This window comes from Solanum verrucosum, unplaced genomic scaffold, assembly GCF_900185275.1.
Source record: "Solanum verrucosum unplaced genomic scaffold, falcon-dt-bn FXZP01000194.1, whole genome shotgun sequence".
NCBI lineage: Eukaryota > Viridiplantae > Streptophyta > Magnoliopsida > Solanales > Solanaceae > Solanum > Solanum verrucosum.
In genome coordinates this window covers 550,563-622,651 of record NW_026020416.1, presented here as the reverse complement: position 1 = coordinate 622,651, position 72,089 = coordinate 550,563, and the positions used below count along the sequence as shown (strand labels likewise).

Below are 72,089 nucleotides of genomic sequence, written 5' to 3'. Positions count from 1 at the left end.
GATTATAATGAGGGAGGTTAATGTCATATTAGTGCAGTTGATGTCTCTATATAATTTTCCAGTGTGGATGAAATCTTAACAGCTAACAAAACATCATTGTGCATCACTGGCCCTGCTTTATCAGTGCAACCGAGACTATCTATAATCTCTTGGTCGGTGACTTCAGTACATAGAGTAGTTTGCTGTTCTAGAGTAAGTGTAGGTCCCCTTCTCATAATCAATGTCTACTGCTGGTAGCGTAGGAGCTGCAGAACCCATAAGATTCTTCTAAAATGTAACATTTTCAGTTTGTATAACCTCAAGAGTTGTAAGCTTAGTTCTTGATAGAGTAGTTTGTTGTTCTAGAGTTATAGTAGGTCCCCTTCTCATAATTGATATGTCTACTGCTGGTAGCGTAGGAGCTGCAGAACTCATAAGACTCTTCTAAAATGTAACATTTTCAGTATGTATGACTTCACGAGTTGTAAGTTTGGTTCTTGTTAGAGTAGTTTGCTGTTCTAGAGTAAGTGTAGGTCCCCTTCTTGACCGATGAATCTGGCAGTATTGTTGTACTTCCTGTCTCTGCTGAAAGTGCAGGATTGTTGCCAAAACGTATAGCTGGAGCAAAAGGTTGTGACATTGTCTTAGAAGCAATACTAGAGGCAGATGTGGCAAAGAATGCCAAAGAATTTTTCTCACAGCCACAAAACCAATTAAAAAGTGAATGATGAGGTTTACTTTTCAACTTTAAGATCAATTCTGTAATCTTATTAAAAGACAACACATTAGAGGTTTACTAAGTTTATGGTTCTTTTGAAGCCTATATGTTAGGCTTCCTCGTGTTTAGGCCATGTGAATTACATTGCATTTAAAAAGGATAGATTTGCATAGAATAACTTAGTTTGGTAGGTTTGTACTTTTGTTTGGTGATCCTCTATATCCTTCGTTTCAAAAGTTCTTAGCATGTTTAGTTGTATGATTTTGAACTATCAAAACTTTACTAACTAATATGAAATGCTATCTTTTCAGTTCTGAAAAAAAAAAACCTTAGTCCCTAAAAGACTATTTTTGTACACTGAATATGAACTACAGGTGCGTATGTCAAAATTAATGTTAATTGCAGCTGTAGAAATGATAAGTGTGGTGGAGGTTTTGTCAATGACAAAGATGGTCGACTGATACCATTTGTCTTGTATATTTATAATCTTTTTTCTTATCATAATATCATTTATTTATTTTTCAGGATGTTGTAATATCTAAGATCACATCTGCATCTCAGCTTGTAGATGAATCTGGAGAGTCTCCGACAGTAGATTTTGCAAAGATTTACATGGATAAAGTGGGTGGGGTTAAGAAAGCATGTATATATGGTCTTGGATCTCAAGTTGTTTTCTATGAGAACGTTGGTTCATCATCTGCTTCAACTTCTCAACCTCAAGATTGTAGTTTTGATGCTCGAGTGAAGGAATACGTTCAAGAAATGAAGGAGGAGATGAAACATGAGATGAGAGAAGAGATGAGAGAAGAGTTGCGTGAAGAAATGAAAACCGAGATGCAGCTAGAAATGTAAGAGCAAGTTGATAAGATTCCCCAAGAACGTTTGCCCATCCTCATAGTTGGGCTACCTAAACCACCCCCCGGTACACTGCCCGCTGGTACACCTCCAACTGGTACACCACATTAGCTTAGACGTGACCCATCATCAAATAATGATATGAGTCATTTAAAATTTTGAAACTATTGTAGGCATATCTTTCATTGTTTGTTTCTGTATTTGGATTTGTTTTGAACTCTTCATCTTAGCTTTTGCATTGTTTTAGTCAAGTTATAATTTATCAAAGGATCACTGAATTTTATTATGTTTTCAGACTTTTTAAGATTCATAAAAGCTATTGATTAATATAAATATATAAAGTGGAACTTTATTATCGAATTACCATTTAGTTAGTAATATGGCAATATACATTACCGATTCACTAACCGAATATTGACCATAAATAATATATATTACCAACAAAATCACAATAAGTTAGTAAGCTTCCTAACGAATTACTGATGAGCTTTTTATGTTTCTAAAATACTAACCAATTAGTAACATAAGTTACATGAGTAGATAGTCGTTCATAGTTACAGATTTAAAATTCGTTGGTAATTTACCAACGAAATACCAACACATTTTTTTTCTTAACCGAAATTACAAACTGATTACCAATGTATTTTGGTGAATTTACTATCGAGCTTACCAACCAAGTTGTTATCTGTCATATACTTGCTAACCAAATACTAACAACAATTTATTTTATTTTAGTATATTTCCCAACATATCAGTAACATAATTGAATAGTGAAGAACCAAATTTACTAACTCTTTTTTCTTCGTTAGTAAACTTCCCAACAATATGCCAACCGAAAATTGGTTGGTGAATTTACCAACGAAAATTTCAAGGCCACATTTCAACAATTACCAACGAGTCTTTTATGTGTTTACCAACTGATCTTTAGTTGGTAATTTTACCAACTAACTGAAATGGGTTGGTAAAATTTAGTGACAAGCTTTTTAGCAACATATTAACATTAGTTGGCATTCGATTGGAAAAATCATTTGCCAACCAATTTAATCAATTTAGCAACGGATATTTTTTGTTGGCAATTCAAGGGTTTTTTGTAGTGATATTTTTAATTACAATTTACATATTTACAGTAACAATTAACAATTATTAATTTGTCTCAATTCTCAATCTTTCTCAAAGTTTGGAGGAGGAATCATTTTCAAACTTCAAGTTTCGACATTAATTTTTCAATTTTTGGTTATAATTGTTTGTTCTTTACACAAACGTTTGGTAACTTCGTTCCACTCTCTAATTTTATATGTATTTTTTGTATTTATTATTTGTAAGTTTTTCTTATTATATTTTATTTACTCTTGTTAAATTTCGTATTTTATAATTTATAATTTTATATCATGGAGTCTTCTAAAAAAAGTGGTAAAGGTAAAATAGGTGTTGCAGAAGGAGTAAAAAATATGTTTATAAGAATTAATAAAGGTTCTAGTTCTTGTAAATCTAAAGTTCCTTTTGTCAGAATATATACGGATGAATTTACGCATGTGAATGGAACTAGTTTTTCTCGTCCCGGTCCTATAAAATTTAATTCGGATAGTCCTATAATTTCCCATGAGCTTTATGATAGACATTATGGTAATTATCAAGAAAATGAAGAAGTAGAAATTGATGAAGATGAAGAAGTAGATTTAGATGATACACCGACTAGTTCCGACCTCAATAGTACTGAAGTTCCACCTCAGGAGGACAATCCTCCGGTTGGAACTAGACGTCCTCCTATTATTCTAACTAGGGATAAGACCAAGGTTCGTAGAACGTACTAAAAAATCACATGTGTGGAAATTTTGTTATTTGAATGATGAAAAAACTTTTAGTATATGTAATATTTGTAAAAAACAATTTAAATATACATCTGGTGGGAGAGGAGGTTCAACGGGGGAATTAAAAAGACATTTGATTTTAAAATAAAAGAAAAAATGGTTTGCATATTTATCTTCTCTTGGTGTTAATGAAGATTCTAGCGTTGGAGCATAGGTTAGAGGGTCAAATATGATTCAAGGTGAATTAAATACCTCGAACCCAAGTGGTCCTCTTACACATCGAACCTATAATAAGGATCGTGATCGTGAAAATTTTGCTAAAATGATTATTGTTTGTGGTTTACCTTTTAGTTTTGGAGAACATCCGGATTTTATTGCATATATTCGTGAGACATATAATCCTAGTTTTACTGGTTTATCAAGAGGCATGGTAAAAAGTGATATTTTTTAATTTCAAGAAAAACATTGTCAATATTTGCCTGCCTATTTTGAAATAATGGATTGTAAAGTTGTTGTTACCACTGATATGGGTCGTAGTCCTAATGGATTTGATTATTTAACTTTTACTGCGCATTGGATTGATTATAATTGAAATTTACATAAAAGAATTATCGGTTATAAAATTTGTTAACAGAAAAAAAGTGGGATGTATATTGCTACTACTGTGTTGGATATTTTAAATTTTTTCGGTCTTTGTGATAAAGTCATTAATATTACTTTAGATAATGCTTCTGCTAATTTAAATGTTATTAATATGCTAGAACCTAGACTTTGTCCTATTAGTAAATATGCTTTTCATGTTAGATGTGCCGCTCATTTATTAAATTTGGTTGTTAGTGATGGTGTGAAATTATTTGAAAATAGTTGTGAAAAAATTGATAATTTTTTTTTATGTTTAATATGCGTAGTAGTAGTAGAATTAATCGATTTAAAGAGCTTTGTAATGCATGTCAACTTCCATTTAGAAAAGTTCCAAAGCATGTAAAAACTAGATGGAATTCGTTTTATGATATGCTTGAAGTTGCTTATGCATATAGAGAACCTATTACGATGCAATTTAATTATCATAATGCTTATTCTGATTCAAAACATAATGATAGTGATTGGGAAGAAGTAAATGAACTTAAAATATTTTTGAAATCATTTTATGATGCTACTAAAAAAAATTCTGGAATGTATTATCCTACTATTTCTGAAATTTTAATACATATATGTGAGATTTCATTTCTCTTTGCTAAATATATAACAAATGAACTATTTGCAAATGCTATTGAAGCTATGATTTCAAAATTTAAGAAATATTATTTTCTATCCCTTAAATTTAACTGCAATTCTTTTCAACCCTGAATATAAAGAATATGGTGCAAAAGCTTTAGTTGAATGCATTTATCAAAATTTAGATATTCAACCAGATGAAGAACCTGATTTGATAACATGTCAAAATAGTATAAAATTACTTGCTAAAGAAATGTATGATAAATATTGTTCCTTAGACAATGTTGAAAATCCTCAAACGTCTATGCCTCAAGTAGGTGCCTATGGTAGAATGAAACAAAAACTTAGTATTGATTCTTCTAATAAATGTGAATTTGTTAAATATCTTGAACAGGGCTAAGATAATATTACAAACGAGGAAGGTATACCACAACTTCTGAATTGGTGGAGGGCTCGTGGAACTCAATTTCCAAAACTTAGTAGGATGGTGAAGGATGTACTTGCAATTCAAGGATCATCAGTAGCTTCGGAGGCAGCTTTCAGCGTGACAAGATTTCAAATTGGAGACCACAGATATTCGTTAGCAGAAGACAATTTGGAGATATCAGTGTTGTTAAGAGATTGGATAAATGTTGAGCGGAGAAATCTAGGACTTCCAAAGTTAAGTAGTCAATATGTACTTTTTATAGATTCAGCCATTAGATATGGTAGTGACAACGACATGGAACTTCAAGATCGTCAACGAGCTTTACCAAGACCAGTAGTTGATAACGGTCAATCTATAGCTGAGTTAGAGAAAGGTTTTGTAGGACGATAAAACTATTAGTATTACATTCGAGGCTTAGTTGAAGCAGAACCCTTCCTAGAAGGTGGTTGCGTAAATTAGGCACTCTACAAATAGTTGTAAATTGTAATACAAATATGAATAAATTGGATCGATATCTTTTTTAATTTGTGTCATTGTTATATACTTTTATTTTTATTTAATTTTTTAAGATTACAAACTTAAGTTGTTTAAATTACAAGTTTTAAAGTATAACTTATAACATATTAATAAGTAATAACTTATAAACTTCAAAAGATTCAAATTCAAATCTTGAAAACTTAAGCTCAATTTTTTTTTAAAAAAAAACTTTATTAAACTTAACTTACAAACTTAATAAGTAAAAGTTTAAAAAATATATCTTTAAAATAAACTTTAGTAAAATTACATTATAAATTTCAAAACTATTAAAATTTTTAAACTTAGAAAAATAAAAAAAAAACATTCATATTTTCGTGTTTCAAAATAACGAAAAAAATTATTATTTTTGAAATATGTGTCGTCACGTCCTGGTCCGTTCCGGTACCATCCCGGTATATAGTGGGATGGGACGAAACCGAATATTCATCCCGGTAATCCCGGTCCGATTCATCTCGGTACCGGTCAACAAACCGGTCAACCTGTCTCTTTCCGGTCCGGTACCGGTTCATTCCGGTCCGGTCTGGTGCCCAGCCTTAGGTTGATCTACATGTTTAGTCTACTTCTTCATATGTTTCTATTTGAAGCAAATGTTCCACTACATAATTTTTATCTAATACTATTTTGAGACACGTGCATTGCACTTGAATATCAAATCATGTACTACACTATTTTTTAAAAATAATGTCAATATTATTAAATTAATACTTTAAGTAAACAATTATAAATGAAATTATAATGCATAAGTTCCTATGAATAGTGGATGTGAACTTTCTTATGATTACTACTGAAATTGTCAAATCAAAAAGGTAATGTGACACCACTCTATGACCTCCAATTAGATTTATCTTTTCCTTCTTTTTTTTTAATATTTTTTTCTCATTTTAAAATTAATTGTGATATGTAAAAATAAAAATTTCACTTTTAAAATCTCTTAGTTACAACTATTAAATATAGTTTTTCCTCTCTCCCTATAGTGCATTACTTCGTTATTATTGTATTGTTGGAGCTCATGCTTTTAATATAATATAAATAAATAAATATTGATATAAAATATAAAAAATATACTACATTGGATGTTTTTAGTTGGAGTATTATACTAATTTAAAATTGAAGTTATGGAGTGTTCAAATTCCACTAAACTTTGAGATTCTCAATATCGGTAAATCACACTTGAGTTTTTAAGAAGAGAAGAATAATAGAAAACTTAAAAAACTCGTAGTTTAAAAATGTGAGGAAACCCCTCCATTTATAGTTAACAAATGGTAGTATGAACATATACTTATTGTGTTTAATCATAAAAGTCATAACCCTTTAGAATAGTCACAACCCTTCGAAAAAATCACAATTCATCAGAAAAGTCATAGCTCTTTGGAAAAGTCGTAACCATTCAATGTGAAAAAGGTGTGTGCTTTTAAAATAAAATAATAGAAATAAAATATAATATAAAATATAGAAAGATATACCAAATTGAGTGTTTCAAGAAGAAGAACAATAGAAAACTTAAAAAGTTTGTAGTTTAAAAATGTGAGGAAACCTCCCTTTTTATAACCAACAGAAGGTAGTATGAAAAAATGTTTATTGTGTCTTGTCAAAAAAGTTACAACCCTTTTAAAAAGTCAGAACCCTTTAGAAAAGTCACAACACTTAGAAAAGGTCATAACTCGTTAGAAAAGTGATTACTCTTTGGAAAAGTCACAATTCTTCGGAAATTCACATCCCTTTAGAAAAGTCACAACCCTTCGAAAAGGTTATAACTCATCGAAAAAGTCATAACTCTTTGAAAAAGTCACGACCCTTCAATGTGAAAAGATGTTTGCTTTTAATATGATATTATATAGCATAAATATAATATAATATAAATAATAATAATAATAATAATAATAATAATATATATATATATATATATATATAGAAGATATACTAAATTTTGTGTTTTAATTCGGGGGTATTATAATAAGTTAACATTTAAGGTAGGTAGTTCATACTTTTAAGGTAGTATAGATAGATAGAAATTAAAGATACATACAGATTTATTTAATTTTAATTTGATACGGAATTTAAAAAAATAAGGAAGACTTTTATTTTAAGGATATGTAGACTATACAAAAATGTCTCTTAACTTTGTGATCTTAAACATGTAACATGAAGTGTTGGAATTGAAGAATTGTCCCCCCCCCCCCCCCCCCCCCAAACACACACACACAAAAAAAATTCTATTATAAATAGAATAAAAATACAACAAATAAATTTGAAACAGAGGAATACTTAAAGGACCATTTTTAGAAATCATAAAATTCTTTCTTTTATAATTATCACAATGATGACTATTATAATTTTGTCCTTCACATCCATATTTATATGTTCAATCATAAACAATGTGGATAACCATGTGACCCTTCATTGTTAACTATTATGCTCAAGTAATGAGGTCAACACTGTAGCATGTTTGTATGCTAACTTGAATTCATGAGGCTTCTAAATAGCTTATTAGCTACTCATCTTAAGTATGAGAAAAACACAAAAGTGAAAAGAAAGTGTTACTTACTACTACTCTTTCTAGTCTTTTCTTCTTGTCATTTTATTTTATTACATATTCTTTATTTTATAACAAAACCTATTTTTTAAAAAGTGAATAGTCTTATATTTTTCATCGATGGAATGTTGATGCTGGAATTTATGAAAAATGCAGGTTTTTATTTTTTTGAAGCTCATACTTTACTGAATCAAATGAACCTAGTAATTGTGATTTCAACTGGACACAATTCATGTGATTACGTATTCAATTTGTCTAATTTCTCAATACAAAGGATTGAGTACTTGTTGGAGAAACTAAATAATTTTGTGAATAGAGAGATGAGTCTTGAGTTGATCCTAATGGAAAGAAAAAAGAAGAGAAAAATGGTGTATATGTAGAAAAGACACAACTAGAGAGAAGGGAGGATATTATTTCTTGATGATAATTGCGTACAATACGTATGCTACTCATACAATTACATACGACCACAAGTAGAATCCTAGTACAATTACAAATCTAAGGAGATACGTTAGAATATGATTAGAGTTAGGATACAAGGTATACTACTTCTATTCTAACTCTATTTCGCAACACTTCCCCTCAAGCTAGTGAGAGGTGGAACACTCACTCCTAGCTTGCTTCGAGACTTTGTGAACTCCTGCTTTGTCAATACCTTGGTGTGAATGTCAGCTAACTAGTTTTTTGATCGAACAAAGTGTGTGACAAGATGTCCTCTGGCTACCTTCTCCCCAGGGGCGGACCCACATGGTTGCCCGGGTGCTCGAGCACCCATTAAGCTCGTATCGAACTATATATATTTATATCAAAATTAAGGTAGTATCGTATAAAATAAATGGCGAGCACCCAATAAACAAATGTATTAGTTGGTGCGGTGGTTGTAAATGGATTCTGAAGGTCTTATTATTGCTTAAATGCCCAAGTTTGATTCCCTGTAGTGGCATTCTTTTTATTTTAAAATCAGCTCTTTTCTTTCTACCTTTACTTTTTTCCCTTTTCACGAATTGTCCTATTTCTAATTTTTCTAAAACAAAATTCTTTTTTCAAGATAATTTTTATTCTAATTTTTCTTATTGATTGATAGCTTAAAAAGTAACCACGATCTTAAAATCTTGAATCGGTCATGCTCATGTCTATTATGTAACTTAATCTCCAAAAAATATAAATTGTCATGATCTTCCATGTCTATTAACTTTTTCTTTCTCATCAATCTAATTAGGAAAAATAAAAGGGAAGCAAAAAAACAATTTGTTCTAGCGCCTTTATTTCAGTTCTCCAATTCAAAAGCAAAAAAAAATTCCTTCTCACTGGTTTGCCTTTTTGGTAACTACAATTGTTTGTGAAAGTATATTGTTTCTCCTCATTTTTTTCTTGAACCAATCCAAATATTCCGATTGTCTATTGTTTTGAATTGAAAAAAATAACACCTATGTTGACGAACTTTAGCTCGCAATTACGCTCTTTGGTTGATATAAGTTTAAAACAGTGAGCACCCATAGCCGTAAACTCCTGGATCCGCCACTGCTTCTCCCTAACAAAGTGATAATCCATTTCTACGTGTTTAGTTCTAACATGTAAGACTGGATTTACAGTCATGTATAATACACTGATGTTGTCGCAGAACATTATATGAGTTGCCTTAAAGTTAACTCCAATGTCTCTTAGGATATAGGTGATCCAGGTGATTTCAGCTGCAGTAGAGGCAAGTGCCCTGTATTATGCCTCAGCACTAGACCTTATTGCTTCTTGGAGGCCCAAGATATGCAGTTTGCACCTAAGTAAATTGTAATATCCCGTAGTTGACCTTCCTGTTGTTGCACAATCTCCCCAATCTGCATTTGAAAACCCATATAATATGAGAGGTGATCGTGCAAGAACTCTCAGGCCATATTGTCAAGTACCCTTCACATATCTAAGAATTCTTTTCACAACCTGAATGTAACACCCCAAGAAAAAAATTCGAACTGAGACTCGAACCATCCTTCATTGTGAGTAGGATTTTACCAAGGAATTTAAAAATTCGTAAGTATTAAGGTAAGGTCACTAGACGTAGCACCTTGAGTTCCAAAAAGAACTAAATTGGAAATAGCAAAATCTGAAATTTTGCAAGTTATGCGTAAGTATGAGTTTTGGGTCAACTTCAAACGACCATAACTTATAGCTCAAAATGATTTAGGTGTGCTACCAGATACCGTAGGAAATATTGAATTATATTTCCAACGCCACAAATTTTTCCCAGTTTTGAGTTCGTAGGAGGGAGATATGTCCATTAGAAGTTGGGTTGTCTAGATAAGGAAAGTCAAAACCGGATTCTAGAAGGGTATTTTGGTCTTTTCCTTACCCAATCAGATTTAATTCATTTTTAGTAATGTTTTAGGGGTCTAATTCTATTAGGTTCAGTTTTATAATCCTAAAATATGCCTAGGGTTTTAGTTGAGAGTTGAAGAAGGAGAAAAGAGGAGAAAAGAGGAGAGGATCAAAGCGTTCGTCGAGAGTCTTGTGTTTTGTTGCTGATTTTCGCCATGGGTTTAATCCCTAAGAGGTATGTAAGCTTCCATAGTGTTGGGTTAGTTCACCCACACGCCAATCATGTTATTTTCAACGAAATTTCATTCTTGAAGTTGAAAGATAAGAGTTCTTGATGAGTTCTTAATAGGTGTTCTTGATATTCATTCTAAATCTTGTTGTATTGGGGTTTTGATGATTTCTTCAGATGAAATTTAGTAATTTGAGTGTTTTTTTGAGTAGATTAGAGTGTAATTATGTTAAATAATCTAATCCAAGTGATTGGGGAAGAAACCGTTCGATTCTAGGCGAGTTAGGGTGAGAAAACGAGCAAAGAAAGTCGCAAAGTTTTCTGGGTTGGGGCTTGGCGTGTCACACCAGACAAAGCGCCCTAACCACTTCTCTTAACTTTAGGGGCTGGCGCCCCGCGCCACTCAGAGCGCCAGGGTCGCGCTGCCCCCACCCGTTCTTCATCATTTCGTTCGTTTGAGTTCTTTCAAAGGGTACCTTTACTCCTCTTTGATTCTAAACACTCTAAACTACTTCTAAACACGTAGAAATCATTCATAACATGATCATAACCTTGAATTCATAATTCAAATTCAAGGTAAATTTAAGAGTTAAGTCTTGAGTGTTCTTCCGATCATTTTGAGAGAGTCCTTTTGAGTAGTCTTCTACAATTTCTAGTAACTTGTTTCAAGACTCTAGTGAGTGAGCATGAGAGTGAGGAGAATGTATTCATGAGTCTACTTTGTCATCATGAGATCCTTCATATCATGAACCATAACTCTTGAATTCATAATTCACATTCAAGTGAGAGTTAAGAGTAGAGTTCAAGAAAGCCTTTGAGTTTAATTGTGAATCCTTTGAGATCCATCATCGATTTGAGTTAAGTTTTGAGTAAGTAAGTATGAGAATGAGAAGAGTTGTATACATGAGTTCCTTATTGATATTTTTACCCTTGAGTCGAGTCGTTCATACCCATAACTTCCGTTTGAACTCCATCAGTTAAGTAACTTTGAGCGGAGTAGTATCTTCAAGTTCTAAGTCTTAAGTTTTGAGTTCCTAATCCCCTCTGAGATTATAGTTCTAATCATGGAACTATTACATTTACCCATAATGTCCTTGAGTTGAATTGTTCATGCCCATAATTCCGCATGAACCCTATAAATCGAACAGTCTTGAGATGAGAAGTATATATGAGTCTATGAGTCCTCGAGTTGAGTAGTTCATGCTCAAAATTCCGCATAAACCCTCTGAGTTGAGCATTCTTGAAATGAGTAGTATCATTGAAGTTCTTGAGTTTCAAGTATTGAGTTCTATCTATGGTTATTGAAAACCTTGCATTGAGTCGTTCACATCCATAATTCGGCATGAACCATATTTTAAGAAGTCTTTTACAAACGTTTTAACTTTGTTTTAAGACTTAAGCTTTGAGTAGAGTAAAGAGAAAAAGTAAAGTTCATTTCTTCAAATATTATATAGGAACTAAGTATTTCCAAGAGTAAATGTTTTCACATTTAAGATGAGAGGAAACTGAGATTTCCAAAAGAGTTTTGAGCAGTTTGAGTACCATCTCTTTTAAGAGATAGATTTTTGAGTAATTATCTCAAACCACAGAAAAAGTTATGTTTTTAAACATATGAGTAATTATCTCAAACCACAGAGTAGTATTAAGCACCGATATGGGGACGAGTTTGAGTTCAGATAACTCACGTCTCCATAAACCATGTAGCCATCATGGGTAGTAAAGGGTCATACTTTTTAGATGATTCCTTAAGTGCTTTTTAGCATAGACTAGTGGATCCATTTAGTTAAGGCATTCTATATGACGACAAAGTATAGGACAGTTCCGGCAGCGTGGGCAAGACGTTGTATCATCACTTAGGCTCATAGTGGTGGTTGTCGGTTAGAGAAACTCCCACAGAAATTATATTACTTTATTATATGAGTAAAGTTTAGTTTGTTATTGCATTTTCTTTAATGAACTGAGTTGTTTTCCACTGTTTTAAAAGTTTTCCATATATTGCATGTGTATTATTGCATTATATTGAGTTGATTATCCAGAGTCGAGTATCATATATTTGAGTTGAGTATCTAATCTCTGAGTTGAGTATCTTATCCTTGAGTACTTATGAGTTGAGTAAGTTTGAGTAGTTTTGAGTATCCTTGAGTATTCCTTGAGTTGAGTAACTTAGAAAAGAGGTAAGTATGTTTCCTTTTTATAAGTTCAAGCTTATGTTATGCTTTAGAATTCCCCTTACATGCTTGTACATTCCACGTACTGAGCCATTTGGCCTGCATCTTTTCATGATGCAGATCCATGTATTCAAGATCATCAACAGTGGCTTCGTTGATACCTCATGGAGTTCGAGTTAGCTATGGTGAGCCTCTTTGCTTCCGGAGGATTTCGTTTACTTGTCAGTTATATCAGTTGTTAGGAAATCGCGAGTCTTGTCCCGACTTCCATCTTTGTCAGTTAGAGGATTCATAGATAGACAGTAGAGTTTTAGAAGTCTGTTCATATATTTTATTAAATATTTTAAAGACTTAAGTTTTCCATTTGGGGTGAGTTGAATATATTATATTATTTAGAGTTTCTTTTGAGTTAAAGATTTGTAAATTACATGAATTTTATTCAGTTTTTAAGCTTTTGCATAGTTGAGTTAGTCTTTCGCTTGTAGTCAGCCATGATGAGGGTTCGATTGGGGAACAACAATGGTCTTCGAGTTTCGGCCACGTCCATGGTGTAGACTCGGGTCGTGACACTGAAGATGCTCACTGTTTGGAGTTTGCATAAACTGACTAACCAAGTTGATGATATGTCAAGTCTGGTTAGAGTGAGTCATTGGAGACTTCCTACAATGCTCTTGTATGTAGAGACATCAATCGAATTGCCTGTGAGCTGTTGTAAACCATGTTTTGTGCCAATGGTGTACTGACTGCTTTGGCAAGAGCCATATCAGTCTTCCTAAGTAGCTCAACAACATACTTCCCTTGATTCAAATGAATACCATCCTTGAAGTACCTTACCTCAACTCCTAGGAAGAAATGTAATGGTCCAAGATCTTTTATGGCAGACTCCCTTCCAAGCCCTATTATTATATTTGCAATGAGCTCAGAAGAGCTACCGGTGATTATTATATTATCCACATACAACAAAAGCAGAACCGTCTCTCTATCACACTGAAGTATGAACAATGATGAATATGCCTTAGTACACTTAAACCCAAGGTGAAGTACATGGATACTAAACCTATCAAACCAGGCCCTAGGTGCCTGTTTAAGACCATACAATGCTTTCTTGAGTAGGCAAACATGTTTAGGATATTGTTCATCAACAAAGCTGGGAGGTTGGCTCATGAACACTTCCTCCTGGAGATGTCCATGCAAGAAAGCATTTTTGACATCTAATTTTCTGATAGGCCATTATAGACTAAATATAACTGATAGTACTACTAAGGTATCTTCAAAGTCAATGCCTTCAAGTTGTGAATATCCCTTCGCCAGGTAACCTGGCTTTGTACCTATCTATAGTACTATCTAACTTTAATTTGGTCTTACACACACATTTGGAGCCAACTACATTCATGCCTATAGTTCTTGGTATCAAGGTCCAAGTCTGGTTTTTGTGCAAAGCGTCAACTTCTTCTTGTATTACTTCATACCAATGTGGACTTGCTAGTGCTTGTTTCACAGTGGTAGGTTCCATGCACAATTTTTCTTCCGCTAGTGAGGTGTGAGTTATGGACATTTGCTTAGCTTTATGCCTTGTGACTATGTGGTGTCCCTTTACATTGTCTTCTGCACCTTCATTTTCATTTAGAGAAGTTTTCATAGGATCAGTATGCTTAGTGTTAAGTCAATTTGAGAAGTCAACTTCTAGTTGTACATTGGGCATTGCGCTTCATTGGTGCCATTAAACTTGTATTTGCAGGAGTCGAATTTGATGAGTTATCAATACCTTGATCATCTCCTGACAGAACTTCTACATCTTGACCATCGTTGTTGTCACTATGGTTGTCTTCACTATCATACTCTGAACTAGAGGTAGTCAGAACTTGTCCTGAAGGCTTTGGTTGAACCTGAGTGTCTACCACTGTTATAGTTGTTGGTGACATTGTTTCAGTCAAGTTGTCCAACACTTCCCTTGAAGTGATAGTGTCACTTGAATTGGTATCTGGATCATGCACAGTGGAGAAAAATTCAAGGAAAGTGGCAAGATGAGGTGAGGCATTAATATTACGCTTATCACTCTGCACATAGGGCAATGAGATCTCATCAAATATGACATGCCTAGACACATACACCCTCTTGGTATGTGGATGGTAGCACCTATATCCTTTGTGTAGGCTACTATGGCCAAATAAATATACAAGAATATGTCTTTGGTGAGAACTTAGTGTTTCCCTTAGGTAAGGATAACATCTGCAATCAAAGATTTTCAGGCTATTATAATCGGGAGAGGCACCAAAAAGTTTCACAAACGGGATCCCATTCTTTAGAACTGAGGAAGGCATTTTGTTTATTAGAAACACATTAGTTAGAAAAGCTTCTACCAATAAAAAACTGAGGCAACTTAGCATGAAACAACACGATCAGGACAGTTTCCCCTATGTGTCTATGTTTTCTCTAAGAAACTCAATTTTTCTCAGGAGTATGAGGACAAGATATTTTCCTAATAATGCCACAGGTATCCAAATCTTGACAAACTCAATTTGGATAAATTCACCACCTCCATCACAGTGAATGTTTTTTAGTTTTTGAAAATTGTCTTTCTAACATTTGTTGAAACTTGAGATAGACTTCAAAGAATTCAGATTTCTTCTTCAAAGGATAGAGCCAAGTATATCTAGTATTATTATCCACAAAGAGATAGAGCCAAGTATATCTGGTATTATCATCCATAAAGATCACATAGTATTTCATTTGTTGGGAAGACTCAACATGTGTTGGTCCCCAAAGATCACAATGTATTTTCTGTAAAGGAATCTGCTCAATTTTATTTCTCAACTCAAAATAAAGTTTACAACTTTTCCCTAATTGACAGCTAGTACAGATACTGGTCACCTTATTCCAACTCCTAACATTGATGCATTTATTACTACTCAAAATTTTTAAAGACTTCAGACTAAGATGTCCTAATCTAGAGTGCCAAATACTCTCTGACTTCTTCCAATCTTGTGTTGTTGTTAAGGTAAAGAGTTTGTTGTCTTCCAATTAATAGAGGTCCTCTTGCATTAGAGCCCTTTGGCCAGTGGTGTTCTTGACTTCTTGTCCTTAATAAGATAACCAAATTCATCAAACTCAAGAGTTGCAGAATTGTCTTTTGCAAGTTTACTAACCGAAAGAAGATTCTTTGTGATTTTAGGGACTACCAGTATATCTTTAACTTTCAAACCTGACTTGTTGAGATTTCCAACATGTGTAATTTCTAATTGCGAACCATTCCCAAAAATTATTTTGTCTGTCCCATTATAGATTTGAAGATTAGATAGATTACCTAATGTGTTTGTCATGTGAGTTGTTGCACCAGAATCTACATACATTGCAACATCTTCACCTGTGGTATTCTGCATGTTCATAGCAGATAGGGCCTGCGAAAGATCATCTTAAGCTTGATAAGAGTAATCCCACTTATAGAAGCACTTCAAAGCAGTGTGATTATTTCTACCACATATTTGACATAGATTAGGCGTGGGTTTTACTTTCTCACTGTATGTAGTCTGCATATTCTAACTGTTTTGATTATTATTAGACTGTCCAGCAACCCTGAATCCTTTCTCGCTTGAGTTAAAACTAGAGTTACCTCTCCTGTGATTGTAACTCCCTCAAGCCTTACCTCTCTGTGAAATAAAGGCCATGCTATAGTCTTGTTGGGGCACCTCTTCCTCTTCTTATCTCATGTCAAAACCTCTAAGAGCATTGACAAATCGATTGAAGGAATTTCCCAACATAACAGTCCTAAATATCATGTACTTTGGACCTAGTCCTTGGGAAAAGTTAATGACTTTTTTGTCTTCATCAACTGGCTTGTGTATGGCAGCAAGTCCATCACATATGCCTTTGAATTCTTTCAAGTACTCATCAAGTTTCTTGGTTCCTAACTTAGTGTTCTGTAGTTGTTGCTTAAGCTGGAACTCTTTATCCTTTGTTGCTGGAAGGTAGGCTTCCTTCAAGCATTCCCACATCTCATTGGTTGTTGAGCAACCCACAATGAGATACATTCTCTCTTCAGTCATAGTTCCTGAGATCCAGGTTCTCAGTAGAATATCTTGCTCATTTCAATTACTGTCGGAAGCTTTCTCCTATCCATCAACTGCCTTTCCATTTTTCTCTTTGGCTGGAGTTTCAAGTTCATCAGGTTTGTTTTCTTGGACCAACTTAGTCACCTTCATTACTTGCATCAGTTGTAAAATTTGTGTTCTCCATATAAGGCAATTGGTAGGTTTAAGTTTGATAGGACACGCAGCCATAAGATGGTGCAATGAAGAAGCTGAGAGGGACAAAAAGGTTGACAGTGAAAAGGAAACCATTGGTTCTTGAACAAGTTTGATGCAGTGTAGCTTTATGTGTGTTAATGTTCTGATACCATGTAGAAAACACATATGCTACTTATACAATTACATACGGCCACAAGTAGAATCCTAGTACAACTACAAATCTAAGGAAATACATTAGAGTTACAATAGGATTAGAGTTAGGATACAAGGTATAATACTTATATTCTAACTCTATTTCGCAATAGTATATATTTTACTATTATTTTATTACTAAGAACGGAGAATAAGCAACCTCCTCTTCGTCAACACGTATGTTATTTGGAATTGATATTCAATTTGAGGCTATTTTGGTCGATTCATTCTTTTCAAAGCTACTTCTTCGCTTTTCTAAGACACAACCACTTCTAAGTTCCTTTGCTTGGACAATTGTACCCTTTGTTTTGTGATAGCTAACATATTGCCAATCATGTTTATATGTCATAATCGGACCCACTCTCTTGCTTTATCATGGAGCAACCTTATTGCTTTCTTTAGGCGTTTAATTATCGTGGTCATTTTTTTTCATTTTAATTTGTTTGTTTATTTTATTTTATTTTAGTTTGTTATATATTTGAGAACCACATAAACAATATTATAGATTACAATAATTAATAATTTAAAAGACATAAAAATTTAGTTGACTCTCAGAATTATACTATGCCTGATAAAATGGGACTAAGAGAGTAACATATATTGTCTGAAAAAGACCTAAAAATTACTATAAATCACAATAATTAACAACTTAAAATATTGAAAAGACATATAAAAAAATTTGGTTAACTCTCAAAATTTTATAGTGGCACAAAAATTGGCACATAGAAAGTAGCATATGTTATTTAAAAATTACATAAAAAGTACTATAAATTACAATAATTAATAACTTAAAATATCTACAAGACAACAAAAAAAGGCTAATTTTGTATTGCTTGTGTCCTAAATTGGGATTGAGATGGTTTTAAAAAATTTAATTTTGATTATACATCATAAAATAACCGAAAAATTGAGATGGTGTAAGTTTTTTAAAATAACCGATCGAACCGTCTCATTGACATCCCTACATCTACTCTATTTACTTTACTTAAATTTAAAAAGATATGTTTCATTTCTACCTTCATTCTCATCGATACATTTATTTGCTATTTGAAATTGAAATTAAAAAAACAAATGACAAATAAGTTTCTATATTAGCTTACTTATAAGCAAAACATATTATAACAATATTAACTAAATTTTTAACAGTACATAATGTATAACAGTTAGGGGTGTACAAAATCGAACCGAAAACCGAATCAAACCGCAAATCGAGTCAAACCAGAAAAAAATCCGACTAGTGGTTTGGTTTGACTTGGTTTGTTATTGAAAAAAAACCCGACTATATTTGGGTTGTTTTGGTTTTAACTAAAAAAAACAACCCGAGACCAAACTAACCCGACATTATATATATAATTTTTAAATTTTATTTTATACATAAAAATATTTACTTTGATATAATTTTTAAATATTTCTTATACTTTTTCATAGTTTTTATCTTTTAATATATTATTTCAAGTTTGAAACTTAGAATTCTAAATGGTCCAACAAAGATTATAGTCCACCGATGTTGGTATTTATAATAAAACTTAAATCAAAATAAAATTAATACTAATGCAAAAAGAAAATCAATTCAACACTAAGAATGACAATAATAATTAATATTTGTTCTTTAGTTTTACATTGGTTTAGACAATTAAAATACATAATCTAATTTTAATTTCCTTTAATATTTAATCATGTAACTAATACTTATTAAACTTATTTTAGCATGATTTATGTCACACCCCGAGCCTACTCCCTGGACGTGGCCGGAACTCAGAGACCATTGTTGGCCCCAAGTGAACCCTTGGCCTGGCTTACTTAACTAAGCGGAAGACTTAACTCAACACAATAAACTCATCTAATAGCTTAAATGATAACATCTTAGCCCAATTGGCAACTTCTGTCTCAACACAAAGTATCTACAAATACATTGATGAGAGACTCATAACTACTGTCTGAATGTCTATGAAGCCTCTATAATACTGAGATGGATATTGGGACAAACCCCACAACATCCTAATAATGAGAGACTAAAAGCAATTAAAAGAGTCCTCCGGAATGCAAGAAGGCTCACCACTGACTTTGAGCTGCTCAACTAGATCAACGAGGTGCTGGATGTTGATCCTGGTTACCTCCGTCTGCATCATAATAAGATGCAGGCCAACTGGTATCAGTACATTGAATGTACGAGTATGCGAGTTGGAATGCTAAAAATACATAGGCTAGAAGGAATCTGAAAGAAACTGAATAACTTACCTGGTTCAATTCAACTCAACCTGACTGACTCATTTCAATATAAAGCAATTTCAAATAAGTGTAATATAAAGAAAAGTTGTTTAAAAACATGTTATAAACTTTGTGCGTATGCAAAGATACAATAAATCTGAGATGTATGTAGAAATACAAATGAACTGATGTATATAAAAATACAATAACTGCTATGGGAGTTTCTCTAACCGACAACCATCACATAAGAGCTATAGTGATGATACAACGATCAACCTCACGCTGCCAGAGCATCCTATACCCGGCCAAAGGTACAGAACCTGAACTGCATAATGATCCACTAGTCTAATTTGGAAAGAATTCATCTAAAAAGTATGAACCTCTTCTACTCATGATGGCTACATGGTTCTATAAGGGTTGTGGGTTCTTTGAACGCTCCCCCAATTCGGTGTTCAATACTACTCCCAAAATGTACTGGCTCTTATGTTTTTAAAACATATTTCCTCTGTGATTTGAGATTAGTGCTCAAAAAACTTAGCTCAAAGGCTATCTTGGAAATCAAAGTTTCCCTTCTTGCTTCATTTAGAAAGCGATTTCTCTTTTCTGAAAACTAGCCCGAAGGCTCTTTGGAAATCTCAGTTTCCAATCTTGTTTAAATGTGAAAACATTTCTTTTAAAACTTCTTTGGGAATACATAGTCCCCATATACCTCTTTGAGGAAAGAACTTCAAACCAGAGTTTTACTCTTGCTTAACTTCAAAACTTAAGTCTTAAAATGACGTTAAAACATTGTTAAAGACCCTTGAAAACTTTAAGAAACTTTGCTTGACTTGCTTCTTAACTTCTAGACTTGACTCTTAACTTCTTTGACTTTGAACTTAACTTTCCTTGAATTGAATTATGGATTCAAGGTTCATGATCTCATATTTATGGATGATTTCATGATGTTTAGATGTACTTTAGAGTGTTGGAATCGACTAGGAAACTTAGGTACATCACTTAGGAACAAGTACGAGAAGGTGGAGGGAAAATGGGGAGAACTGGCGTCCCTGGCGCTCTGAGAAACGCGGGGTGCCAGCCCTCAAACGTCAGAGAGACTGCTGGGGCACGCTGGCTGGCACGTCGCCCCAAGGGGGGACTTCAGAGTCCCGTTTGGGGCGCGCTGGCTGGCGCGGCGCCCCACCCCCCTTCCCCAGGTTATGACGATTTTTCTTCTCCGATTTTCAATTCTAAATCTTCTAAACCTCAATGGTTCTTTTCCCAAACACTTAGAATCATTTATACCCTCAATACCCAATAGATTTAACTCGAAAAACAACCTGAAAAAATGAATCAAATCAATACTAGGCATTCAACAATCAACCAACAAGAATTCAACAATGTTCTTCAAGAACTTCACTTTCTTAACATTCAAACAACTCCAATCTTTGCTGAATTGAACAAGTTGGTGTGTGGGTGGACTAACCCAACACGAAAATATCTCACATACCTTAATAGGGATCACCCCCGACGAATTCCACTCCAAACGCTTGACGTTCTTGGCGAAATCTTGGCTTTTCTCCCTTTCCTTCTTCCTTTCTCCTTTCTCCAAGCCCTGAACGTGAATTTAATTTTTCTAATCTGACTAAAATAAGTTTACCCCAATAAATCCCTTAAAACGAATTAGGAAATAAATTAGAGAAAAGACTATTTTGCCCTTCCTTAAATTCGGATTGGGACTTTCCTCAATCCAGCAGCCCAACTTCTGAAAGGCATATCTCATGCATATGATGTCGAAATCGCGCAAACTTGGCAGCACTAGAAAGATCTCTCCAAGGTCTTTCCAACCATATCCATAGAGCTGATCCTAACTCATCCTGAGCTAGGAGTTATGGCCGTTTGAAAAAGGCCAAAACTCACTTTCTTAACTTAGACAATTTTCAGATTTCCTTATTCTTTCCAAAAAATCAATATTTTCATATTTTAAACTCTTTATAGTCGTTTCTAGGTGCGAGATGTTACAATTTAGTACTTTTAGATTATGATCATTTTCATTATGACTTGTTAATTTGCAATATTTATTTTACGCGATTTCATTATTATTATTTTTGTTGGATATTTTAGTGTCATTAATCATATCATATTTTTTGTTATTTTTTAAAGAAACACCTTAGATAGTTGTATTTTGGTAGGACTAAAGAATTATTTGAAGTACAAGTAAATTATATGTTTGTATGAATACTTTACCGGAAAAACCCGAAAATCCGAAAAAATCCTAAAAATCCAAGGTTGAAAAACCCAAGTTTTATTGGTTTGATTTGGTTTATAAGTTTAAAAATCTAACACAAATAATTTGGTTTGATATTTGAAAACCCGAACCAACCCGATCATGTACACCCCTAATAACAGTAATATAACTTTATCCCAATTGTATAACTAGAAATCTTTCCTAATAGATGAAAGAGAAGGAGCATTTTTTTACCTTTTTTGTAATATATAAATAAAATATTTTAACTAATGTATGCCTACTTCCCAGCAAATACATATTGGACAACCTAAAATATCTAAACAAAAATTTAAATTTGGGAAAAGACATAAATTTTCCCATGAACTTGTTACGAAAAGTCAGTTACATGATTAAACTATTGTAACGACCTATTACACATCTGAATTATTTAAAAGTGAATTTATTTCAACCCTGACGAACATACAACTAGTCAGATGATGAGAAAGTGTTTCACACTCGCGTCACGTCATTACCATATCACTGCCACATCAATACTTACGTCAGATTTCAAAAAAGAAAATTCATGTCACCCAATTGCTTCTTCTTCCCTATACACCATTAAACCACTACCATTGTTGCTACTATCACAAAATTCACTTCTCTATCACCATAGATTTCACCACCCACAACCAAATTCACCACCGGAATCTTCCATAATCACTGTCATCATCAAAAATTGATAACAACCATAATAAATTTAACTACATTCACCATCGAAACCCTATCGCTGCCATTGAAATTCATCATAATCATAACCATAAATTTCAGCATCCACATCAAAATCATGAGTTTCATTGTCATTATCGAAATTAAAAGTCATATCACCACTAATTTTATAATTCATCACCAAACCCACCACAAAAGATTATCACAATCACAAATTTAATTCAAGCTCAAAGAGGAGAATGACAAAAACTTGCAATATTTATTTGCAAATATCTTTGTCACACAATTGAAAAATTAGTGCTTGATTTATTATTACTGATTTTGAAGAAAATCTAGAGAGGATTTTTCTGAGAGAAAAGAAAGATCTATGAACATACATTAAAATAATGAATTTTGTGCCAAACCCAGAAACTTTTTACACAGAAAAAGAAAGATCTAAAAAAAATCTTATTTCAAATGCTCACAATCAACAAAAAAGACAAATAAATTGAATAATCAGTGCTTGACTTGAGGAATTTGATGTGGAATTAGCAGTGTGGTAAAAAGCGTAGAAAAGCACGCTTAAAGCGCAAGGCGAGGCGAGGCGAGGCTCCTGCGCTTTTAGTTCATGAAGCGAGACGACATTGAAAAGGTGCTCGCTTCTACTGTAGAAGCGAGAAGCGCAAGAAAAGCGAAAGCGCGATAAAGCGCGCTTTTTATGAAAAAGCGCCAATTAGGGTTTTTTCTTTTAAAATGTAAGGGTTTTTTTTTTTTAATTTCTGAAAGTTACTTACGCGACTAAGAAGCTGCGACTTTTTCTCTTCTTCTTTGCGATTGATGTAGCCTGTAAGTTCTCTTCTTCTCTGCGAAGCTGCTGCGATCTGCTACTGTTTTTTTTTTTTGTTGTTGCTGAGTGTTTTTCTATATTTTTATTGCTGCATTTTTTTTTTCCAATTCTGTTTGCTGCTCTGTTTTCAATCTCTATTACTGACCTATTTTTTTTTCAATTAATATTACTGTTCTATTTTTTTCAATTCTTTTGTTGCTCTTGTTGAAGAATAGGAGTTTGATTCTTTGTGATTTAATTATGTTTTGATTTTTTGCTTTATATGTTATGACTTATGAGTAGTATTGACTATCTATTTACTTTTAATCTAAGAATATATTACCTCTATTTAGTTATTTAATATTTTTTTTTTTTTATACTAAATATCGCTTTATTCAAAAAAAGTGTGCGCTTCGCTTCTTGCTTCTCGCTTTTGTGAAGCGAGCCCTTGTTGCTTTTTTCCGCTTCTCGCTTCCCAAAACACTAGGAATTAGTATGAATTGACCAATTTTAGATATCTCGCTAGAAAAAATTTCGAACAATGAACCTAATTAATTGAACAACCTCACCAATCTTTGCAATAAATTTCTATCCCACAATGTTGTTTTCAATTTTTCTCTTGAAAATTAATCATGAAAAAAATTATTTTTCTCATTACCCATAGCAAAAAGAGTGTTTGTGATAAAAAAAAAATGGAGGAGAAGAAAGGTAGGGTAACATGAAGAAGAAGAAGGGTGGGGTTGGGGAAAATTGCCTTTGTTTTACTCAAATGTGTCTTATTTAATTTTATTTCCATGTTAGCTTCCTGGGTGGTATTAATTCACATTTGAATAGTATAGGTGTATAATAGGTCGCTCCAATAGTTTAAACATGTAACTGTATTTTCATGACAACTTTAGGGGTGAATTTAAGCCTTTTCCCATTTAAATTTAAATATCTAGCACCATTAGTGGAAACTTCATTAATAACATCACAAATAGAACCCGAAATTGGAGTTAAATAAAAAAAAAATCAGTCCACTAACTTCACTGTTCATCATTTATACACAATTCCAACCAAGTGAATTGTTGAAATGCAAGAAGAAAAGGATTAAGAACATCTACTATACAGATTTTTATTTTTTCTGCAGGGCACCAAGCACGTAATCTTGGATCAAGCTTTCCGGATTCCGAATTGTGGAACCAGAAACTCTAGCCAACACATCTACCTTAGCTGAGGGGATTACTGCTCATCCTTTCCAGAGTAATAGTACCGAAATACACCAGAGAAATCCTTTGCCTCATGACCGTTATTGCAGAGCTCTGTGAAGCTGGATACAGATATGAATTTCAGATACTTAGATAACATTAACTCCAACAGATAATGCTAATAACCAGAAATGATATAATAACATGCTGTTTTGAGAGAGTATTGCGATTTTAGTCCCTTGAAACGGTGTCACCCACCTATTTAAATGTTAGCAAACCTTCTCCCTACTATATGTTATGTACCACTTTGCTCCATTTTGTATTCGAATGAAGATTTTTCATATGGCATCCACATGGTCCATCGTGGACCAAGTTGTGAAGTGCCTAACACTTATTTAAGTCCTTTTTGAGGCTCAAGAACTGAAGATAGTGGTGAAGTGTTCAGAACTTTATGGTCAACGGAGAATTTACAATGATAAACAAGTCACAACAAAATTGAGGACATAATCAACGACTAAAATTGGATAATCACATCGATCGAGTTCACAACCAAGATGTCTAACTGGAGAAAAGCACCACACAGCAACAAGGTTTATTGACCAGAACTTATTGCAGAAAACAATTTTCAAACTACAGAGAATGCAGCACACTGAAAGTAAATAATAACAGATAAAACATAGAGCACTTTCTGATATTATTCCAGCACCAAGTATTTGCTCAGATAAATTATGAAATCTCTCTGACATGCATTATCATGATACACAGTACATTAGAAAGTCTACTCTGTTATAACTGTTAATTCATGTACTATCATTTACCAAGTGCATTATTTAATGAGTTCAAATAACAAATATTTCAAGAAAATGTTGTCAATGCCTAGTAAGTTAGCATAGAATGTTGCAACTGTAATTGAATAGTATACTTCCAATTTCATGTATATGAAAGGAGATGCAGCTGAGAACATTACAGATGGCAAAATTCCTCAACCCCAGGTTAATGCATTGAGTGGACAGATAATAATGTACCGCCAGCAGATCCTTATTCTTTTAAGTATTAGTACGACAAGTAGGTCCTATAATTGAAGTAACCACATAGCTTCTATTTCTAACTTCACATGCATACAATTGTCTGCAGTCTACGCAACATTAATTATCTTATGTACTCGTTGCTGAAGTAGGTAGGACTTACATCTTTTCTGCTTGTGATGTCAAGGGACACTTGAATCCAATATCTTTTGCTGATGCTGCAGCAAGGTTCAGATCTTTAGCCTGAACAGAGGAGGACAAGAACATCCGTAACTGATGATAGCGTAAACCCCAAAAAGTATAATACAAACTAAACTATTGTTGACTTCCTATATATTGTGATTTCAAGTGATTATGCAGCAAAGAGAAAAAATGAAAATCAGTATAAAAGAAAAAGGAAAATACTTCATAGCAAATTGAAACGGATCTTTGTTTAACTGATGTAACCCTACACCTAATGAACTCAGATCTCTCTCTTTAGTGAACACATAGGTGTTCAGATGCATCAAACACAGACACAAAAAGAAGAGCAGACCAATTGCATACTCATAATTACCACAATGGATGAGCAAAAATATTGCCGGCAATTGCACAGGAGTAAAACCCACCAGAGAACACAGTTAAAAGAAATGCATATTAATGGTTCACTTAAAAGGGACTTTAACATGCATTTATAAATGTAGAACTGAACCTTCATGTTCTCAGAAATCTTAGCAGGTATATTAGTTGTACTATATCAAGATAGGATTGAACGCATACCATCAACTTAGACGCAAAACCTCCAATATAATTCCTTGAAGAAGGTACTCCATCCATCACCCCAGGCACTGGATTATATGTGTCACTGTCATTACATAGACACAAGAATTAGGTTAAGTTAGTAATAAGCTACACTTTGATTTTGTATATGTGAGCAGGGGACAGATTTAGACGGTACAGACAAGATTTAACTAGCATAATTTTGATTTCATGGGGGCATTTATCATTTTGATAACAAGCCCTTCATTGTGGAGGCTTGGACCCCGGATATGGAATTCACTAGGGATGAGTTATACAGAGTCCCTATTTAGATTAAGCTACTGGGACTTGAATTCAAGTGTTGGAGCCCTAAAGGGTTTAGTAAAATTGGGAGTCCTATTGGAAAACCTATCATGGTGGACCACAACACTGAGAAGAAGGTGGGACTCAACTATGCTAGGCAATTCGTGGAAGTTAATATGAATGCTAAATTGCCAGAGGAAATCACTTTTTGTGAATGAAAGAGGTGATCTAGTTGAGCAGAAAATCACATATGATTGGAGGCCAACCTTATGCAATCACTGTCATAAGTATGGGCCCTCAGAGGAGATATGCAGGAAGAAGGCTCCAGCAGTGAGGAAGCCAATTGTGGAGGCAGTAGAACCTATTAGACAATCACAGGTTGATATTCAAGTCCCTCAGCAGATTGGGAACAAGTCTGTTTGCCAGCAACAAAGTCTTGCAACTTCAAGCACTCTATTGCAGGAAAACCAACCATAGAGATACCATCAGATAGCAAAGAATCTCCAGTTAGAAGAATAAGCATCAGGGTACCCCACCAAAGGGAAATAAAGCTCAGAATGCTCAGAACCAGGCAGCTTGGGTAACACCAACAAAGATTGGGAGGACAATAGTTCAGCAGACCCAGCAGATTGTTACACCAAACTCTTTCCAGTTATCAAATGAGGCAGGGTTGAATGAAGGAACAGTTGGAAATGTGGGATGTTAGGCCATTCTTCTCACAGGGAATGGTTAATATCTCGGATGGAATGTTAGGGGGTTTAATGGCTCCAATAAGCAAGAGGAGGTGAAGCTCCTTTGCAATGAAGAGCAGGTTGGGTTGATTGGCCAATTAGAAACTAAAATAAAGAGTAATAAGATTGAACAACTAGTTGAAAAATTGTTTGAAGTATGGCAGTATGTCACTAACTTGGCTCAGCATTATAATGGGAGGATATGGATTACATGGAGGCAGGATTATTATCATGTTGTACTTTACCACAATGACTGCTCAAATTATTACTTATGAGGTAATGTATACCCTTACAACTATCATTTGATCTATTATTTGTATATGGTTTCAATACAAAGGAGGAAAGGAGGGACTTGTGCAAAAGTCTGGTGAGGAACCATAGAACCTGTCAGAAACCATGGATGATTCTGGGAGACTTCAACTCTATACCCTGAGGATAAGATTTGTGGTAATCCAGTATCATGGTCAGAGGTTGTGGATTTTCATAATTGTGTTAAGGAGTGTGAACTGATTCAGCTACCACACATAGGCACTACGTACACATGGAATGACAAGAATGGGGAGCAGAGGACCTTCTCAAAAATTGATTGGATTTTTATCAATAATGAATGGCTGGATACGATGCCTTCTTGTAAAGCAATATACTTGCCTGAAGGTATTAGTGACCAGTGTCCAGCAAGGATGACACTGTAGGAAGGGACGCCTAGATCTAGGAAGCAATTCCGGTTTTGCAATGTGTCAGGAGTTCCAAAACTTGGTCAGAGCTGGTTGGTGAGCTTGAGTAATTCGTTGTAAAATGCTCCAAATTGTGAAGAAGCTCAAGTTCTTGAGGATAGGAATGGCCTTAAAAAGGTTCAATTGAGGTCGCAAGCTGATCCTGGGAACATGGAGTTACAACAAGAGGAGCATTTAGAATGCCAAGCCTACAGAGAGTCTTCTTATTTAGCTGAAGTATACTTACAGAAAAAGAGTAAAGTAACTTGGTTGAGGTTAGGAGATGATAATTCCAAGTACTTCCATTCTGTGATTAAACATAGGAGATTCCATCAATCCACAACACAACTTAGGGATGATAAAGGTGACTGGCAGAATGATCTTGATCTAATTGCCCAAGTGTTTGTGGATTACTACAATGATTTGCTAGGGAAAAGGGTTAAAGTCTTCCAAAGTCTTATTCAGAATGGAACTCTGTTAATTATTGATCAGCAGGTTAATTTAGTTAAGCCATTTATAAAACTGGAGGTGAAGTCTGCTATCTTTAAAATTGATAGTAACAGGAGCCCTGGGCTTGATGGTTATGGCAGTGGTTTTTTTCAAAGCAACACGGGATATTGTTGGTGAGGACATCACTGAGGCAGTCATGGATTACTTTCAGAACAGAAAACTGTTAAAGCAGTTGAACTCCACCATCATTGCACTTATCCTTAAAGTGGAAAATCCAGAGTATGCTAGCCAATATAGACCAATCTCCTGTTGTAATGTCTTGTATAAATGCATCTCAATACTCTAATACTGTGGAAGCAATATTCCATACTCTACATCCCTTAATGTGCCCTCCTAACTTCTTTGGAAATACAAGTGGGTCGAGTGGGTTCATGAGGTATATATGAAAGCAACTGAAAGCATATGGGAGGCTCCTCCTCATAGTAGTTGGTATTGGAGGAAGATAAACTCTTTAAAGGAAAGAATGAAAAGTTGGCATGTACAGGGGAAGTATGGTCTGACTCCTACAGGTGAATATTCTATTACTTGTAGCAATTTGGATTTAATAGTTGACCAACCTCGACTTGCTACTGTTGAGATTAAATGGACTGCAGTGGCCCAACCAAAGCACAGAGTTATTATGTGGTTAGCAGCTCAAAACAGATTGCTTACAAAAGACATGTTGTTGATGTTGAATATACCAGAGGAGGAGAATGAGTGTTGCTTATGTGCCCATCAGGTTCCTGAGAACCCAAAGCACTTGTTTGTGGAGTGTAACTGGATCAATGCAGTTAGGACTGGGATGTTAGGGTGGACCAGAGTTACACTTGTAACAGCAATGGAAGCAGTTCAAAAAGGAAATACTTGCAGCTGTGTGGGGAATGATCTAACATATATGGGGGGCTAGGAAATGGGAGATGTTCCAAGGGTAACTTGTACAGCCGGATGAAGTAATTGCGCACAGATAAAGAAAGACATTATAGGGAGGATAGCTATACATAGTAGCTCCAAGAAAGTCAGTAGATGTAGAGAATTTATACACAGATTGAAAATTTAATAAGTTGTTTTTTGTCTGCCTGAGACCTACTTTTTTACTTCACCCTTCCTAGAAGGTGTTTGTTGAACAAGGTGCTCTTTAGGTTGTGATTTGTGGTTATTTGTTAATGGTTTCAGTTCACATTGTTTCCCAAAAAATAAAAATTGTGCAGAAGACAAATATTTACTAAAGCAGACTATTTTTCATGCAAATAGGCTTTTTCATAAAGACATTTGTCTTATTATGGATTATAATAGTTCTTTAGTACCAGGTTGCAGTGAGTACCTACTCCAACAGCGAGCACTTGAAGAATTGAATATTTTTGTTAGAGTGCTAGCTTCAATTCCCAAAGACTGACCAAGAGCAAAGGCTTCAGACACCCCCAGCATACTAATAGCCATTGCCAAATTGTTGCAGATCTTTGCAGTCTGAGAAAGAAAAAGAGTTAACGCATTTTTCTTGGCAGAAATGGATTTATCATGACAAAAGTTTCTCCAAATTTTGTTAGTTAGCATTAAGACAGTTCTTTTAAAAAAGATTTTTAAAAACCTTCCATAGAAAATCATTTGGCAAATTATTTTTTTTAATCTTTCCTTTCTTTTTTTCTCCTTTTATTTTTTGGGTCAAATTATTGCAAAACTTTTGAAAAACACATTTCTCTAGGAAAACAAGTTCCATAAAAATGAGAAAAATGACTTCCCTAGTGGAAGTAGGGAAAACAAGTTCAACAAGTGTCATTCCATATTGATTGTGCCATCCTCACCCTCCAACACACCTGATCTTTACCCCCCATAGCCACCATCTCTACCTTCCATATTATTTGTCTTAGATTATATACAAATACTTCTAGGATGATATTTTTTGCTTACGTACCGAACATAAGAAAATAAGTAAGCAGCCCACTTATTTTCCTGGAAAACATTTTCCTTCATACCAAACACACCCTATATCTCACCAGCCTTAAATTTCCTGAATTCGGGCTTTAGGGACATCATCACAAGATACAATTTCGTATTTAGTTCTCAAACTACAGAAAATACAAACTATTGCCTTGTAGAAGACTGCAAAATGAAGCTAGGTTATGCCGACAATTAATTCTATCTGGCATGAAGAAACCCCCTGGTGGCTGAATGATGATCATACACTTCTATCTGGCATGCGCTATCTGGATATAATTATATAAACATGTATGAGTGTAAGTAGTGGCAAAGGTGTTATGCGACACCACTTGCAAAAAACTTTCATTTCATGTATAAATTGAATTTTTTAAATAGATATACACCCACATGAACAAGACACTGCTTGAAAACAATACAAGTTAATATTAATTTGGGCTATGAAGTAAACTCCTAAACTACCAGAGTCCCAAACCCAAACCACTTAGAAGCTGAAGTCTGATAATATGTCGATACTACATACACAAATCCTCCAAACGCTACTGAATCGAAGTCATAGAAGTAACTGCCTGCTACCTATTCTGATAGAGAAAGCTGGACATATTACACTGCTTTATATTGATTCACTTTGTATAGTTTTATCGGTTCCACTTACCTCAGTGTTTAATAAAGTCAAAGCTGGGAAAACAAAATATAACAGAAGAACCCAAGAAAGGATTTATTGTTCAAAGTCTTTATCAGCACTCAGCAGACATGTAAAACTCAAAGTGCAAAAGTTTAAAAAATAGGTCCTGGACATACTGCACCATTCCCCGATCCACCACAGTAGGTAGTGTTTTTGCCCATTGAGAGAAACAAGGGTTTGGCAGCTAAGTAAGCCTCCTCTGGACCACCAACCTACATGCAGATGTTGCTTATTAGCTCAAACCAACAGGAATCTGACTTTAGAAGCCAGAAAGTACAAGAAAGAATTTTCTGTCTGGAATTGGATTATAATATCCTTGCTTTTTATCCACAAACACGTGTGCCATCTAGTCAGGTAATTCTGATAAGGATAAGCAGATCCCCCCTACCCCAATCCCACCAACCAAAACAAAAAGAAATCCTGTATTTCATTAATCCAGCTTTTCAGTGGAATGCCATATGTATGTAACCAAGACAATGTTTGAGGTAATTTAAATTTTCCACATCAAATATCTATGAATAATTCAATGTCCAAACTACATGTTAGTGTCAGAAAGGAAAAAAGTTCATATATTCTCAATTGTATGTCATGAAATGTAAAACTACTATCAAGTTATAAATATCCCAGCAGTTGAAATTAAAAACAAGTTTTGGAGTTTATTCATATTGTTCTCTAATGCATTGGAGTTGGACAAATATTTAAGAAATGGATAGCTTAGATAAAAATAGTAAGGTCCCATAACTAACAACAACAACTACTACAATTACTACTAATGTGCGAATCTTAAGAGACCATTGCTTGTGAGCTTCAAAATCTGTTGAAGGCATAGAGACTTAACAGGAAACAGAAGAACATTTCAATTAGAGAATGATTTTCTTACAGCCAGTCACCTAAGGAGCATGTGGGTGTGAAATTATAACAAAAACAGTCACTTAAGAACCACTTAGATTGTAGAAATACCATGAAAGTAAGAGTCCCATTCTCTGCAGCAAGAACACCGCCAGATACAGGAGCATCCAACATAGCAGGAGCCTTCCAGCCATCTGCAAAGACGGTGGTGAATTTGCTAAAAAACCGCAACATTATTTGGCTATGATTTTTAACTAAGACAGGAAAAACAATAATCATTTCACATGATGCAAGAAAGCCTTGTTTTTATGCGAAAATGGTTACAGCATAACATATTCTTAACCCAAGACAGGGAAAACAATAATCATTTCACATGATGCAACAAAGCCTTGCTTTTATGCGAAAATGGTTACAGCATAACATAGGCTGTGATTCTCTGAAAATCTCCCTCAAGTTAGATTGTATAGATCTCATGTTCCATGCGAAGCTGAAAATTCATGTCACTGTGAAAACCCAATCTTTCGGTTGACAAGTTAGCAACTTGATCAATAGACTTCGTATTAAGATTGCATTAAATTATCGGCATAGAAGAAACTACACATGCCGAAGAAACGTTATACCCATATAAGATAAACTAGGCTCAAACGTTTTCGCATTTCAAATCACCATTAGTTATGTAACAAGTTTAACACAATATATTTTATTTAATTTTTTGAAAACTGGTAATTTGTATTCCTCTGCCCTCAGCATCAAGGATATGCTGGAGACCTCCAAAAAGTTATCAACAAAGAGTTATAACCAAGGCTAATTACAAAAATCTACCAATTGAACTTCATCCTCTACATTTGCTAGTTTACATCAAAAATGAAAGCTTACAATACAATTCCATTTAATCTTCTGCATAGTATTAGTCTACTAGACCTGCCCTAAAACACCTCTCATTTCTTTTCTTCCATATTGTCCACCAAATACATGAAGGAACTGCTCTCCACCATCTCTTCTGGGACTTGCTACCCCCTCTCCTGATCCAACAACTTAGAAGATCTGATGCAGTTGTTACTTGTGAGGCTGAAGAAAAGAGACCATAGTTGGGCTGTCACTTTGCAATGCAGAAACAAATGACTATTTGTCTCAGCCATCTCATTGCAAAGGAAACATCTGAACACTAATTGAAAGCCTTTCTTCTGTAGGACTTCATGAGTAAGACAAGCTCTTCTGGCCACTAATCAAGTGAAACATTTAATTTCGGATGGGACCAAACTTTTCCACACCTTTAACCATGGCCCTGTACTGCCTCCTGGCTGCCCCAAAGCTTCAGTTTTGTATATTCTATTGACAGAGAATCTCCCATTGCTGATATGCTTCCAGTTAATAACATCTGGAACGGCAGAGATACCTTTAAATTTGTCAACTTCCTTCAGAAGACCAACCACCCTATCAATCTCCCAGTCATTTAAGTTCCTTCTGAAACAGATATTCCACCCTTGAGGTGTCCAGGTGTCTGCCACAGTGGCTTCATGATTGCTGCATATAGAAAATAAGTCTGGAAAAGCAGACATCAAATGTTCATGCCCGTTCCATGGTTCCTTCCAAAACAATGTCTTCAAACCATCACCCACCTTATTGAGCAGCGTGAGATGTCTCACCACAAAGGTAACAACCTTCGCGATTGGGAACACCTTTCTTTCGTTCCTCATAATTCTTGCGGAAATTTGAAGGTTGGTTACCTCTATATTCGTTGCTCTGGTTTGAAACAAACCTGCCTTTGTCCGATTGGGATCCACCTTGGGAGCAACAGGAGAGTATCACTGGACACAAAGACAAGTTCAAGATCCTTAGCACATTCTTCTGTCACAAAATTATGGGTTGCCCCCATGTCCACTATGATACGAACATTTTTTCCATTAAACTTGGCATCAACAAACAGTGATTCGCGCAGCCTCACACGAGGCGGTTGGGGAACAATAGCTACAAGCGTCATATGACTAAACAAGGCCATGTGATTGAACAAGCCAACAGCCTTGTTCTTCCCTTGTTCCGCCCCGTCGACTTGTACGCCTTGCTCCCCTGGTTGTTCGCAGAATTGCATAGTAGCATGTTCTTGCTGTTTGTGGGCAACAACCCTCGCCCCAAGTTTGCTCAACATGGGATAAAATTGAGCAGCGTGAGATGTCACACCACAAAGGTAACAACCTTCACGATTGGGAATACCTTTCTTTTGTTCCTCATAATTCTTGCAGAAATTTGAAGGTTGGTTGTGGTTACCTCTATATTTGTTGCTCTGGTTGGGAACTTTAATCATCCAGCGTAATAACTTCAATCGATAGAAAAATCTATCAAGACCTAAAACAAAGAATACCATCTCCTAGGCATGTACGTAGGACGGGCCAGACGCAGCAGAGTGACGATCGGGGAGCGGGTTCCCCACTGGAAGGGGGACAAGAAACGGCCTCTCTTTTCAGTGGAAGTTGAGCTCGTCAGATCTGCTGCCCATGACATGAGTGATCCTTAACCCTACCCCTTTTTATTGCTATTTGTGACGGAAAAGAGATCCCTTCCCCTCGCTTTCGAAAATGATGAATATGAAGTCCGGGAGGCTGACCACCAAGCTCTCTCGAATGAGTTCTACTTTTTCTACTTTCGAGCTACACCGGGGGCAAAATCTTTTCCCCACTAAGACGTGCATCTTTATGGCTATATCATCCTGAAGACGGATGCGACGGGAAGAAGTGGCGTTTGGAAGTGTTGCTGACTTAACATTTAGGTTTCGACATAACAAAGCTTGCACTGTCTTTTCGCACTTAGGCGCACACGACCCCCTATTCAAACCAAAAGAAGTACCTCACCTCACTTACAAAGAAGTTGTTGGAGCTGGGTTCCGAACTATGAGAGTTTGATTTTTCTCTTTCTCAAAGCGGTCTGAACCTGCCTTTGTTCCGATTGGGATCCACCTTGGGAGCAACTGGCTTGCTCCGTTTGTCTCTTCCTTTGGCAGCATCGGCATGAAAGTTAGTCAACAATTTAGCCACTACAATAGCTTCGTCCACACCATTGACTTGACGTCTTTGTAACCCTTGTTTGGCCCAATTTTGAAGGTTATCCAAGAAGTAAAATAATAGATCCTCACTGGTCAAATTTGGGATTTGAAGAGTGAGCTTGGTGAATTCCTTCACATAATCACAAATAGAGGACGTTTGCTTAAGCTTTGTCAACTTTCGACGAGCTTCGTGCACAACGTTTTGAGGGTAAAACTGTAGTTTTAGTTCCTCCTTGAACTGCCCCAAATCATCAATGGAGCACGTTCCCTTCTCCATACCGCTTTCTTCCTCCGCCACCACAACATAGCGGTATCACTCAATTACATCGCTGTCATACGGATCTTGGCAGCCTCACTAGTGATGTTAACATGCTCGAAATAAGCATCCATTTGCCACAAGAAGTTCTCAACGTCTTGAGCACTCCTATCACCCCGAAACTCTTTGGGTTTAGGAGCCTCAATACGTGTTTCTCGGCTAGAAACCAGACCACACCCACCTATGAGTGTGGTCTCTTCCATCTGCTGACTCAAGGCTTCAACTCTCCGTGTAACGCGGATGGAGCATCCATGAGCTTGAGCTCAAGGTTGGTCAGCCCTTCCTTGTGCTATTCACCTTGCTCAATAAGGTTTCCTTTGACATCATCAAGTCCTCAAGGACAACGGATTCAAGAGAACTGATGTTGTTCTCAGCAACAACAATACGTCGGTTCAAGGCCACCAAACCAGCCTCGAAACCAGTGATTTTCTCATCGAGGTGTCTGTATCAGACCCTTCTCCTGCCTCTACGGTACTTTTCCCACTGAATGAGTGTGACTTTGTTTTCATCAAATTGAACCAAGTTACTGGAATTTTACTGCACACAATGTGGATAGACAACCAGGATGATATGAGGAAGAGGGAGAAACTACCATGGGAAAAATTACCAGATATACCATCCAAAAAAAGAAAATAGGGTGGTATGCACATTTGCTGCCTCATTTTCATATCTAACTAACTTTGAACGTCATGCTTTTTGGGCCATTTGATTGAGTAAGTTAGTCTAAGAAGAAAAACTCATAAAAGAAGATAATAAGGTACAAACAGTGACATTGTCATAGATATTGCACAGAAAGGGGTATGTTTTTTTTGTTTTATTTGTCTCCCTGGATGTATTGTGGGTAACAGAGGTAAGCAGCGACTGATACGCCTATAACGTACAATGACATTAGTACCTTATGACCAGATATTAGGTATTTAAAACATATCACATGCTCTATCAACACAATGCAGAAATTGTGAAGTTCATTCATTTTGTTACTTAATATACCTCTCTTGTCTATCAAAGAACAATTAGACACAGCTGCAGAGACCTTTCTTGATGTTTGAGGATCAATTGTAGAAGAATCAATAAATAGCCTTGGTCTGAGTAGATTACCACCACTAAGAAAACCATTTTTTCCAGTATAGACATCCAGAACCTGTATGATTAAAGATATATTGATTCATTTGACAAATATTGTAACTCATCAACAACAATAATAAGTCTAAGGGATAGTGGGATACATTCACATCAGTTATGGAGGATTCAGGATAATTAATCAGCCTAAGAAAAATGAGAAAGTGCATGATGTAAAAAGATACAAAATGGTATGCAAATCTCACATGGTTTGATGACGGTAACATTGTAATAACTACATCACTTGACTCTGCAACTTTTAAAGGCAAATCTTCTGTGAGAACGCCTTTGTCCGAGAACATCTTCATAATATTATGATTTCTGGGACAAATATAAACTGATGAACTCAAGGTTAAAGGAACTTCACATGAATTGACTTAGAACCTGACAAATCCTTTAAATCAAATAAAGCATCAACAAATAGAAGGATTCCTATTCTCAACCACCCTATTCCACATTGTATTACACCAAAATATAACATATAAGAGTGTCCAACAATGTAATTTTTGCTTCTTGTCCGACTATGCTTGTCCGTTTTTCATAACACAACATAGATACCTGAAAGATACTACTTTATATCCAACAACATATGAAACTAACCTAAGTTGTGACACCACCTAGCTATGTTGCTCAAACTCTTCTAAAATATCAAAGCGTGTGTGTAGGATCCTTCAAAAGTAGTGCATTTTTGAAGGACCCGACATGGGTACGGCATCATTTTTGGAGAGTCCGAGCAACATAGCCACCTAGGCTTATAGCCTAGTAGTACCAGTGAGAATTTCCCACGCAACAGATGTGGATCTAATTCTCACTGTTCTCACTCCCTATCCACTCTCCCTTTCCAGTCCTGCTTACTAATAAAAAGAGAAATTGACGTGTGATTGATTCTACAGAGTAAGCAACCATAAATAAGTGAATAAAGTTGTAAGCATTACATGTCATGTACTGCAACCTCATATCCATCTTTAATCAAGCTATCAGCCATTCTTGCTCCCATGTTTCCGAGTCCTATAAATCCAATTCTCTGTAGAAGATGCAGAAATTAATATAATCAGCAAACGTGAAATGTAGTTACATAGGACAAATTGCAGGCTAAGGACATGAAATTTACTCTGACATATGAGGGATCCCAAGACAATTTTATACACACAATAATCCCTTTCAGCTAAGTTTAACAGAAGAACGTAGTAAGGGAAAATAGAAAATCATCAACCAATTCAGAAACTAAAATTGAAGGGGAACAAAAAGTACCCAATTCAACTATTGCTTAACTGTAAGTCTTTCACCAGTTCAAAAGTGGAAAAATAATAGCAGAAGAGAAGAAACAGTGCTTACACCAAAAGGAGATGAAGAGTAACTGCGCATCGGATAAAATGGCGAAACTGAACAAACCAATTTCTGGAGACCCAAAAGTGATCTGAGACTGCAGAAAGTTGCCATAGCTGCAAATTCTTCAAGGAAGAAGATGAGAAATATGTTATTTGATTAAAAATAGCGGAGATTCTTTTCTCATGATGTTTATATTAAGCATTGATTACATTACGAGAATGGAAAGGTTAATTACAATTTATTATTATTATTATAATTAAAGAAAGAGAAAGATAGTATTCAATACCGTATAATCACAATTAATTTATTAAGCATTAATTGTATCACTAAAAATGCAAAAGACGTTTAAGAAAAATAAAGGTGGCAATGCAATATACAATAATTAAGGAGAGAGAAATATATTATTTTAATATCTTTTAATTCAAAACTTTTGTCCTTGAAAAGGAAAATGCATTTAAGAATATTTAATGGATTAAAAAGAAAAAACTTTTTTCCCATTCTACTAATTTGATCCAATTAAACTTTATTTTAAAGATGAAAAAGATCAATTCCTTTTATTAGCAACATGCATAAATCACAGATGTTATATTAAAAATAAAATATTTATTTGAAAATTCAAAGGTAGTCTTCTTAAAAAAACGTATTTGGTACTAATTTAGTATTAATAATTAATGATACAAGAAATAAAAACGACATTTGCATCTATATAATCTACTATTTTTTTGTGTAAGTGTGGATAACCACACAGGTGAAGGTCAACATGCCTGCTTCACTTGTGTGGTTTCACACTTACATATACATCTGGAAAAAAAAAAAATTATTTTAATTTGTTTATCTTATTTTTTAATTCTTATATATATTTAAAAAATACGCAAAAAAATATTATAAATCATGATAATTGACAACTTAAAATATTTAAAAAAAACATATAAAAAATTGATTGCTTATAAAAAAATTCGATTGATTCATAAAATTAATCTATTTGTGTCACATAAAATGGAACAAAAGAAATAACATGTATTATTTAATTTGGAAACTACATAAAAAGTATTGTAAATCTCAAATCTCAATTATTAACAACATAATGACTCTTGAAATTCTATTTGTGATACATATATTGGGACAAGGTAAGTAACATATATTATTTAAAAATTACGTAAAAACTATAAATTACAATAATTAACAACTTAAAATATTTAAAAATTATATTAAAATTTAATTAACTCTCTAAATTTTATCTATATTACACAAAATGAGAACAAAAAAAAATAATAGATATTGAGTACGTGCTAGCACGGGCACTAAGGAGAATAAGCTACCGCCTCTCCGTCAACATGTCTGTTGTTTGAAATTAATATTCAATCTGGGTTACTTTTGTCAATTCATCCTTTTGTAAGACACGTGTAGCTCTTTGAATAAGACACACAATCACTTCACAACCCCTTCTTTGCTTTTAATGTTAGTGTTAACTTTTATTACTATGTCAATTAAACCTGTGAGCCCTGCTTGTATGTCACTTGGATTACTATTATTGTGCAATTTGATTAAATGACAAATTCTATCAGTGTCACAAAATTGAAATAGATGGAATAACATGTCTTAATTAAAAATAACCTAAAAGCATTATAAATCATAATAATTATCTATTAAAAATATATAAAAGACATCAAAATTTGATAACTCTCGAAATTCTATCGATGCCACATAAATTAGGATAGAAGGAGTAACATATATTATCTAAAAATTATATTAAAAGTGCTAAAAATTATAATAATTAATAACTTAAAATATTTACAAATCATAAAAAAAATTGACTTTTGAAATTTTATTTATATCACAAAATTGAGACAAAATAAATACTCCCTCGGTCTGACAATATTTGTCCACTATTGACTTGGCACACTCCTTAAGAAATAATAAATAATATGGGTAATATTACTATATTATCCTTTGACTTTATTAAATTTAATACTTTGAGAAATGTGTTAGATGATAAATAGTATTTAATTGCAAGGGTAAAATAGACACAAAAAGGTAAATTATCTCTTCATTTTCTAAATTAGACAAATATTAATGGACAACTATATTTTAGTATAGTAGACAACTTACTGTTGGACAGAAAAAGTAACATATATTGGGCTTGTGCTGGCACGGGATCCATTATCTAGTAAATATATAGGTGTTGAGTGTATGTATTTGTTTGTATATGTATTTGTATGTTTGTTATATGATAGAATTTTGAATTCTTACGTAGTTACGTTAGGTTGTAATGCTCGGCTAATCTTGTTTGAATATTTTATTTTTTTAAGGCGGAATAATTTGGGAGACTCATATATTTGACTTTATTTATCAATTACACTCTCTTACTTACTACTTTACCAAATGAACACTTAAATCTCTCTGACCATTGATTAAACTTATGTGACATTAAAATAGCTGGACTACACGCATTTTGAAGCAAGTGAAAATAATATTTTTATTTTAAAATATTGAAATTATAAGAGAAAACTTTAACAAATTACAAAAAAGAAAAAAATAAAGAGATAAGTATTGAAAACACCCCTAAACTTAGCGTGAATTATTACTTTAGTCCCTCAACTATTGACAACCTTAAAAACACACATCTACTTGATTAATTGAATTTAAAAATACCCCTCTTATGCCACATGTGCATATATGTGGAATTTTCTGCTGATGTGGTGTGCACATAGATATATATAATAGAAAAAAATATTTAAAAAACATTTAAATAATTAAATGTTACGAATTTAGTAATTTAAGAAGATTAAAAAACTTCTTTTTTTCTTTTAATTTTTTTTTCACCCCACCTATCCTCTACCACCCACCCACCCAAAAAAAAAAAACTTTTAAACTTTTTGTCTAGATGGGAGGAGGGGGGAGGGGTGGGATAAGAAAAAATATATATTTTATTTTAAAAGTTTTTTTTTTTTGGGGGGGGGGGGGGGGAGGGCAAGAGGAGAAGTCGGGGTACTCAGTGGTGTTGGATAAAAAGCTTATTTTAAAAAAATATATATTGGGGGTGGGGGTGGGGTACCCGGGCAGGGGATGGGATGAGGTAACAAGAAAAAAAAAATTCTTCTATACTAAATTTAACATTTAATTATTTGAATGATTCTTTTTTCTTTTATTTTACTCTATTTATCAATGTGTACGTACATCAACAGAAAATTTCATATATACGCATAGGTGGATGACATGTGGCATAAGAGGGGTGTTTTTAAATTACTGAATTAAGTAGATAGTGTTTTTAAGGCTGTCAATAATTGGGGAACTAAAGTAATAATTCACGTCAAATTTAGGGTGTTTTTAATACTTATCTCAAAAATAAAAGAAAACTTAAATCCTTTGCTCTTTTTCTTCATCCCTATCCACCCTATTCTCTTCTTCTTGTTCTGCCTCATCCTACCCCTTCCTACCCCTTTCGCTCTTCTTCTTCTTCATTGACTTAGCTCTCACGCTCTATTCTACTTTTTTCTTCTTTGACGATGATGAATATCTTTTTTTACAATCATTAACAAAAAAATTTAAAAAAATCTTTTTTGGAAAATATATTGTCGGCGAGCTCGTTCACTATTTTCATATACTTAATTTTTCAAGATTTATTATTTCAAATAGAATCCTAGCATATGCAAGGTCAAAATTTGTGATCTATCATATTATATAAAGGGAAAAGGGATAAATATACCCCCAAACTATCGTAAATGGTATTTGAATATCCTCTATTATACTTTTAGGACACTAATGTCCTTACTAACTAAATTTTGGGGCGTATATACCTTTTTATTAATGGTGGAACACCTGTCACAATCTTAAACACTTATCCGATAATTATTTGACTTTTACCTATAATTAAAAGACTATCACGCCTCGAGCCTACACCCCGGACATGGCTGACACTCGAGAACCATTGCTGGCTCAAGCGAACCCCTAACCTGGCTTACTTACTCAACGGAAGTCTTAAACTCAACAAAAAAATAAGTTTATATAATAAACTAGAATGTTATAAATGAACATTCAACTGGCCATTAAGGCAAACTCAAGTCTCAGCATAGAATAATGACAATGAAAACACTAAAGAACTAACATTTGACTATCTATGAAGCCTATAAAACAACTGAGATGGATGTCGGGAGAGAACCCCCGATCATCCTAACAATGAAATACTGAAAAGAACTAAAAGCAATAAAGGAGTCCTCCGGAATGCAAAGAAGCTCACCACTAACTCTGAAGTGCTCAACTGGATCAACGGTGCGCCGGATGACAATCCTAGTTACCTGTGTCTGCATCATAATACGATACAGGCCAACTGGCATCAATACATTGAATGTACGAGTATGCGAGTTGGAATGCTAAAACAACATAGGCTTGAAAAGAATCTGAAAGGAACTGAAGAACTTACCTGGCTCAACTCAACATAACTGGACTCATTTAAATATAAAGTAGTTTAAAACAAATGCAATATAAAGAAAAGTTGTTTAAAACATGATGTCAACTCTGTGTGTATGCAAAGATACAAATAACTCTGAGATGTATGTAAAAATACAATAAACTGATGTCTATAAAAATACAAAGTACTGTTGTGGGAGTTTCTCTAACCGACAACCATCACATAAGAGCTATTGTGATGATACAGCGATCTACCTCACGCTGTCAGCGCATCCTATACCTTTCCACATGTATAGGACCTAAACTACTAAGTGGATTCACTAGTCTATGCGAAAAAGATTCATCTAAAAAGTATGACCCTTCTCTACCCATGATGGCTACATGGTTTATGGAGACGTGAGTTATCTGAACTCAAGCTCGTCCCCATATCGGTGCTCAATACTACTCCCAAAATATAATACTAGCTCTTTATGTTTTAAAAACATACTTCTTTCTGTGATTTGAGATTAGTGCTCAAAAACTTAGCTCAAAGGTTATCTTAGAAATCAAAGTTTCCCCTATTGCTTCATTTAGAAAGCGATTACTCTTTTCTGAAAACTAGCCTGAAGGCTCTTTGGAAATCTCAGTTTCTGTTCTTATTTAAATGTGAAAACATTTTAAATCTCTTTGGGAATACTTAGTCCCCATATACTTTTGAAGAAATGACTTCAACTTTACTCTTTACTGAACTCAAAACTTAAGTCTTAAAACAAGGTTAAAGCATTTGTAAAAGACTTTTGGAAAACTCTGAGAACTTCTCTTGACTTTGATCTTAACTGCTCTTGACTGGACTCTTAACTCATCCTTGAATTGAATTATGGATTCAATGATTTGGATTTGTGAGTGGAAGGATCTCATGATGTTTAGGAATGAGTTTAAATAGCTAAACATGAGAAAAGTCACCAAATCACCGTCTTGGAATAAGTCCGCGACGCGGAGGTATTTCTAAATAAATGGTCGCGAAATTAAATTTGAGACAGAGGAGTCTGCGTCTTAACCGCGACGCGGAGAAACTTTTCACTCTGAAGGAACAAGTCCGCGACGCTGACTTGGAACTTGTTCCTTGTCTGACTTTTTCCGTCTTCGTTTTCCAGCCCCAATTCGCCTAAACTTGACTATTGTTCTCAAATTTATTTTAGATTCCATTACCCAACATGTGTACCCAAAAACCTAACTCAAAACAATTCTAAAACTCAACGTAACGATCTCAGAAACTCCTCAATTCAGCCCAATTCAAGAACAACATTCAAATTCAAGAATACATGTCAAGAACATCAACTTTCAAACTCTTTTAGGACGAATTTCGCTGAACTAAACATGTTTGGAGCGTGGGTGAATGAACCCAACGCTATGAAAGACTCGCATACCTTGTAAGATGAATTCTTTGGCGAATCCGCAACCAAAATCGATCGTTCTTGGCGAACCTTGAGCTTTTGTTCTCCTTTCTCCTCTTTTCTCCAAGCCCTAGCGTGAATCTCCAATTGAATAAACTGATCTCATTCTAATCTTACCCTTAATTAATTTACTAAAACGAATTAAATTTATTGGGTAAGGAAAAGACCATATTAGACTTTCCTTAATCGCACAACCTAAGTTTCAAAGGGGATAACTCACTCATACAAACTCGGAATCGTGTAAACTCGGTGGCGTTGGAAAGATCATTCCAAGAGATTTGCAACCATATCTGGAAGTACCTCTAAATCATCCTGAGCTAGAAGTTATGGCCGTTTGAAGTTGGCAAGAACTCAACTTTTTCCTAACTTAAACAAATTTCCAGATTTTCATTAGGCCAAAGTCATCTGCGGGCCCTTAAAGTTGTTCGCATAATTCACTTAGACACCTCAACTAAGAGTTGTACCTATTGAACACTTCTATCGTTCAAAATATGGACCTATTGAATACTTTTTGCTGACATGGCATCATGAGTGTAATACACATCCAAAAACGCGAGTGAAGCCAAATATTTTTTTACGGACGAATCAAAATTAGACATGTCAACATTAGAAAAATCATAATTTCTATATAAAAAAATAATTAAATCTACTCCTGCATTCTTTTTTTTTTTTCAATCCAACATACAAATGCCTTGCCACCATCCTCGACAGACCCATCTACTCCTGTATTCTTTCTTTTTTTCTAGCATAATCCCGTCATCATCATTATTGTTGTTGGTTTCTTCATCAGAAAAGCATTAATTAAAGAAATAAAAATCAAATTGACTCAAAAATAATTCCGGCAAAACTCCTTTTTTTCCGACAAGACTAATATGAATCTGAAATTATTTTCTTCGAAATTGCTACAAAATTCAATTTCTAAAGAACCCACAACAGTGAAGAAGAAAAAATATCAACAAATCTTGATTGTTATTCGAAAAAAAGAATGAGATTGAGAAAAATGACAACTACAATACTGAATTAGAATAAAGGAGAGGACGTAGGTGTACGGTTATCGGAGTATGCGGTTTTAGCCGGAGGCCGCTGTGTGTTTTCCGGCGAAGAAGAAAATGAGGAATAATGGAAGTCGGGGGTGGGTGTTTTGGCGAAGAAGAAGAGGCAGAGAAGGGTTTTTCTTTTTCTTTTTTTGGCCAAAAACAAATTTTTATTCTATTTTATTTTTTAATATATATTTTAATTATTATTATGGGCCCAACGCCACACGTCCTTTTCTGATTAGTTACTATGCCACGTCATCGCGAGTGTATGACACACAATTTCTATTTTTAGTTGATTGTCAAAAAATGTTTAATTGGTATTTTTTTTCACTAATAAAAGTGTTCAATAGGTACAACTCTTAGTTAAGGTGTCTAAGTGAATTATGCGAACAACTTTAAGTGGCTACAGATGACTTTGGCCTTTTCATTATTTCCAAAAATGACTATTTCCAGTTCTAAGCTTCTTCCTAACTATTTCAAATTGCGAGATATTACAAAGACCCACCTAAATTAATTTAAAAACCAACTCAATTAATATAATACCCACAACGAAATTATAACCTTAAATCCCCAAACACTTCATGGGATCGAAATCATAAGTCTCATTTCCTTCTCACGATTGGTTAAACTTAGCATTTCTAATCTTTTTTTCTCCACTAAAATTCTGGGTAAAATTTGAGGTCATCAACAACTTTACACAAAGAAAACTATTATTTGGTGTGGTCTCTTCTCTCAAGCTTGTAATCTTCTAGTTATATTTTCAACTTCATGCTCTAAAGCTTTTTGTTCTTGCTTGAATCTGGAAGTTTCTATCAAAATTTCTTCATCTTCATTCTCGTGATGCTTCTGAGAACATGAATCTATCTTCTGTTTTTTCCTCATAATGTTCTTCAACAAATGTGTTTGCCCACTTAGAAACCATTGATTTGCAAACTCCCACTTATTTGGATCCACTTTTCTGAATCTTGCATCATCAATAAACTCAAATCAAAATAAAGAAATTCAAATTAAATAAGTAAATAAGCAAAATTATTCCATTCTTCGAGCCTATAATCAATGTTTCAACTAATATGTTTTCCCCAAGCTATGAGTTCATCGATCTTTGGACCATTCACCATTTGATAAGTTTTGATCACAAACAGAGCAATAATATTGTTATTATTGTTAGCCCATCTCTCTCTCTCTCTCTCTCTCTCTCTCTCTCTCTCTCTATATATATATATATATATATATATATATATATATATATATATATATATAAGTTTGAAATATATTTGAACTTTGATCGAAATTATTGTAACAATACCGAAGTTTGGAAAGGACATTTTACCCCTACACTATTTAATAGTGTATTTTAAAGGTATATATGTGCATTATTTACTATTGAATCATTATAAATAGTAATGTGTCCACGTGTGCACATATATACCTTTAAAATACACTATTATATAGTGCAGAGGGGTAAAAGGTCCTCCATAAAGTTTGGTATCGTAACAACAATTTCGGCCAAAGTTGAAGTATTTTTCAGACTCTTTTCTCTCTCTCTCTCTCTATATATATATATATATTATTTTTTTATTTTTTATTTTATTTTATTTTTTTTTTATTTTTTTATGATGCGGAGATTGCCGGAGTTTGGGTGAAGTTTCACGGTTGCGAAAGGTTATGACTTATGGCAATGACAGTCATGGTGGGTTATATTTTGGGTGGGTTTTTAAATTAATTTGGATGGATCTTTTAATTATGAAGTAGAAATTAAATAAATATCAAGTAAGTGTTTAAGATTATGACACGTGTCCCACTATTAGTAGAAAGGGTATACATGCCCAAAATGTGGACGGTAAGGACATCGAAGTCCTAAAAATAGAACAAAGGGTTTTTAAATATCATTTATGATAGTTGGAGGTATATTTGACTTTTTTCCCTTATAACAATTTAAAAATAATTTTTTTTATGAACAAATCTTCAAAAATATAATAGCTAATGAATTTTTGTGTTTGAAGAAGTTTTTGGGTGTGAAAAAAGATGAAAAAGAATGAAAGTAGGAGGTGATTCTTTGTTTTTGGTGAGGGGTGAATGGTACCAAGAAGACGGTGAAGTGAAGAATAAGGGAAAGAAGGGCAATGAGAGAGAAAAATTACACTTTATTTTTTTTTATATCATTAATTTATTAACTTTAAAAATTTTAATTTCTGATGTGTCAACGAAAATAAATAAATAATTATGATGTGTCATTAAAAATGATATCAAATTTCAGGTGTAGTAGTTGAATTACATGCACATTGGTCATGTGAAAAATGGTTTAAAAGATAGTGTTTCATTAAGTTTAAGTGTTCATTTCGCAAAGTGGTGAGTCGGAGGGTCTAACTGACTAACGGAGTCAAGTATAGAGATCTTTCAAGTCATTCCACCTTTTCTGAACTTTTCATAGTTATCTTTGAAAAAAAATTTCTATTCTTTTAGTTCAATAACAAAGTCGTGTACCTTATAACTTGTAAGGTAACTTATCAAAACATATATATATATATATATATATATATATATATTTTAATTGAAATTTTTATTTTATTTTTTTACATATTGTTTCTTTCATATTTATGGAGAGAATATTAAAAGAATGAAATTGTATTTTGGAGAAAGAAGAGGAATGGGAGTTAGAGGAGGAGATCTACTTTACAAGTCTGATATTTGATTGTGTTTGAGCTTTTGAGGAGAAGAAGCAACAATATATGACCCTGATTGAAATTTGGAGGAGGTTAAGATTTTTAATATGTTTATTTCTTTATCTTCTTTTCTTTTCTTTTTATTTTAAAATTATTTTTATTTTAATATTATCTTATTGTAGTTCCTTTGTTTAATCTATTAATTAGATATAGATTGTTATATATTATTTTAGGCATTATGCAGATGAGTTTTTGAAAAGATTTCAGGAGAATTTAATATAAGTTATTTCGTGCATTTAACTTTATCTATTTTTGGATAATTTTTAAAGATCACTCTTAAATTTGAGTAATGTTACAATTTGAAATGGGGTCACAAAGGCACCTACTATAAACCTTCTAATAGACAAGCCAAAATTCAATTAGAAGCAATACTATCAAAAGATAAAACTAAGCGGAAGAAACAATAAGAAGAAGTGGGACCTATAGCATAGATATGTATAAAATGATACAAAACATATTTAAAATGACCCAAAAAGGACTGAGAAGGATAAAACTATACACAAAAACCAACCCCGAACCTAGTATCACTAGTACAAGTGCGTCTAAGTACATAAAGGATTATATGCGTTAGATCTGTCTAATTAAAATACAAAATATATTGACAGTACAAAAAGAGGGAAAGTAGCAATCTTCGGACACCAAGAGCTCAATACAGTCCAAATCAACAATGGCCAGGGGAGATCCAAACTCAGCAAGAGTGAATCGTACTAGGAGTTGCATCAGAAAAAGATGCGGAAGTGTAGTATGAGTATCAAAATACGAGGTACTTAATAGGAAACATAGGTCGACCGAGCTCCAATAGAAACTATATAAATAAAAAGGCACGATAGTGCACTACGATTTATCAACTAATGAGAGATATACGAACTACAAATGACAGTGAAGACAAAAGTAATAAGCACATGATAACCAACACAAAACAATCACAACCTACAGATAAATCATGATGATAAATCATGATTATGAAATGCAAATGTGGTCAATGCATAAAAATAGAAGCCCGACAAAGTTTCTCAAGCCACCGAAAATGATCCCTTGGACTTGACAACAGATGAAATTCAAAAAATATAACCCATAATAGTTTCTAGAGTAGCTCGAGAATTCCTCCTCGAGCTTATCAGCAAAAGTATCGAATGAGTCAAAATAAATACATCTTTAGAACTAAAACCACAGAAAATGATGAATTTCCTTTCAAAATCTCAAGTTTCCTTAAATAAAATCTATAACTCGCTCCCTTAGAGACCAAAACAAGTGGAAATTGTAGTAAAATCGTTTAAGTATCTCATTTACATATTTCTCTCATTCCTTATTCAAAACATGTCAAATGCAAAATATCGTGCGCATGAGTGCATACAAAACACCATCAATCCATTCTCAATTCAACCACATCACACAAACAAATGGGTAGGCACTTGTCACACTATAGTCTTACTAACCTAGAACTCCAGCTAGTCCAAGGTAACAAGCCCACAAAAAGCTTGAAAATAAACGGAAAAGGGTACACAATCATAATCAATCATTCAACCCATATAAACCTAAGTTTTAAACCAGGTAGAAGTGTTCTATAACGTCAAACAAGGCTAAGGCTAATCCTAATATAAGACTTCACGACTAAAAGTTAAGTTATAACACAAAAATGGCCAAAATACAACCACAGATCATACAAACGTAGAAGTTTTTCCTAAAATCTTCCTTTGTTACTCAATTTATATAGAATCTAACTAAGCCAAGACTCAATTCTATATGGTCCACAAACATCACTATGAATCATCATAAAAGGTTTTGAAGTCTGATATCTTTGAGAGAGAGAAAAGACCGGTGATGCTTAGCCATTCCACAGAATTCACATTGGAATAAGGACGAATTTTTATTTCTAAATAACTGAGGTGACAAATATCTTAAATAATATTAACTTGAATGGCCAAGCCTATAGTGTCAAAGCATGACTTTATTCAAAACAAAAGTAGAGTCTAAATAAATATGATTCAGTTGTAGTGAGTTGTTCCCGTTGTCAAGAAAACAAAGATCTCCAGATTCTCTAGCACTGTCAATTATCTTTTTCGAGACCTTTTGTTGAAATTCACACAAATTAAAATAAAAAATAGCACGACAATTAAGAGAACATGTTAATTTACTGACAGAAACCAGATTATAAGAGAGCTTTGAAACATGAAAAGTATCATGAAGTGCAAGAGATGGTGATAGTTTAATAGTTTCTTTTTCAACAATTGCGGAGAAGGAACCATCAGTTATCTTGATTTTATTATTCCCTGCACAAGGAGTGTGAATAGAGAAAAATGGGAACTATGGTCACTAGCTCCTGAATTTGTGATCCAAGAATCTATTTGGTTGGAATTGACACTAAGAAAAACAGACGATACAGTACATGTTTCAACAAAAGAACAAGAATGATTAGAAGAATTTGGAGCATTTGGACGACATTGTGGAGATTGAATGAGTTTGTGCAGAATTACCAGTTGTTCCCTTGTAAATGAAGATGTTGTTGGAGAAGATAGTTGCCCCTGATCAAAATAAGTTGTTTGGAGGGCCTGACCATTTTGATATTGGAAGTCACGATTATCAACTCCCCCCTTCTTCCAGTTTAGTGGTTTCCATGAATCTTCCAACATGTTTCACGGGTGTGCTAATATTTTTTGCAATGATCGCACCATGGCCTTTTGTTTTTGTCATCTCTATTCTTCACTGTTACAAGAGCTGAAGAGTCTATAGCAGGTTTTAGTTCAATATTTAAATCAGGTTTTAACATAACTTTCCTCCTAGTCTCCTATCTCCTAACTTCAGAAAAGGTTTCACGAAGTGAGGGCAGAGGGTTTTTTCCTAGGATTCACGACCTGACCTCTTCAAACTCTCGATTTAATTGTGTTAAAAAAAAAAGGAAAAGTCTCTCATTTTCTGCCATTGTTTTGCTTTCACACTATCCATAGAACACTCTAATTCATCATTGTAACATTGGTCTAACTCTTGTCACAAAGACACCATTTCATTATGATAAATAGTGACTCCTTCTCTCCTTGCTTAGCTTGTTATAGTTTAATTTTTAACTCAAAAATTTGAGAGACATTTTCTATATCATAATATGTCTCCCTAACAGCTTCCCACACATCCTTAACAGTGGGCAAAAAGAGATAAGATTTATCTAGGACTGGTTCCATGGAATTTATTAACCAAGCAATCACGAGTGAATTCTCTAATCTCCAGGAGTTCATCTTTGGGTCTCCAACTCCCGATTTTTTGGTCTCTCTGGTTAGATGTCCTAGCTTTTCAAGGCCATGGATTGCAAGCTTTATGGGTTGTGCCCATTTCAGATAGTTCTTCCCATTTAATCGATGAGAAGTTAACTGGAAGAGCATGTGAGAAGCATTGCCTACTTGTGTCATCAAATTTTCTGTAAGAGCTTCTAGAGAAAAACTTTTGTCTTCTATTGATGTTCCAGGAAGATGCTCTCCGTGAAAGACTGTTTTATCCATATGATATTAGAGGAAAAAGTCTCACTCTGATACCATAAAAGTTTAGATACTGCAAAAAGTATATCTTTATTCATAGTGTTTGTATAGTATTTATAAGAGAACAAGTAAGACCAAATAAACTAATCAATCCCTAATTCTTAGGAAATCCTTGAATCAAGGGACTTCCTCTAAACTATTTTTCTGGAATAATATATTCTAATCTCATATTTACATGAGTAGATTTTAATCAAATTTGCCAACTTATTTGTGGAGTAAATTGCAATCAAATCTGTCAGCTCATGTAGCAGATTATGACTAAATCCGCCAACTCATTTGACAGATACAATTAGAATGCTTTTGGTTATAGCAGCATGAAAAAAATGGAAGATTAATCATTGACGTGAAGTTTGCCTTCTAGAACGGTATACTACAGAGAGAAATTTATGTTGAAAAATCAAAAAGATTCAACGTAGAAAGACATGAATATATGATTTATCTATTAAGGAAAGCTCGATTGAATCAAACATTCAGAGCTTAGTACAGCTGAATAAATAACCATTTGCTAGACATAGACTTTAGAAAAAGCTTACATGATACAACTCTTTATGTCAAGAAAATTGGCTCTCACATTTTTATTATTATTACAGAATGAAATTTATGTTGAAAAATCAAAAGGATTCAACGTAGTAATACATGAAGATATGATTTATCTATTAAAGAAAGTTCTATGCATATTAAAGCAAACTCTCAAAATTTAAAACAACTGAATCGATAACTATTTGCTAGATTTAGACTTCAAAAAAATTTACATGATACGACTCTTTATGTCAAGAAAATTGGCTCTAACATTATTATTATTTCTCTGTATTTACTTGTGACAGAAAATAATGTTGCATTGATTGAAAAGTTCAGGGAAGAGATGATGAAAGTCTTCGAGATGACTGATCTTGATGAGATGACTTATTCTTTGAGAATAGAGATCAAACAAATTTATAACGATGTCTTTGTTTGCCAAAAGAAATATATGGAGTTCCTAAAAAGATTTAGAACAGAAGAATGCAAGTGAATTGCGTATGATGGTTGTTAAGAGAGTGATTAGGTATATTAACATAAGGTAACATCAAATTTAGCAAAAGTCAACACTTCAAACTCTATGTATATTCTGACAGTGATTGGAAGGAGCCGTTGATGACATGAGAAGCAAGGTAATGTTTTAGTTTGGCTCAAGTTGCTTCTCATGGTGCTCAAAGAAGCAAGAAATAGTGGCACAATCAATTGCTGAAGCAGTATTTATAGCAACAACAATTGTTGTAAACAAGCATTATGGCTGAGAAAAATTATGACAGATTTGCATGTGAAGCAAAAATAAGGTACACAAATATTGGTAGATAACTAAACTATTATAGCCATATCACAAAATTCAGTCTTCTATGGAAGAACTAAACATTTCAATATCAAGTTAAATTTTTTATGGAAAATACCAAAGACTAGTGAAGTGATATTGGTTTATTGCAAAACAGAAAATCAGATGGCTGATTTTTTTACCAAATCATGTTATGACAACATATTTGAGCTTCTTAGAGAAAAGCTAGGATTTTACAGCTCTTGATCCAGGAGGAATGTTGATGATGCCTCAGAACCAGGAGTAATCAAAGACTGGAATCTTTCAGCAAAAAAAAAAAAAGTGGGGTGGGGGGTGAAAGTTGTATACATTATAAATATGCCCCAATTTACAACAAACAATGGTTAGTAAAACTAGCCCATTCACACACTAAACTTGCTAATTCTACAAACTCAAGGGAAGCCAATGAGCTATTTGATTCCCAAGCAAAAGCCAAAATGAGGAAAACTAAATAGATGAAAGGTCCTCATATACAGTCTTGATACCTGGCCTCTCAGATACCGAACGTATGCATCTTAGAGCTATTGCAAGAACCTCCTTCATTTGCTTCTCTATTGTTTGATTTCCCATCTCAGATGACAATGCATTATCAAAACAATCGAATCCTCCACCTTCTGCCACTTTCAACCTTACCCAATCAGTCAAGTCTACACCACCATCTTCACCAGAAACAACATCACCTGCACATTTCCCAGTTAGGACCTCCAACAAAATGACTCCGAAAGCGTATACATCTGATTTGAAGGAAGGCACTGGTTTCTTCGATGCAGCCAACTCTGGTGCACGATAACCTAACACTCCAGCATCAAGAATTTGCTCAATTGTCCCCGCTTGAGTCATAAGACGGTGAAGGCAGTAATCACCAACTCGTGCATTAAGATCAGGACCATCCAACAAGATGTTGGTTGCTTTAAGGTTTCCATGAGGAACCTCGCGGTCAAAATGGAGATAATTCAGGCCACGCGCAATATCAACTGATATTTTGAGTCTTTGGGGCCAGGTTAGTGGTGGACCTTTTCTTCCAGGTCGATCTGCAAAGGTGTCGCACGTTAAATGTATATACAGAAACCTTACACTATACAAACTACACAAAAGCATACAAAATAGTAGAGAAGTTGAGCAGGTAGAATCACCAATCGAAAATAAGGTATTTGAGCACTGAAGAATTTGCAGTTCATTGTGACATTTTTATGAGCAAAGTACCACAACTATTGCAGAACCTTACTGCCAGTGCAGGGATATTAACCAAGTAAAGGCCTGCTTACACATCCAGTCGGACCAGGTAACAAAGACATACGTAGTGTATAGGACCTTGGACAAGCTTAAAGTTTTCCAACAATTAATCAGAATCTAGACATCAGCAGTTTAAGTTGAAGAATTCCACAGTGAAAGTGATACTATATTTCATGATAATACAAACTGTTACTTGATTGCAAGAATTCACAAGGAATTCGAGGATCAAGTGACTGTTTCAGGAGTTCCCTCAAGAAGAACAGCTAAAGAAGGAGAAATATTGAGAGAATAGATTCAGAAGAGAAAGAGTGTAGTTTCATATATGATTGTGAATGAACTGATTACAAGCTGTATAATGAATGAATAAATTAGCTGGACTCACTATGCTAACTAAAAATGGAAATGGCTTCTTATCCTTAATTTGTGTATCACAGACTGAGAAAATTCATTCCCCACAAGAACTGTCAAGATATCAAACTGACAAATTGTTTGCCATGAAATACTAAAAAATATCAAAAGAAGGAAAGATTATAAGTGTTTTATGAGTTCAAAGTGTTATAGGAAACGATATGCATAAGACGAACTGCAAGGTTGATGCGAGAAGATAAAGTTTACCATATAGAAAACTTGATAGACTTCCGGGAGATATGTAATCTGAAAGAATAAGCTTCTCATGTTGTGTGGGACCCCAGTAGTAACCTCTTAATCCCACCACATTTGGATGTCTAATGTTGGCAAACTTTTTAGCCTCCTTTGTGAAATCCTTTCTCTGTTTGGCCACTCCTTCTCTCAACCATTTCACAGTCAAGAGCAACCCGTTATCTAGTGTTGCCCTGTAAGATGTCCCATGGCTGCTTCTGCCTAAGACTTCAGCTGGGGCCCTAGATAGTTCCTCAGCTGTAAAAGAGATTGTATCATCAAGGAAGAACAGCTCTCCAGCCAAATTATCAGCTAGGCTTTCTGCAGTATATGATTCCCCTGACTCTGGTGACCAAGTGAAATGACTTGTTTTCGAAGGGGAGAAACCTGTCGTTTTCTCATCAGCACTAATTACTTCTGATGATGATGCTTTCCGTGAAGCAGCTGTAACATCTTGTGCTGAAACTACTGCACCTTCTCTACTGCTAAAACCAGAAGGATTTGATTGGGTTTGACGGCGGATGTCATTGTCAGTAACATGTGCCTGCGAGTTCCTCGATGCCCGCAAGTAAAATACAAAAATGGCTAGCATGATTAAAACAACAAGAACAACCACACAAGCAACAATGATCACCACTTTAATAATAGTTTTAAGTTGCCTGCTCTTATGCTTTTCTGTTGAAGCTTGACCAGATCCTGAAGGAGGATTCGGAAATTGAAGTTGAGAGTTTCCCGGGTAGAAAGATGATAAGGAAAATTTTCTCAAATTCTCAGGCACGACACCAGAGAAGTCATTGAGTGATGCATTAAAGCTTTGGAGGCTGTTAGGCAGGTTTTTTGGCAGTTCACCCGAGAAATGATTCTCTGAAACATCTAAAGAAGTAAGAGAGCTAACATTACCCATGGAAGTTGGCAAAGATCCAGAGAAATTATTTCCTGATATATCGAGTAGTTGAAGTGCAATCAGTGCCCCAAATCCATCAGGAAAGTAACCAGCAAGCTGATTATGAGAAAGATCTAGAACACGAAGCTTAGGAGTACTAGCCAGAGGAGAGAAATCAATGCTTCCAACAAATGCATTGTTTTGTAGGTGAAGTTCTTCAATAGTGGGCATAGTTAGTAGAGAAGTAAGAAGAGGCCCATCCAGCTGGTTGAAACTGAGATCAAGGACAGTGATCTTAGGAAACTGTGAAATAACTTTCGGGATAGATCCTGTCAAGGTATTGCTCGAAAGGTTGAGGTGATATAAACGCAGAAACTGAGACGTAACCTCAGGGATGTTTCCAGTCAAACGGTTTTGGCTAAGGTCAAGAAATTCAATATTCCCCCATTTCAGCATTCTAGTTAGATTACCTTTGAACTGATTTTTCGAGAGATCAAGCACCGCAGAAGTTCCAGTCACAAAGGGAAGTTCACCAGAAAGAGCATTGGAGGATAAGTTAAGAGTTCGCAATGTTGTGGATGTTATCATGCTTATTGGACCTGCAAAATGAAGAGATTGAGAAAAACAGCGAAAACAGTTATTTACCAAAGGGTTTCATGTATTTACCAGTGAGGTTGTTTCCACTCAAATCCAACTCAGTGAGAAGCAATGCATCTCCTTTCAAAAGATCATTCGGAATAAATCCGGAAAATAAGTTGTTGGCAAGTTTAAGCACCTGTAGATCATAAACAAAATTGAAACTAGGCAATTCCCCTGAGAGCTGATTGTAGCTCAAATCCAAGACCTTCAAGTTGCCAAAAGTCTGAGCTTCATTTCCACTTACAAGTGAACCCTTTAGCTGATTATGGCTAAGATTTAAATACTTCACCGACTCCGATAAACCTGGCAAAAATTTCTGCTGCTGAGAAGCAGTGTTCACTAGCAAATTTCCACTCAAGTCAACATGAGTTGCAGTGGTAAGCAGCAACATTTCTGCATCCAAATTGCCATCAAACATATTTCCGTGCAAATCAAGCACTTCAAGATTTTCCATCAGCTCAAATCCTTTAGGAATTTCCTTTGTGAATACATTAACAGATAGATTCAGGTATACCAAACCAGTCAATTTCATCAGAGATGAAGATAGAGCCCCAGAAAAAGAATTGTGACTCAAGTCCAAAGATTGCATAGACACAAGCCCTGAAATTGTCTCCGGTATCATACCAGAGAAGTTATTACCAGCTAATGACAGATTCTTTAACCTCCCTAACTGTCCAACCTCTGGGGGTAAAGAAGAGTTGAATAGATTACCTGAGAGATCTAGATACTGAAGGCTCTTAAATCTATCTATGTTATTAGGCATTTTCCCAGCAATTGAATTGTTAGCCATTGAAAGCTTAACAAGCTTTGTAAGATTAGCAAATACACTCAAATCAACATGAGCAACTAAACCCAAGTTGTCAAGAACAACTCCTGCAACATTACCACCATTACACATTATCCCATTCCAAGATGAAGGACATCCATTGAAATCAATAGACTCCTCATTCCAAGATTCAAGAAGAAACCCCGTTGGATCATGTTCGACACCTTTCTTAAACTCGAGCAAAGCCAATATATCCGGAGAGGGAAGCTGCCCAATGACAGAGCCAAAATAAAGAACAAAAACCATCAAGAACTTGAGTAACTTCATTCTAACACCACAACGTAAAATGGGGTTCACTTACAACAAGAAATCAATATCAGTACACCTTGATTACAACAACTACAAATAAGCATATCGAAACGAAAGCAAGTCTCTTTCAAAGATGACAGAATGTAAATTCTTTTTTCTAGTAAAGGTTACAATCTGACACCTCAGATTTGCTTGCTTGCTTGCATATATAGAGTAGTAATTTTTTCAAGTTATGCATTTAATTAAGCTGCATTAAATATTGGAAATGGAATGGACCCAGAAAAGTTTTGGCCTTTAGATATGTTGAGGACCAAAACTCAGAATGGTATTGGTAGTGACTGACACTTAAACTTTTGTATCATTTCTCTCTATGTTTTAACCAATAAAATTGGTCTTGTTTTATTATGTGGAATTCTAGTTTGGCTTTTTATTACCTTAATACAAACACTAGCTATTTCAAATTTTTGTTGTCTCATCATATCTTATTCTCCTTTTTACTACTACAAGAAAATGCCACAAAATAGTCCTTTCACTATAGGAGTAGGTATAAAGTGGTCTTTTAATTATACTTTTATCGAATTTAGTCTTTTAACTATTTAAAAACTTATCAGTTTTGATCTCTTAAATATAAACCTAAGTTACTTGCGTAAAAAATGGATAGAAACCAAACATGATAAGTTTTTAAATACTTAGAGAAGTAAAATTGATAAATGAATAGTTAAGGGACTAAAACCGATAAATGTATGGTTAAGAGATCAAATCTGATAAATTTTTAAATAGTTAAAAGACTAAATCCAACAAAAACATAGTTAAGGAACCATTTTAGACCTACTCTTATAGTTAACGGAACTCTTTTTTACTATTAGTCACATTACAAAATTTCTTTCATTGCTCCCTATGTCCCAACTTGTACTCCCTCTATTCTTAATTACTTGTTCACTTTTGAATTAACACACATATTAAGAAATCAATAATTGAAATAGTGAGTTTACCATTTTACCTCTATTAATTATGAAGTGGATAAATTAAAAACTTAATATTTTCAAAAATTTCTACCTTTTTCAAAGTAATTAATTGAGGGGATAATAGGTAAAAAAAATATTCTTTCTTGATTTGTCAAAATGGACAAGTAATTAGGGACAACTAAAAAAGGAAATATGAACAAGTAATGAGGGACAGAGGGAGTATGATTCACTTTCTTTTTTAGTCCATTTAAAAAAGAATAATACATTTCTATATTAAGTAATATTTTAACTTTAAAATATCTATTTTATCCTTAATGAAATAATTTATAATCATACAAACATTTATCACTTATTTTAGATCATAAGTTTTAAAAGTCTTTTTTTTATTAAACTTTGTGCCAAATAAAAGTAATTCAAGCGGGGTAACTTTTTATCTAACCGTTTTAGACTTGAATTCTTGTGAGATTTAGGTATATATTCTGAAATTAATTGAGTGGTTGCTGCATCCAATTTGTAAAAAAAATCATTCCTTGTTAATTTTATGGAATATTAATTTGAGATTTTATACAATATTTGCTTTCTTCTTTTGAGATTAGCATAATTCTTAGTACAGTAGTATTTTTTTTAACTAGCTAGAAAAAGGAGGTTGTCAGGCAAAAGTTGGGGGGAAAGAGAAATAGCTAGAAATGAAGTGTGTTTTTAGCATAATTTTGTCAGTAGATATGGAAACTTTTACCCGCCTAAAAAGCATAGGCATCTTTTATATTTTTATAATATGGATATAAAAAAAATTATATACAGTAATTGATACTTATAATATTTGTAATGGAATATTTTTTCCTGATCCAATTTATATGACATACCTTTTCTTTGGACAGTCACTAAAAAAAATATTTTTGTCTCATTTTATTTGAGTTAGTTTAACTTGACATGGATTTTAAGAAGGAAAAAAAACTTTTGAAATTTGTAGCCTAAAATAAATGATAGTTTATTTGTGTGATTATAAATCATTTTGTTAAAGGTAAAATGAGTATTTTACAATTAAATTGTTACTTAATATAGACATATGTCATTCTTTTTTGGACGGACTAAAAATGAAAGTAAGTCAAATAAACTGAGACACAGAGATAACAACACATTTTTTATTTGGCAGTATTTAAAACTCCCTCCGTTACTTTTTAGTTACCGTCTCTACTAAAAATATTTGTTCCAAAATAATTGTCAATTAAACAATCAAGAGAGAACTAATTGTATTTTTCCAATTTTGCCCTTAATATTTATTATTTTAGAATTAAGAGGCACATATATAGATCGAAATTAAAGAATTAATAAGGGATATATTGGTAAAAAAACACTCTTTATTAAATTTTTTTAAGGATTGTGTTAAATCTTATCCTGACAACTAAAAACAAACAGAGGAAATAACACTATGCAAATGTTATCTATATTGGATCCCACTTATTTAGCAAAAAAATCCATAATTTTAAAACATTATAAAATCTTCATATATATTTTAGTACAAATTAAACCTCTAAAACTATGAAGTGTAAAAGCATAAGGGACCATCATAGTGGGTTTTCTTTACAAATTACAAGTATTATTGTACTTGATGTTTCATCTTTTACTTATGTGGTAAATAAACACAAATACTATCAAGTGCGGTTTTGTTCTAAAAAATTAAGTTGAATATGAAATTGTGTATTGCTTATATTGCATTCCTTTATATTAAAAGGAATCAATTCATAACTTCAAAGTTAAATTATAAAAATATCCCTTTTATTCATTTAAAAATACTCAAGTTTTTAATCTAAAAACAAAAAACCTACCGCTACAAATTATAGTAGTCACAAATTTTCAATTAAAACCTAGAGAGAAGTATTAAAAACACTCATAAACTTGGCGCGAATTATTAATTTTGTCATTAAACTATTGACAACTTTAAAAACACTCTTTTACTTGGCTAACTAAACTTACATACATGTCTATCATGTTATTCACATAAACGTGTTATTTACGCATGTATATGTAGAATTTTTTGCTGATGTGGCATACACGTCATAATGGATAGTATCAGCCCAAACCTCTAACTCAAAGTATTGATAGAGCACGGTGAAAGAAAAATACAAAAAGATCTTTCATTTATATTGCCTCTAGATGTTGATGTTGTGATGCTCATGAGCAAGAAATGTCAATTCACCCATTTTTTGCTAACAACTCCCATAGTCATTAGAGAAGAAGAACCTTAATATATAGATAAAAAAAAAAACTAAAGATTGAAAATAGGCTTACAATAGGTCATTTGTATGTAGAAATCCATGTATTATCATTTCACTAAACAAATTATATAATGTAATTCAAATAATATTATTATTCACCACAAAGTAACTTTTTTTTTTCATCATAATTCTTGCATAATTAGAACATGAATCAAACTATCTCGGAGTTCCACTATTCTTAGCAACTTTTTTAGTACTCCTTAAACTAATTCCTTATTATTTTCGAGCATTCAGCTCAAGAATATGTTCATTTGCTAATATGATGGCCGATCATAGTTCAGTAAAGTTTCTAAGTGGGTTCACTTAGACTACACTATATATATATGAATGATTTTTATATTTCATAGGGGATCTTAGTCCTTTATTTATAGTTCTTGCATTAATCGGTCTGCAATTAGGTGTAGCTATATCACAAGCTCATGTTTCTATGATTTTAATCAATATTTACTTGAATGATGCTATAAATCTTCATCAAAGTGCTTATTTTTTATAGTTGAATAAAAGTGAGTTTGAATAAGTGTACTTAGTCGTGGAGCATTCTCAGTCTTTGCTTTAGGAATCGTTCATGCGCATCTCCTTACTTTATAGCGGTTTAGGAATCGTTCCTACGCATCTTCTTACTTTATAGCAGTTATTGCTCCGATTCACACACACGCATGCACGCACACACTCAAACTAACATGCATGTGAGATATTTTTCCACACACACTAACATGCATGATATTTTTCCAATGTCCGTATAGTATTCAATTAGTTATTGAGGTTAATTAATGTGAGACTTGCATGTTATTTTTTCAATGTCCGTATAGTATCTAAATTATTGAGATTAATTATGTTATATTGGCTAAATTTTATATGAAAAGGGTCAAAAATATCCTTAAATTATATAAATTTTGAACAAAAACACACTCAATTCATAATTTTGTCAAAAAATACCGGTAACGTAAGTATTTTGATAAAAAATGTCATTTTCCTGATAAACATATTATTTATATATATGTATGTATGTATTTGCGTTGTGTGAGTTCTAGTTCGAAAGAAAGCGCCGCAAATGATTGATAGGGTAGCTCAGTTGGTAAAAAGAGAGATAATACTAAAGTGGGAGGCTCGTAAACGCTATTAATGTAATGACTAGTGTAATCTTTTTTCTCTACATGAATTTTTTCTTATGTAAGCCTATATAATGTCAACTAATTATAGAATGCAATTTCTACCTTTCTAATGGGCCCCAAGGGAAAGGGTTTCGAATGAGCTAATATTGGGCTTTCATTAGCTGTTATCTTCTCAATAGCTATTGAAGTTGAGACAAATGAAAACCCTTCTTTGCAAAAGTTTCCACAAAGATTCAAGGAACACCATCATTTCCTCCTCCAAAGCAAAACAAGTGTACTCTAAATATATATATAGAAAAAAGGCAAAAGTGAAAAGAAAAGGAAAGAGGCTCAAAGTGATATCTTATAAAGATACACCATAATCAAAAACTAATTGACATTAGTGATATCAAAAGAAATCATCATCATGATCTAGTTCTTAATTAACTAGGATGGATTAGGTGTCTTTATGACAATTAGATGAGTAGTATATATCATATATGCAATCAATGGGGGAACCAATTAGTAAAGAAAGGGGGGACCTATAGTTTTTCATGTGCCAATTGTCAAGGGGCAAAGAGCCGGAGACACAACGAAATCAATACCCTCTATGCCATGCAATTGCAACTAATATGAGTACGTATGGTAGAGATAGATGATCGCGTCAATCAGTTACAAATTCATTTTAATTTAATAATTTATCAATTATGTATATGTATTAAAACTTTATACAAATAATAAGTTTTTAATTCATTATATATTTATGATATTCAAATTCTGAATTCCAATACGTTAAATTATTCACAAATTTTTAATAGTAAATCATCTCATTCTTATTTCTCAAAATTCTAATGCGAGGGGGATGGGGCAATTGAAATATCTATAATGGAAGTTTTTTTTTTATCAACAATCAATTTTTTACTCAAAATAGTTACCAATTTACACAAATATCATCACATTCAAGTAATAAAGCAATGAACAAATGTAATTTAGTTGTGTGGTAATAAGTCATCTTATTTAGTTTTCTATGTTTTTTTTCAAATATACTCTTGTTGAAGTAAGCACATTGACGGATAGCTGCCTGCTTCAGCCTTCTCTCTTATATAATTCCTCTATTTTATATCAAGTGAATCTGCGAGGTAATGTACACCATTATGAAAAAAGTGTATACTTATTTAACTTTCTTTCCACTTTCCACTTTTGCCTTTTAATTATTCTCAAACTATTTTGAAAATATAAATAATTCAAAGTAAAATAAAAAATATGAATATTTAACTCTCTTGAAATTATCACCTAGAAAATATAAATGAGGGACAAAAATAAAAGAAATTTCCAACAACTTTTTTGAACATTGAGCAATTCGCTTATTTTGAACTATAAAAAAACTTTCAACAATTCACTTATAATATGAAATGGAGGAAAATGGGGGAAATGTAATACTCCCTTTGTCCCTTTTAACTTGTCCAATTTTGTCCCTTTTACTAGTCATTTTTGACAAATCAAGAAAATACAATATTTTTTTATTTATTATACCCTCAATTTATTTAGATAGTTAATGTTTTTGATAAAGGTAGAACCTCTTAATGAGTAAATTGATTTTGAAATTCTACCAATTAGGGGTAAAATGATAAACTCACTATATAAGTTATTATTGTCTTAATAAGTGTGTCAAATAAAAAATGTACAAGTAAATAGGGATAGGTAGGGGCGTCGAAAACCGAACCAAATCGCAAACCGAGAAAAAAAACCCAAGTAATGGTTGGTTTGACTTGGTTTGGTATTGAAAAAAAATACCTGACTATTTTTGGGTTGGTTTGGTTTTAACTAAAAAAAAACAACCCGAGACCAAATCAACCCAACATTATATATAGAATTTTAAAATTTTATTTTATACATAAAAATATTTACTTTGATATAATTTTTAAATATTTCTTATACTTTTTCATAGTTTTTATTTTTTAATATATTATTTCAAGTTTGAAACTTAGAATTCTGAATGGTTCAATAAAGATTATAGTCCACAGATGTTGGTAATTATAATAAAGCTTAAATCAAAATTAAATTAATACTAATGAAAAAAAAAAAATCAATTCAACACTAAGAATGACAATAATATTGAATATTTGTTCTTTAATTTTACATTGGTTTAGACAATTCAAATACATAATCTAATTTTAATTTCCTTTAATATTTAGTCATGTAACTAATACTTATTAAACTTATTTTAGCATGATTTAGTACTTTTAAATTATGATCATTTTCATTATGACTTGTTAATTTGCAATATTTATTTTACGCGATGTTATTATTATTATTTTATTTTTTTTTGTTGGATATTTTAGTGTCATTACTCATATCATATTTTGTGTTATTTTCTTAGGAAACACCTTCGATAGTTGTATTTTAGGTAGGACTAAAGAAATATTTGAAGTACAAGTAAATTATATGTTTGTATGAATACTTTACCGGAAAAACCCGAAAATCCGAACAAAACCCGAGGTTGAAAAACCCGAGTTTTATTGATTTGGTTTGGTTTATAGATTTAAAAATTCGACACAAATAGTTTAATTTGATATTTGAAAAACTCGAACCAACTCGGTCATGTACACCCCTAGGGACAGGTGAGTATAATATAAAAGAAAATTTTTGAGGCCCCAAAATCTACAGTCTATTTTTTAAAAAAAATCTATATTCATTTAATTACTTAAAAGTCTTGAAAAAAAACAAGTTAAAATGAAAAAAAAAAAGAAAAAAGTATGACAACCTAACTTTGATGCCCACGGATCATGTCTTTTTCCTTCAAAACAATCCCAGAAACTTTCAAGACAAATGGAGATGTGTCCCTTTGTCTCTGTGGGACCCACTTTCTTATGTGTCAACTAATGGTTGGCTATTGTAAATAATAAATATGCATTGGTCCCACAACTCACATCCCCTCATCAATATTCATTCACCAACTTCACCTCTGATTAGTTTGGTCATATGAATGCACCTATGTGCACTTTGCATATACACATCATTACAATTTCTATCTTTTTTCCTACTTTAATGCCTTTTTCTTCCATCAAGTACTTCATCAGATCTCAAATATTGATTTATAGAAAATTAAATTTATTATACAACATTAATGAGATTCATTATTTATTTTTTCCATATCTTCTACTCTTGCAATTCTAATCATTTGAATTAGGGGTGAGCATGGTATGATATAGTATAGTATTTGAAATTTTGGTAATCGATTTTTAAAACTACTAGGTAAATTATCCATGCTTCGTATGGAATTGAACTATTTTATTAAGCTTACATATGATCATCCGGTAATATTGATATTTTCTATGCATACACTACATTGTCAAGAACATTTTATCTTAAGGCAAAGCGTTCCTCCGGAAAAGTAAAATATTTTTTTAATTTTCATTTTTGTTATGCAAAATTATGAGTCATGGAGAGATTTTAAGTATAAGAAAGAAGTCTAAGAAAATCTCCATGGAAATAGTTGGTCAGAAGTAGCGAAATTTTCTAATTTCCAAGAAGTTATAAAAGAACATATGTTAAAGAAGAGATAAAAAAAGCCTCGAACAACAACACTCCCAAGTAAAGTGAAACATCACGTCCATACAAGAACATAATTAACTAAATTCAAATGGAGGACCTTCAGCTCCTTTCTTATGAACCTCCATCAATCTCTTTTTTATTATAGTATGTTGCATAATGTATATGTTGAAAATGACCTTAAAATTGTTGATATCATATATAAAGGTTTTTCCTCATTGTCTCAAAATAGTCATTACTATTGCTTAGGTTTCATATGACCAGCCCCAACTTATTTGGAATTGAACCATAGTTATTGTTATGGTAATAATATGCAATTACAAAGATTTAGTGCAATGATCAACCAAGCATTAGGTGATATCTGAATGGAACTGTTCACAACTGGATATTCTAAACAAAAAATTTAATAATAATATATTAAAATCTCAAAGCATAATTTGTGAGCACTTGAAGTCACAAATAATAATAAAGACGACCTTACTTTTCCTAACAATCAAGAAGAAAAGGGCATGTTGCTTAACATATTTTTCAAAAAGATAATCTGTTGGGTTGTATCCAAGTTTACACTTCACAAATTTAATTGAAAGAATCCAAAAGAAAGAGTTATCACTACAACAAAAATGATCTTTAACGATAATTAATAGCTTAATTGCCGCTAAAATATGTATTTTCATAGGTAATTAGTACTCTCTATAAATGTCCCTAAAGTCTATAGCGACATTGAATTTAATGAGAATTAATTAATGTCGGTAAAGGCTCTAGCACTCTTCGTTAATGTGCTTATTTTTACCTATAAAAATTATTTTTGTTATAGTGTATTTTGGGCATTTGTTACTTTCAAGAAAACTTGATCTCTTATTATGCCCAAAAAGAAGAGAGGAAGAAATATGAAAAAATAAGTCAACTTGCAATAAAAGAAGTGGACTAATTGTCTCTATACTAATATTCTAGGAAGAGTGTAATGACATACAAAATGTTTGTACCTAAGATGAAACAATCAAAATAATATACTAATTGCGGCAAGCAAGAGAACAATTTATTTGATTCTTTTAACAAAATTCACCATTGGGTTCATATTAGTTATCAAATATTTATTGTTGTGTGCTATCAAATATAGCACAACCCGCAAGTAATTTTTTCAAAAAGTATATGAAGAAACCTGTAGAAATGGACAAAAGTAAAGATCATTTTTCAATAATCCTTGCTGGAATTTTTAACAGAGTTAAAAAAAAAGTCACAAAATAGCAAAAAGAAATTGCAATAGTTACATGAATCACTATGACTTACGGTAAAAGATTAAGCTTCATGAAATAGGAGGAAGAAAACTTTGAGAAAGAAAACACACTTCATAAAAAAACTTAATTAATGTATTTGAATTCGACTACCCTATAGCGAAAAAACCTACAAATAATAGTTGACAGAAATAGAAGTTTTGTTTACTAAAGAACCAAATGTAATGAATTCAACCATTCAAGTAGCGTTATGAGTTGTGGACTGAGAGGTGCAAGAGTAGTAATGTCGCATTGCAATTGAAATCAATTTTCTTTGTTTATTCTTTCTTCTTTTGTTGCCTTTGAATTAAGTGTTGGATTTTAAAAGGTGTGAATGAAAAATGAAGAGTTATGACTTTTGTGAAAAGTTGTGACTTTTGTGAAAATTTATGACTTTTATGAAGAGTTCCGACTTTTCTAAAGAGTTGTGACTTTTCTGTAAGGTTGTGACTTTTATGAAGGGTTAAATAAAAATTTTGATTTGTGAGGGCGCCATATAGGTGGGTCCGCTATTGTAAATAGGCACGATGTTATGAAGAGCGGCAAGAGTGGTAAAACAATGAACGAGAGAAGCAATTGTTGAAGGCTGAAGTAGCGTTCTTATTGAAGAGAGAAAGGTCAGTTTTGGAAATAAATAAATAGAAAGAGAATCCTTGATTTTGGTGGCGCCACGTCACCGGGTTAAGGGTTCTCTTTTACATATATCTATGATATATGATATATGATTATACCATTACCATACCAATTTAATTCAGTATGGTTCGGGTATTTTGAAATTCGATTTCAATATTTTACGGTATGGTAAATCAGTAATCATAGTTTGTTCAACTCCCACTAAAATATACACGTATAATATAGTATTATGACTTTGACAATTCAAAAAATGTCTCAATTGTATCATACTAACACATTACACATGTAGAAATATATATTCAAAAGAAAGTACTAACAACTCCTTTTGTTAGTCAATTACATTTAAAAAACATTTCAATCAAAATAGAGTAGTCAATGTTTCAACTTTTAATATATATATATTAACCTTGAGGGGAGCCGAGATTCAAAATATGTGGGCCTTCATCGCCTTAAGACATTCTATCCAAAGAGCCTACCCTATAATAGATTAAGCTAAAGCCGCACTTGGAAGATTTCTTTCTCAATCATGAATCTGAGCTTACTACTTGAATCACGAAAGGTGATTTTCTCACTATTTATTCAATTTAAAATGGTCACTTATGAAATCAACCTAATAAGGCCAAAAACAGAGCATGGAGTCCACTGGCATGAGAATCAAGCGAAGTAGAGACATAAGCGAATCCAAAGAAAAGAAGTAAGACGACTATTTCCATTCCTCTCCTTAGACCGACAGTACTACAAGAAAGAAATAAGACAACGCGGACAATTCCTAAAAAATGGTAAGATATGGCTAAGAGTTCTCGCAGATATCCCTATTACCGGGAAACCTACAGAAGTAAGAATGGGGTTGGAGCAGATGAGAAAAGTGAATTCCATAGATCCGTTTGGGAAATGGAATGAGTAGGGCTCACTTGCTGCACTTCCTCCCCAAGGTCCGGTGCAGGGGACATGTCCGAAAGTCCTCTGAAAAAAGAGGACGACGGGGGAGAGGCTGATGCAGCAGAGTCATTTTTCTCGGATAAGTTGAGGTACTTTTGCCAATTATTCGACCCCCGACAATGAATCCACCGCCCTTCCTCTAGTGGAATTATCATTCATGTGCAAGCTGTTGCAACCGCCTACCAAAGCGACGAGCAAAAGAAGAAGGATAGGCATTTTCAAACAACTCTTTGTTAATATATATATATATATATATATATATATATATATTATGTAACTATATACTTCAGTATGGGTATTCGACATTTCAGTATGTCATTTCCAAAGATCAAATATCATACTCTATACAAAAATAAAATTAAAATGTATAGCAAATATCATAATACTAAAATTACGGTATCAAAATTTTTGATATAATATGATAATTATGTATATGCCATACCATGCTCATTCCTAATTTAAATGTTAATTATGTAAGACGCTTAAAAAGAGAGAAAAATAATTTTCTTGACAAATACTTCTCAAATTGCTGCACACTTTTTCTTTGCTGAAGTTTGTTTGAATAATTTCTCATATTATAACTGGATATGAATATATTATTCGCTTGGTAAATTAAATTGAGACTTGGAGATTACATAGAAATTGTATAAGTTAATTTTATTTAAGATATTTGACTTGCAGAATGCAGAATAACATATGGATAGTTGAGTAGTAACTAGTGGTAATTAATAAGTACCCAAAATACAATTATAAACCTAATTAAAATGGAAAAGAATATTTATACTCCAAAAAAGTAAAATATTTATCCTTAAATGCCCTATTATTTTCATATTTTCTTTTTATTTTAAAATGACATATATCTATTTTGATTCGCATGCTGATGTCATGTTGACATCAACGTCCATCCTTTTTTCCTTTTTGATTTTATTACAATATATTACGATACTGAATATATTCTGATGGTATCAAAGAGTAGCTGAGCAGTGTTCTCATTGAAGGACTACTTCTTCCTCCTTGATACCATCAAACTATAATATACTCTGGTGGTATAAATGAGTAACTGAACAGTATTTTCATTGAGGTTCGCTTTAGTCGTTCGATGAAATTACTAAGACATCAATTATACCATTGTGGTATACCTATATATTGTCGTGGTATCATTGAGGTGTATTTCAATTCTTCAATATTTTAATTTTAAAATGTATAAAAATATATTTTCTACTAATTTAGAGTAGGGGTGTACATGGCCAGGTTGGTTTGGGTTTTTCAACTATCAAACCAAACCATTTGTGTTGGATTTTTAAATTTATAAACCAAACCAAACCAATAAAACTCGGGTTTTTCAACCTCGGGTTTTTTCGGGTTTTTCGGATTTTTCCGGTAAAGTATTCATACAAATATATAATTTACTTGTACTTCAAATATTTCTTTAGTCCTACCAAAATTCAACTATCTAAGATGTTTTTAAAAATATAACACATTATGATATGATTAATGACACTAAAATATCCAACAAAAATAATAATAATGAAATCGCGTAAAATAAATATTGCAAATTAACAAGTCATAATGAAAATGATCATAATTTAAAAGTACTAAATCATGCTAAAATAAGTTTAATAAGTATTAGTTACATGACTAAATATTAAAGAAAATTAAAATTAGATTATGTATTTTAATTGTCTAAACCAATGTAAAACTAAAGAACAAATATTCAATATTATTGTCATTCTTAGTGTTGAATTGATTTTCTTTTTGCATCAGTATTAACTTGATTTTGATTCAAGCTTTATTATAATTACCAACATCTGTGGACTATAATTTTATTGGTCCATTCATAATTCTAAGTTTCAAACTTGAAATAATATATTAAAAGATAAAAACTATGGAAAAGTATAAAAAATATTTAAAAATTATATCAAAGTAAATATTTTTATGTATAAAATAAATTTTTAAAATTATATATATAAATTCGGGTTGGTTTGGTCTCGGGTTGTTTTTTTTAGTTAAAACAAAACCAACCCAAATATAGTCGGGTTTTATTTTCAAAACCAAACCAAGTCAAACCAAATCACTAGTCAGGTTTTTTTTTTTCGAGTTGATTCGATTTGCGGTTTGATTCAATTTTCGGTTCGATTTTGTACACCCCTAATTTAGAGTTTAATAAATAAGATTGTGACTTTAATAATTTTCTCTTATTTATTTCTTATAAAAAGAGTCAAATCCATATGATACCGATTGGGTATCAATATCGATGGAGTATCACAAATGATTAAACTTAGTCCTATATAATACTGATATGGTATCAAAATACCGATATGATATCAATATACCGACAGAGTATAAAAAAAAAAAAATTTCTACTAATTTAGAGTTTAATAAATAAGATTGTGATTTTAATAATTTTCTCTTAATTATTTCTTATTTATTTCTTTAAAAAAGAGTCCAATCATGTATGATGTCGATAGGGTATCAACATACCAACGAAATATCACAGAGGATTAAGCTCAGTCATATATATGATACCGATATGGTATCAATATATCAAAGATATCATAAAAAATAATTTATACTAATTTAGAGTTTAATAAATAAGATTGTGACTTTAATAATTTTTCTCTTAATTGTTTCTTATTTATTTCTTAAAAAAAGAGCCCAATCCTATATGATATCGATAGAGTATCAATATACCGATGGAGTATTACAGAGGATTAAGTTCAATCATATATGATATCAATATGGTATCATATACCGACGGAGTATCACAAAGAAATAATTCATAGTAGTGATGCCGACGTTATGCTGACATCATAAACGAAATAAGAAAGGAGAAAGTGGGGTAAGTGGGTAAATTATTTGAGCCATGAAAGGATAAATAGTTTGGATTGGGCCAATTTAGATAAATAGTTTCACAATTAAGTCTATTTTGTATAGTTTTCCCTAAAATAAAATAGTGAATAAATTTTGCGCTTAACTAGTCATAAAATTTTAAAAAGGGTATTAAATTATTTGAAATTGAACATAAATACTTTCCATTAATAATATGGTCTAATACTATGCATGTCATCAATACTTTAGAAAGTAATCTTTTTTCTTCTTAATTTCCTTTTATCAATTAAAATAAAATTACTTCATATACTTTTTAAACAGTGAGGAAAAATATACAAAAACATAGTAATCTCATCAATAATTTTCATTTAGATAGCAATTGATTTTTTTAATAAAATAAATATATTATTAGATGGTCTTGATCTTAATGCACCAGTTGCCAAATAGTGTTTCCTCTCTTTTGCAGAGTTTTGAAAATGCTTTTTCCTGATGACACCCCAAATAGAATGACACCTTTGAGAGGGATTGAGAACCAAATAGATTTTGTGCATGAGTCTCAACTTCATAATAGGCCTGCCTATAGAAGCAGCCCTGAAGGGACCGAGGCATTTGAAGAATTACTTGAAAAGAGTTTTGTGTGAGAGAGCATGAGCCAATGCATTGTTCCTATTCTATTGGTACCCAAAAAGGATGAAACATGGAGGATGTGTGTAGACTATGGAGCCATCAACAAGATAACGGTAAAGTATCACCATCTTATCCCTCGTCTTAATGATATGTTGGACCAACTATATGGTTCCAAAATCTTTTCTAAAATTGATCTAAGAAGTGATTACCATACATGAATCTGGAGATGAATGAAAATTTTCCTTTAAGATCAAATATGGGACTTTATGAATGGTTAGTTATAGCCTTTGGTTTGACTTATGCACCAAACACTTCAATGAAAGTAATGAATCATGTTTTTAAAGATTTCCATGAAAAATTTGTTGTGGTGTATTTTGATGACATCTTGATCTTTTCTCAAAATCTAGATGAACACCTAAAATAAGTTCTTAGAAATGAGTGCTTATTTGCGTGAACTATTTGTTAGGGAAGCACATTGTGGAGGGCCAATGGGACATTTCGGTGTACCCAAAAATCTGAAAACTTTCTAAACATTTTAATTAATTGACCTATCATGAAAAAGGAAGTGTGTTCCCATTGTCTTGAATATAAACGAGCTAAGTCTATAACAAATTGCCTCATGCCCTTTATACTCCTTTACCTATTCTAATTATATTCCCATTGGTTTCATATTGGGGTTGCCAAGGACTAAATATGGTAAGGATAGTATATTTATGGTAATAGATAAATTTTCTAAAATTATCCCATTTAAAAAAGACAAATAATGCATCTCATGTAGCTGACTTGTTTGTAAAAGAAAATATGGTTAAATTGCATGGCTTACCTAGAACTATTGTTAGTGGTTCTTAAGTCACTTTTGGAGAATTTTTTAGGAAAGTTGAAAACTAAATTGCTATTTTCTACATCTTGTCACCTACAAACTGATGGGCAAACAAAAGTGGTTTAATAAGAAATATGTTGAGGATTGTTTTGAAAGGGAAGTTGACTTCTTGGGAAATTTACTTACATATTATTGTGGAATTTTTTTTTTATAATAATAATAATAGGACCTTTCATTCTTCTACTGGTAAGAATCTTTTTGAAGTTGTATATGGATTCAATTCTTTTACTCCTCTTTGATTTACTGCATTTGTCTATTAATGATTTTTCTAATCTTAATGATAAGAAGAAGGCTGATATAATGAAGAAGATTCATGAATAAGCAAGGCTTTCAAATGAAATAAATAAGAATAAGGAAGTTGCATTGCGAAGGAATAATGGAAGAAAATATATTGCTTTTAAACCCGGGACTTGATTTGGGTTCATATGAGAAAATAAAGATTTCCTTCCAAAAGAAAGACCAAGCAAGATCGTAGAGG

The 72,089-nt window shown here is 33.2% G+C and overlaps 2 protein-coding genes and 1 pseudogene across 2 annotated transcripts; all 3 read right to left on the bottom strand.

The window, feature by feature from the left end:
* Window positions 1-24,294: 24,294 nt before the first annotated feature.
* Window positions 24,295-37,817, bottom strand: LOC125840892 (probable 3-hydroxyisobutyrate dehydrogenase, mitochondrial). Its single transcript, XM_049519868.1, has 10 exons — window positions 37,617-37,817; window positions 37,217-37,305; window positions 36,488-36,602; window positions 36,153-36,303; window positions 31,921-32,003; window positions 31,077-31,172; window positions 29,665-29,807; window positions 26,129-26,213; window positions 25,533-25,612; window positions 24,295-24,466 (listed from the first exon to the last, which is right to left on the bottom strand). The coding sequence occupies exons 1-10, from the start codon at window positions 37,719-37,721 to the stop codon at window positions 24,379-24,381; spliced, it is 1,035 nt and encodes a 344-aa protein (XP_049375825.1). The 5' UTR covers window positions 37,722-37,817; the 3' UTR covers window positions 24,295-24,378.
* A 7,249-nt stretch (window positions 37,818-45,066) lies between these two features.
* LOC125840838 (heat stress transcription factor C-1-like) lies at window positions 45,067-50,698 on the bottom strand (annotated as a pseudogene).
* A 1,775-nt stretch (window positions 50,699-52,473) lies between these two features.
* LOC125840872 (LRR receptor-like serine/threonine-protein kinase GHR1) lies at window positions 52,474-56,566 on the bottom strand. The gene is made up of 3 exons (XM_049519841.1): window positions 55,501-56,566; window positions 53,928-55,433; window positions 52,474-53,110 (listed from the first exon to the last, which is right to left on the bottom strand). Exons 1-3 carry the CDS (start codon window positions 56,564-56,566, stop codon window positions 52,527-52,529), a joined length of 3,156 nt encoding a protein of 1,051 aa, XP_049375798.1. The 3' UTR covers window positions 52,474-52,526.
* Between the last annotated feature and the right edge of the window lie 15,523 nt (window positions 56,567-72,089).

Bases quoted from the DNA above. Each gene is read 5' to 3' on its own strand.
- LOC125840892 (XM_049519868.1), bottom strand. From the start codon at position 37,721: ATGGCAACTTTCTGCAGTCTCAGATCACTTTTGGGTCTCCAGAAATTG. The intron at 36,603-37,216 runs GTAATGCTTACA...TATTTGTCCCAG, and splicing joins GAGGTTGCAGTACATGACAT to AAATCATAATATTATGAAGA. The intron at 32,004-36,152 runs GTATATTAAGTA...CCGTCTTTGCAG, and splicing joins TTCTTTGATAGACAAGAGAG to ATGGCTGGAAGGCTCCTGCT.
- LOC125840872 (XM_049519841.1), bottom strand. From the start codon at position 56,566: ATGAAGTTACTCAAGTTCTTGATGGTTTTTGTTCTTTATTTTGGCTCT. The intron at 55,434-55,500 runs GTAAATACATGA...TTCATTTTGCAG, and splicing joins GAGTGGAAACAACCTCACTG to GTCCAATAAGCATGATAACA. The intron at 53,111-53,927 runs GTAAACTTTATC...ACACCTTTGCAG, and splicing joins TCTATCAAGTTTTCTATATG to ATCGACCTGGAAGAAAAGGT.